Here is a 57000-nt window from a genome sequence, read left to right as displayed (position 1 = left end):
AAATTAAATACTCAATTGTCAATATAATATTTTGTAATATTTTCTTATATAGTTAACACAAAAAAATATAGTAGGTAATTAAAACTATATTTGTAGGACTTGGCCTAAATTCGTATTTCAGACAATTTATTCTAAAAATTGTTCTTTTTCCTTAATATATAGGTAGCCATTGTCTAAATGTCCAACCAAAGCTCTACTTTAATGTTTCAAGTTATTTTTGTTCCCTAATGACAGCAATAAATGATCTCGTTTTCTCACTTCATAATTTATCTCTATATTTATTATTGTGATAATTTACGTCCGTTCGTCATTATTTCATCAAGCATGGAGATCAGATTCTAGTTACATGAATCTATAATTTTACCTCGTTTAAAATCTCAACAAGATCTAAAAGAAGATAAGCATTTTACATTATCAACAACTTTTTCTTTCCTAATCCCATTCTCATACATAACACATTTTACTATAAATTTCGTATTTATACAACCAATAGTTATACAGAAGCATAAGACTATTATAGGTATATTTGTACATGAGATATAGATTGTAATTTATAATATATTTTAACTTTTCTTGTTATCATCTTATTGTCCTTAATGTCCTATTGTTTTACTAAAATTTAAATTTCTTTAAATTTCCTCTTAATTTACTGGTACAATTATAATATCTCATTAAATATTAATTCAGAAAATATGAATCAATTATTTACAAAAATATTAGTACAAACTCACTTTCGTATTAATATACTGTAAGTATAAATTGTAATAATGCTAAAATATGAAAATGTGTAATGAAATATAGTATATTTTTATTCAATTCAATAAAAAACGTTATAATAATTATATAGGTGTCTATAACTTATTCATTTCGTATGAAATGATTATAATGTTGTTTTAAAATTTTCATTTTTCTTTGATTTTAATTTATAATAATTAACTATATAAATATATTATTATATAATATTCCAGTAATTAAACAAAAATACATAAATATTTAGTATAACGTATCTAGTACCTGCTAGATAACTAATAAATAGTTAAATAATAGTTTATATTAAGCATTTTTTGAAGGATCAGAGTACCTCATTATTCAAATTATGTTAAAAGGGTTGTTGTTAACTTACGTTGAGTGTCGTTAAAACCTTAATAATACATTAACATAAATAACCAATATTCAAAATATAAAATAAATTTGAAAATATCGATTTAATTTAATAAACATTTTTAAGTGCCTACATTATTATTAAATGGAGATTCCAGAATTATAAAAAATACATACTATGGTAAACAGTATAATGTAAAAATAGTTTTGTGAAAATATATTTAAATTAAAAATATGTTTTAATATTTTTATCTATTAGCTTTTAATAAAACTCATATTAATAAGTAAATATATAACATGTTTTTCTATTGTATTTATTCATGATATTTTCAAATAATAGAAGTTGTCTCTAAAAATTATTGCATATTATTAGATCAATAATTATTAACAATAATTAAAAATTAATCCATGAGTAGTTTCAACTGCTTTAATAATAAATATATATATTTAATATCAAATACACAACACTAGTTTTTCGTGTGGTCTACTTTATATTTAAAAACATATTCATTTTATAATTTATAATATTGTTTTTAAAAATGATAAATTTAGTTGTTTAAATCATTTTATTTCAACATTCTTAATCATATATTTAACTAAATTTTATATTAATTCAACAAGGGTCATCTGAACCATTTCGGAGCTATTTTATACAGCGAATACTCCCGGCTAAATAGTAGACCAAGCCCAAAAAATAATTTATCCTATTTTTTCATCTGTAAGATAATAATGTTTTTAGTATTTTTACAATCTTCACTAAAATTTTGTTAAACATTTCAAAAATTCAATGCACAATAAAATCTAAACTTGAATATATATAATACTATATACTTAGTTACTGAATAATTAATGATCATAAACTGTTTTAATAAATAATAATAAGGATAGGTTTGATCCATTATAACATATAAGTATATAAATAATAAATCTAAAACTGAGTGGACTCTATACCGCCCGATTTAAAACTTACATTATAATCAATTAATAAGATAGTTTAAATAAGTGTATGTGACTAGTATAACTTTCTCAATTAATATAAATCAACTTAAACCATATTTCATTGTAACCTAAATTAAATGTATGCATTAACGCATTGTTATATCAGCTACGAGGTAGAAAATATAATATTTGTTTAAAAACAATAAAAAACATCATAACACAGTTTCAATTAATTAAAAATTAAAATATTTCTTTCTTAATTATTATTTTATTTAAATTAATAAACAAAAATATAATCAATACATTATTAAACATTATTATAACATGTGGACTTAATTAAATATTAAATGTAAAAATGACAATGTAAAATATTTTAACTTCTTCGTAATTTCAATTGAATATTAAAAATTAAACAAATATAATTACATAAATTAAATGAGAGTAATGAATGGCCTAGTATACAGTCATTCATGACTATTCAATACGATTAGGAACTATAATAATTGTATTTGTGTCAATAAATAGTAATAAGGTGTATACAAAACACCCTTTACATAGGTATTAATGTAATCTGCATAATCCTACTCCCTATAAGTAGGTTAAGCATATAATTGTAAATTGTGTGAAAACCATAGTGTGTTCCAGTATTCTAAATGAATAACGCATGTTTTACACTATTGAATACTTTTTATATCAATAAGTTACATACCTCAATGTGTATTTAGTGAATTTTATTCATTGGTACCTATTTATTATATTAAACATTATACATTTTAAATATCATAATTAATAATCGTACATTATGTTTTAAGCTCATTATTCATGAACAATTAATATATAATAAATGGTATACTATTTTTATAACAATCAATTATTAGTCTAAAGATTTTATGGCTTCTAAAAGTGAAAAAATTTATAAATTCTATAATATATTATTTAACGAAACTATAAGAATAAAGTGGTAAGATATAACAATTGTTATAACCTATGATAGAAATCATACATACGGTACCTTTATATGAAATCACTTAAGTTTATTGATAAAATAACTTAATAAAATGATTATTAATATACGTTGAGTATTTCTTAAAAACTACGTGCTACCCAAAATTATAAATTAAAAATATAACTCGTAACAGGATTATTGTACAAATTGTATTAATAATACATACATACCTAATACATATTTTAAATCATTAAACATTTTTTATTACCTTTTATTTTTAAATCTAATATATTATTTAAAACTTATTACTAGTTTATATTGTTATGGGGCCAAATTAAAAAATTTACAGTATTATTAAAAATAATTAAAAAAAACAAACAATAAATAAGGAAAACGGGAATTTTTATGGAAGATTAGTTTTGGACAAAATCGATTTTGTATTTTTGGTGAACCTAATATGAAAATGAACAACCGTTCAATACTTAAAAGTTGTTAAAATAGGATTTTATAATTATTATAACATTTTTAAAATATTTTGATCCTTTTTTTAACTATTTATAAGGCACTTTTAATTTTTTTTTTTAGTTTTTAAATTTTTACTGAATCAAAAAACTTTAAATTTTATCACAAGATACCATATCAGTTTTTCTTATAGTTTTATAACAATATTAAAATTACATGAATAAAATTTTTTTTTTATGCTTTTGAAAATCAAATTTTAAAAATTAACGTATATTTCAGAAAATTTGTTAAAATCAAGAAAATGTATAAACTATTTTGTAATAAAATACTAATTATATCTTAATTTTTTAGTTAAGATAGTACGATGTTTCTCATAAGTAATTCATAAACTAAATCAAAAAAACTAAAAAATGTATAGATATAATTATTTTTTCTAAACATTTAAACTTAAAATGTGAATGACATTTTTAAACGTCGAATAATAATTTTTTATTTATTTTTATTACAAGTTTTAAAGATTTGAAATTTTCACATACATCATTAAATTTAATACATATTTTTAAAATATTTTAATTAATATTAAGCTATGACTTATTTATACCAGAAACCTATTCACTTTGTTTCGAGATAAGATGATATTTACTCAAAAGTTAATAACAATAATATAATATAATATAGATTTATTCTACTATTAAAATAACTAAATATTAATAATATAATAATTGCGGAGTAAACGTCAACAATTAAATATACCTACCAAACCAAATTACTGATAATAAAATAAATTACTTTAATAGCATTATCAAAAAAAAAAAAAAAAAAAAAAAAAAAACATAATTTCATAAAATAAACTAAGTTATAAGGTGACAGACTATCTCCACTCAAAATCTTTTTTCATATATGATATATGATTGAATTCAAATTTAAATTTAACACATCAATTACAATTACCCATTCAATACTTGCCCACCGTTTTTATCATAATTTCAATTTTCTTAAAAATAAATAAAAGACAACCATATACTTGTAATAACTAAATTAATAATTGCAATTTTTAAAATTTTTTTGTTGAGTGTCCATTTTTATATGAAATGAACGATCACGAAACAATTATCAACTTTATAAAATGTATGATATTAAAGTATTTTTTTATTACATTTGAATATCTGAAGCATTCATAGTCCCTAAAAGCTTTCCTTGGAAATTCAATAGTGCCTTCGCTCCCAACACATTATACCTACAATATTCTAGTCTATTATACATTTATGCTGTTATACTTAATACATAAAACTAACAGCATTTATGCTTAAATACTTTTAAGCTTTATTCTACATACTTGAACATTTTCATAAAACATTTACTCAAGGGATTGAAATCTGTATATCTAATATCTGTCTATATTATACGTTATGTACATAGATAGTATAAAACGAATATAAGCATTTTAAGAATAAAGTTTAATGTTTTATCAATGTTTTAATTTTAAAATAACATGTAAGTTATTAATAATTAGATTTGTAATAATGAGTATCAAGAAAGTTTAGAAAACTAAGTTAACTAAATTAATACTAAATGGTATTTGCATATCAAATAAGAACATATTTCAACAAAAAAAATAAAATAATATTAACTATAAGACTTAATGAAGGGGTCCACGCTATGATTTTTACGATAGCTATTATCAAATTTCTATGAATTTATAACAGTACAATAGCCGCTTTCACAGTAGCTTGATTTTTTCTATATCGATACGATACCTACATACGATTCATACAATGATATACTGTCATAATATCAGCTTTTATGATAGCAACTATCAAATTTTGTGATCATAATGTGGATTATCATAACAATAATTTACTTTTGATAGGTACTCTCATATATATTATTTAAGTTTACTATGAGCTTAATACTGTATCTTCATGCTAATAGTTGTTTAACAACTATATATGTAAGTTCTAAGATAATTATAAATAAATAAAACTTGTTATCAAATCTTTATGGAAACACAATTTCAAAACATATTGTGTCTTCTATATAAATATTTTCAAAAACTTTTAAATGTAATTTATTCTTGAATACTATATAACGCAAAGTTTAACTCTTTCTATCTTTACTTACTTACTCGCTTTTTATCTCTATTTGTCTCTGTAAATACATACATATTTTAATCTAAATTTTGTTAACATTAACAACTTAATATTTAAAAAAAAAAGTGTTTTAATGCGCTTGTGATAATACTATACATATTTTAAATTTCAATTTTTCTTTATTTTTATTAAAAACATTTAAAATTAAAATATCTTTAAGAATATTGTGATAGATTATTAAGTAAATCTATGTATTTTTGCTTATTTGAAAATATTTAAAACAACTTAGTATATAATAGATTGTTTAAATTGAAATGAAATGATAAAATGTAGAAAATGCTCAATATAAACTAAAGCCGTACAAAACTTGCGTATCGTATAAATTTGAATAAATAAATATTACTTGATCATATTGAAGAAAAACGATTACAAATTAAGATATTATGCTAAACTTGTGCATAAATATTAGTTCACTTCTTATACAGAGAATTATTTAAAAAAAATTTGGAATAATTTTAACTTTTAATTTTTTAAACAAATTTTTTACTCTTCTTAATTCAAAAATAAAAATACCAATTAAGTGACATAGATTGAAGGTAGATATTTTAAGTTAATATTAATGAATAATAACAAAATAATAAATAGTTTACCTATTAATTATTTTAATAATTAAATATAGTAGTTAATATGGATAACTATAACATATATAGCTATGTTGCTACTGTAGCTCCACATTTTAAGAACATTTTAAATACCAAAAGTCCGTATATCATAAAACTGATTAATTGATAACATTATAACCAATTTATTTATTTTACCCTGTGAATAACGTTTAAGGGATGAATTTAGTTCTCTGAACATTCTTAACTATTAGTTGCTTAAAATATCATTCTTTAAAATTATTAACTTATTACCTACACATCTTAATAAAAATTAATTATAAATATTTCAAATATACAGAATATAAAATCCAAAGGAAATTAGATAAAAATACATACAAAAACACGTAAAGCAAAATTATACACAATTGATAATAATTTTTCGCGAAAATCAGGTACACATTCATATGAAAATATCGACATAAATATTCGACAAACGATCAGTAACGAAATAAATTGAAAGAGATTTGTTATATTACTAATCATCTCTCCGAGTTAAAAAAAAAAAGCTTTAAATAGCTCCTTATTTAGAGGCAACGTTGACTTTAACATGTAAAGACACAATATTAATTCAAAATAATATTTCTCGTGAACGTATTCAAAATTTACCGAAGCTTTCAAAATAAATTTCTAAAGTACATGAATATATTAATAAATCTAAACTGATAGGTAACAGTTAATTACGATTATTTTACTATAACAAATAATCAATTAGATCATATAATTATGTTTTTATGTGATTAAAATAAAAATTTCATAATTAATTCTCAGATCTTATAATATGTTGACGATACATTTAATTTTATACGAAATATTTTCACCAGTTATTTAATATTAACGCATATTGTAATGAAATATTTGCACCAGTTATGTTCTGTTTGCTTCCAAATAAAAATAATTCTTTTGGAATTAATATACTTCAAAAAACATTTTAATCGTCAAACCAATATTTGCAGCTGAAAACACCAGTGATCGATTTCAAAACGACAATTTATTTAAGTGTGAAAGATATATTTCCTAACATAGATATAATTGGATGTTGTTTTCATCTTAGTCAATCATGGTACGTACAGATAACATATTTGTATAGTTTATTAATATCATTTTTTTTTTTTTTAATTTATTAATAGGTGGAGACGAATACAAGCAATTGGTTTTATTCGAGAATACACAAACAACAAATTCAGAAGAGAAAAAAAGCTTAAACAATTATTAGGTAAATATAAATTTAGGTAAATTTATAGATCCTAATGAAGTTAAACTATGTTTTGAAAATTACCTCAAAAATTACCAATTCGAGATAACACAAATAATCTTAAACATACTTAAAAAATGATTCAACATTTCCACTCAGTATTTGGACCAAAAACGAAGCATCATTGGAGAAAATAAAAAACAACTGTGAGTCTTATCATGCCAAATTTGGTAATTTATTTACTTCAGCATATTCAAAGATTGCACTTTTCATTAAAAATGTATTAGTTATACAGATGAGTTCTTACATATGGATGAATTTAGAAGTTAGAACACAAAAAAAAAAAATAATATACAATTTATAAATCAAAAAATAGAATTATATAACGACCAGCCAAATTGATTGATAACATTTTGTAAAAAATTTAACTTCATTTAATAAAATTTAATTTGAATTTACGTTATATATAATTATTACATTTAATTTTATACCGATAATAACGATGTTGAGGTAAATTGTCTTTTTTATTGTATTTTTATATTATATCATAATTTAAATACATTTTAGTAAGATACATTGTCTAGATTAGACTATTCAGGCCGTTTCCGATATTACCTATGTTATATTATTTTTATTTAACTTTGATTACATATATTGTATTTAAACAATAAATTAATTAATACAATGATAAAAGTATCTATTATGTGTAATTAATATACATATTCCGTGTGGAGTTAAGGTGTTAAAAAAACCTTGTATGCAGAGTAAAGGTAATACATTATAAAATGGCCACGTTTCGTGCGCAGTTACGGTGAACTGGTTAATATACGTAATTAAAGTTAAAGTTAATAATTTATTATTCAAGCCATTATCTAAAAAAAAAAATTAAATTAAAACAGTATATATTATTTAAAATTGTATAATAAAAAAATACACAAAAATTAGTTATATTAATTCCAGCTGCTCCAAATATTGTATTTAAGTTTTAAATGGTAATTACTAATTCCTATGACTATTTATAAATTTAACATTTTTTTAGTAAACAATTTATTTCATCCATCCAAAATTAAACAATCATAAAATAAAAATTTTAGTCAGTTAAATATAATTGACATAATTACAGTTGAATCTTAATGTTTTCAAATCTAACAATCACTTCAGTTATATTATTGTTACAGCTAATAAAAACAAAAACTAACAATTAAGACGTATTAAAAAACAAAAATGTTTGATTCATCTTTAACAATAAGTGTATACAGTAAATTATATCAAAATATTAGCATAGTAGACATTATGCAGTAGAGAATATAGTTCATTACAAATAATTACTTGTTAATATTTAAAATTCAAAGCTATCAATAATCTTAATTATATTTTGTTAACATAATCAGTAAAGATATTTATCATAGTTTTTTATTTTTAATAACTATCATTCATAGATTTAAGTTAAAACAATTTTTGTAATTAAATACAATTTAAATTAATAAGATTACTTTACTTAGAAAATAACCATAACTAGTTAAAAATCCATAAATATTAACTATGTCTAGTATAATTTAATTAAAACTCGAAAAACGTTATTCACTAAATTTTATCTTTCCTACCTAAAGCTTGATTTTATATTTTTAGACTAATATTAATGTGTAATGATAATTCTACTCAATAGTTTCCATTTTATAATACTTATAATATAAAAATATGTACATTTTTAAAATATTTCAATAGAAAATAATGACTCAGACGACTCAGTGCACTAAGGTGTTACAAGGAATTTGTTTTAATTCATTAACATCGACGCAACACAAAGTGTTATCCATGACTTGATTTTTATAAGTTTGAAAAAAATATTATTAACTATGAATCTATTATAAATACAATTATTTTCTACTATATTTTAGTACAGTTATATTTTTTTTTTCAATTTTTAATGATCACAAGAAAAGGTTTGAATAAAATATTTATTTAATAAGCATTAAGTATAGTATTTATATTTTTAATGTTTAGAATCAAATAGTACTTAAGTGTATAGTAGAATTCATACAGTTTTAATGTGTTAAATGATATTTTTAAGAAAAAATGTAAAAATATTAAGCTATTATGGATTGAGTTAATAATAAAAGTTAAATTTGTTTAATCTATACAGACTATGTACATAGTAATCAATACATAAACCTTATTAATTTTAAATTGAACGATTTATAAAAAATAATAATATAAACTTCGAAAATATTTGATCTTTAAAAAAAAAGGTAAACATTTTATCACATTTGTCAAAGTATGTTAGAAAAAGATTTTTTTTTAAACTTGGTCTGTATGATTATTATTATTTTTTTTAAATTACTTCAAAATAATTGTTAAAAATGACTATATTGTATATGTCAATGATGTATCAGAAGTTTTCCAGGATACAGGTAAAAAATAAAAATACGACCTTTTATAAACTTCTAAAGTCACGATACTATGATACCTTCTATGTCAAATATTAAACTGATATTGGAACTTTAAAAAAATGTTAAAATATTTAATAAATATCTAAAATAAAACGTTTATATAAACTATGAACACACTCCAAAAATGTGTAGGTACATTTATTACTCATATATTTGATTTTGTGTTCAGAATAAAATCAAAAGTTAAAGAAGTTTTATTCTTAATTTATTTTGTAATATTTTACTAAAAAATCTGCTATTATAACTAAATATTAGCAAATTACATGATAAAAAATATAATATAATGATACACATTATAAATGCATCCAAAAATATATTTTATTACTATTAAAGAAAATAAATAACAATATCATAATTTATTTTAAATTTTAGGAATTTATTTTTATTTAACAATTGAATAAGAACAATAAAGATAAAATTTTAATGTATATGAGATGTAATAGAGACTACAATGTTACATTATCAATAAATATTAAAGTAAAATATATGAATATATGTTGATATATAAATTAAAAATAAAAAAATAACAAATAATTGACCTAATTTATGGATAGTATTAAATTAAAAAACTCTTTATTTACTAGAATTAAGGAATAGTAGAAACATAATGAAACTATTCCAATAGGAAATAAAAATATAATACACATTTTCTGTAGGTAACAAATCAATCATGCGGTCATTGACATACAGTCTCTAAGGAATCTAGTTAACTCAAATAAAATATCAAATGTTATCTGATATATTTTGGGGGAAAAAACAGTGATTTTATTATGATTGAAATGCAGCTATTTTTAATTGAACAAATTATTACCAAATTGAGAAGTTTCAATTACATAATATACAACTTAGATAAAATCTTAGCTATATAGCACTTTACTATAAGTAATTTTAAAATTGCTAAATGAGTAATTAATTTAATATTTCTTAAACCGTAAAAATAACTTCAAATAAATTTAAAAAATAAAGTAAATATTGTCTTTGTTTCAACACTTTAGACTATTAAAATTTATATAAAAATAAAAGAGAATGGACTCAAAGTTGAGTAAGTAATTTTTCATCAAAAAAGAGATGATTAAAAAAGCTAGAAACAGATTCGATCCTCACTTAATTATTAATTTATAAAATTTAGAATGCAAATTATCATTCAATTTTGAAATAACAGTAGTTACACTAACAGTAACTACCTAGTACTTACTCACTGGTAGTCACTATATTAGACAAACGTATAGTAATATTATATCGTATACGAGTTATTACTATCTTACAACTATACTAACTACTGTTAATCAAATGTCCTTATAAATTATATACATTTTAGTTCAAAATACAATATAATTATAACATATTATGCACTTATTATATGAATAAAAAATATAAAGTAGAATCAAGTATACGTATATCATAATCCATAATTTCTTACGCTCATTTAGTACTTTTTGTGAACATTTATTTTGAAAATAAAAAAAAACTACTGCATCAAAATCTATATAAAAATTCGTTTTTTATGTTTTTAATTCGCTTTTTTAACACTTTCGCCAGAGGGTATAGTATTTCTAACCTACTTCCTCTTAGTCTGATTTTAAGTGTGGTAGGGTATAGTATATAGAAAACCTGTGTTACATGCTCATTAGCGATCTCGTCATAACAATATAGACTACCACTAAAAGTAATTTTTAAGACGAATCACAATGGACAAAAAAATTCTAAAATTGTGTAGCTCGAGGGTTGTAGTTATTTGGGTTCGACAAGGGTCAACCTACAGTACACAGCAGCTGTCAGCTGAGTGATCGACGCCAAAACAAGGAAGAATATTTAGAGAAACGTCCGTGGCCAAAAGCTATACCATACTTAACCAGCATCTATATGTAAGTAATATAGATATATAATTATTCATACTACTGATGTTGAGGAATTTATGGTCTGTGGTGGAAATAGAGGTTACATAATTTATATACCAAATACCATTAGTTAGTAGAAGCTAAGTTGTGATAAATATAGAAAAAACTGCTTTAAATATAACAAATCAAACTTTAAACGATATTTTTAGGTTTTTTTTATTGTACTGTATGTACAGAATATTGCAATTTAAAATTAAAAAATTGAAGATATAAAAAATAGGCTGGATCGAAATAATGTACGTATTGTACATGAAACAAACAAATCTAAATTCTATAGCCACGTATAGTAGATATTTTAAGTGCATGTAACTGGAGTTCTATCAAAGTAGGTATAAAAAATTATAGAAATAAAAAAAAATTAATTGATATACCTAATGCTGAGTATTTTAAGCAAAATAACGATAAATCAAAGCAAGTGGTGTTGCTAAGGTTACTATTACTATTCGTGTCAAATTAGTTTGAATATCGTCACAATTTAAATTGTTACGCTGGGAATAAATTTATGTATTAATAAAATGTATAAATTCAAATACTTTAATAAACGATTTAATTTTTTAATAAAAGAAACAAATATTAGACAAAATTGACTTGATTGGGTGAAACATTTGTTTTCATTTTTGTTATTATAAAATGTATTTTTTAAATTATATTAATCGAATCATGGTATTTATTGAGTAGAAAATATATACTTGTATTTACAGTAAGATATTAATGTAAAATTGTTTGGTATTAAATTATTATACGATGTATATTATTATAGGAAAGAGTATTTGATCTGAAGGTCAAGAATTCCATTGGTGAATGACCTCAAATCTTAATATTATCTTCACTTTACTTATCACCTAAAATTAACTATGATAATTTAAATAATAATATTTAATAATAATTTCACTGCGTCTCATATAAACAAAACACACAGTACGTTGATCTATTATATAACTGGATATTTTATTTAATCAATTAAAGCAAGAATTTAAAGTGAAAATGTGTAAATACATAAAAAAAATGTGTAATTATTGTACATTATAATATCCCGTATATCTATATTATATATTATATTATATATCTAAGTACTGTATTAAGTGCCATGAAATACTAAAATATGCTGAAAATAATTAAAATAGTATAAGTATATTTACTTAATAGTTTTAAAATTATGTGTGTATTTTTCGTGTGTGGATCTATTTGGTAGTTTGAAGAGTCAAAAGCAAAATATCTCAAGTACTATTCAAAATAATTGAAAAAAAAAAACAAAAAAGAAAAAATTAAGAAAAACAGGAATTGTTTTTTGGAAAACCAGTATTTGACAAAATCAATTTTTTTTTTTATTTTTTTTTTTTTTAAGTATACAGTACTTAAAATTTTTATCTAATTTTATGTTGGCAGTTCTTACACATATTATAATTTTTTTAATATCATTTTAAATTGTTTTCATTTTATTTTTGATGAATGTTGATAACATATTTACCAAATCAAAATTCTTAAAAATGTTATACAAAATCTAGCAAAATTTCTTAACTCTGTATAAAATATGTAAAAAAAATATTGAAAATATGTTACCGAATTTATTTTATTTATGAATTTTAAATTTTAAATGTTTAAAAAATTCATTAAAATCACAAAAATTTAGGACATACATATTTATGCATTTAATTGCAAATGGTGTTTAGCATGTGTTACTTGATAGTATGAGTTTATTGCTGATAAGATTTAAATGGTAAAATTGGCAATAACTAATATAACATAGTTTTAACTATAAATAATTAAATAAAATACCCAAAAATCAGAATAACCAGAATAAATGGAAATTAATGTATTATATAATTTTATATCATACCTATACAGTATACAAGTATATAACAACCTTTTTTTGTAAATAAAATATAATAACATATAATTAGTAATAACTAATTATTAATAACCTGATAAAACTCATCAATGATTATAAATTTGAAAAATAAATTAGTCTGAGTCACCTCGTAATATTATACATTTTATATGATTTTAATAATTCTTAATAGATAACTAATCAATATTAATCTATATCAAATACTTGATGAATTATTCAGCTTCGACCGTGTGTTAAATAGGCGTAAAACAATAAACGTAAAAAACATAAATTAATAAATAATATACAATACAATGTATGAAACGAATTCGATAAACTTAATCAAATAAAAGGTATATATGCCGATAAAATAACTTTATAAATTATCATAAACATAAATAACGATTTACTATTTCTATATCTGTATACTCTATTAAATTAAATGTTTATTATTTACAATAAAAATGAAGTAGCATCAATATTTTATTAAAAAACCTGAAAAATCGATGAAAAATAAAACTAGGATTATAAGTATTTTTAGTGATTCCATAATTCCATCAGAACTTAATTGCATATCTAATTTAAACATTTAACTTAAATACATTTAGTTAATTTTATAATATTGGTGATACTATTGAATAAATATTAAATATTAATTGAATATTTATAAAAATAAAATATTTTGGATTAAACATTCTGAATTAAAGTTTAAATTAAATATTTATGAAATATTAAAAAATATAAATCCACTCTTGTTTTATATTTTGTATAATAGTATTTTCTTATTGATAACAGTGAAATAATGATACACCCAGGTACAATAAAACGTGTTATAAATTTATATTACACAATGGTGTTGAATAATTAAGATACGTTTTTCTCGTATTTATTTTTACAAAATATTTATATAAATAACAATAGATATTATTTAACTGTTTTAACTTTCCTTCTATAAACAAAACTCTATAAGCTCAAAAAAAAAATAAGCTCATAGCATAAATCCTCATAATACTTATTTAACAATGAATATATAACAATAATTAGTAAAAATCATTAAATTGACTTTTTATTGAAAGAAAGGTCTTTGTTGTTCACAGACAATGTTAATTGAAAGAATATTCTGATTATGAACTTTAAACGAAACGAGAAACATAAAAACCTAAACTCATTATTTAGTATAAATAGATACCTTTACATTACATACATTGTATTTGTTTTCTATCTTATAATTACATTTTATGGCTTAAACTAATAAAAATATAAATCATTTAAAAAAAAAATTACCATTATAATATTATACTTTATACAATAAGATATTTCTATAATATTGAAAAATCATACAATTTTATTGTATACTTGTTGAATATGTATTATACATCATTAATTTAAGTTCTAAATTTAGAATGTGTCCAGTAAAATGTATTTAAAAACTTTTTTTCAATTAGTTTATAGGTTTTATCTTCTTCACAGTGACAATTTTTTTTTTTAGAAAAATTGAAAATTTTTAATGTAAATTTTAAATAATAAAATTCTTTATAAAACTATTAAATGTTTTAGATATAGGAATTGGTAGCATATGTTAACTCCCTTAACATTTTGTGGATTCCCTTAAAAACATTTAGCTACGTTATTACACTTACATGAATTCCCCTAAAAATATTTTTCTACCGTAATACTATTTATGTTGATTCCAAAAATGGACAAGTTAATGAAAATAATTAACTCAAGTTAAATTAAGAGTATTGATAAGTTAGAAGTTTAAAGTTAACAAATCATACATTTAACTAGAAATTAAAAGTTAATATAGAAAAAAAATATTATCTTAACTCAGTTTGAAAAAGTTAATCTACTTTTATTAATTCACATCTACCGTTGTCTTATTTGGCTACCTCATAATATTAAAAACAAAGTCCAATCTTTAAATAATTACCAACACCTTCTTCATCCCTTGCTAACTTCCAAAAATATAAAACTACCAAACAAGTCATTAATTTACAAATTACTGCTCAGGCCCATCTAAACACATGGTATCCAGGTCTAGGGCGCAGAAAAAATTCTAATATTAACCGTACCCAAAGAATCCAATCAAACATTTCTTATACCATTTCAAAAGCTCCATTTTATCAAATAAATTTCTCCACTCCGACTTAAAAATATCTAGTCACTGAACTAGTCAAACTACATTAAAAGGGTTTCAATAATCGATTAAACTATTATTATAACCAACACTCCAATCCACTTATTTTTCAACTCGTATCCATAACTATACCTGGTAATCCTCAAAAAAGATTAAAAAAGCAGTAATGTCGTGAGACCTGCTGATATGAATGTCAAACACATAATACATCAGTTATTAAAAAAAATATATATACATATATATATTTAAACGCGTATATTATATTACCAATAACTATTTATTTTATTGACGAAGTACCTCTATCGGGAGGTCTCTTCATTCTGTGTTTCCCGTGATATACACAGTATTATAATATCAATTAAGCTTATTGCAACAAATTGGCTAATAAAAAAAAATTATGTTAAAAAAAAACTTTTATTAATTAGTATATGGATAATATAAAAAGTAAATGCATTATATCTAATTTCCTAAATTATAATAAACAAATTTATTAAATTTTTATCATAATGTACATCAAACATTGTACAAATATATTTAACTTTACATGATTATTAAATATTTAAACTATACACATCTCAATTAAAAATTTAACAAATATTATTATTTTTTATATCAAATAGAAATTTAAGGTTATCTTATACTATAAATATATTTATTCTAATCCTACTCTTTTATTTAATCGTTATTTTCTTTTGAATATATATACATATCTATTCGAAAAAATAATTTAGTTTACTTCATAATAATAATAACTAGTAATAATGGTTAACTGGTTCTGACTATTTTCCCTTCTTAGTCAACTATACCATAGTCGTTACCTGATCTATATTATCCTATAATAAATATATAACATCGTTTGTGTTGTTTTATGTGATATTTTAACATAACGTATTTATTTATTAATTTATAAGAAGGTATGTCAGAAATGCAATTTAATTCTAATAACTAGAACCACCCCCACGTTGTGTCCTCTGGGCTCTGAGTTACACTAAATGGTTCTAATATTTTTTGTAAAATGTTTTTAGGGGAATTAACGTAAGTGTACACGATAGCGAAATGTTTTTAAGGGAATTTACTATTAAGAAAATTCGCTGTTTTATTTTTTAGGGAAATTTACACTAGCCCAAGAATGAAAATTATCTATAATAAAATATCATATTATTTAAGTAAGGAATTTCTTTTACTCAAGCTGTTATACTTTTATAAAAAGCTTGTTATATCCTTAAGTTAAAACAAAGTAATATCTCACATTTATAAAGAGACAGAATGGTTTTATTTTTTGATTAATATGCATCAATAACGTTATGGTCACACGGCGTTTTAAATAGGCTAATCTGGTACACCTGTTATAGAATAATTATTATTTTATGGGTGGATGCCTATTGCCTATATTGATTGTGACATGTAAGGTATTATTATTATTAAAATTTCAGCGGAATTGTGAATATTTATATTGTGACACTTTTTATTCCAAAAATAAAATCATTTTGCTAATTTATTTTTTACCTTTAACAAAATGAATAACCATAGGTATTTGTAATTTCTACAAAATAATGTATATTAACACATACGACATACTAGAAATTGTTTAATGCCAAATAAAAAAAAATCTTATGAATGTTGATAAACAGTGTTAAGTTAGATCAAAAAAGTTTAACATTTAATACAAGATCTCTTACTAGTGATTCTTGTACACGTTTTTTATTTAAAAAAAATTAATTTACAATAATAATATGCACAACAAGTATTAAGAATAAAGCATTTAGTGTTATAATATAAGTATATTATAAGTACCCAACAAAGCTACCTACTTTAATTTTAATTAATTTTTTTTTTTTTTAGGGAGGGGATGAGAATTCACTCAAGGAGGTCTTCACATCATTCTCTTTTTAACCTTCTTGGTGGATTTTCTGGGATATAATTTGAAGTAAAATGTTTAATATTTAAATTGGTGTAGGAGCTAAATTTACAATAAAGTTTTTGATAAACTGTTTTAATAGTCTTATTCACATGCTTAACTTTTAGGTCAGGGTGAAGAATAATATTCCAGAGGAATTTTGTTAATGTGCGTAGACATATCAATTGAAACGATTAGATTATTTGAATTTTAGAAAGAACTACACTGCCCAAAATTAGGATACTGTGACACCAAATTGAACAAAGCAAAGCTTTTGAATTTGATATTTAGTTTGAAACGTGAGAAAGATCGAAGTGAAGTTTGGTATTCAATTGTTTTCTTTTTCGAATATGTGATCTTTCCAAGTTAGACATTTATCGAAAATGAGATCTAAGTATTAAATTTGTTTGAAATATAAAGCTGTTGTTAAGTTTGAGTGGTAAGCTTATAATATTTTTTTAAAAATCTGATTAAAACTAGTTTTTATCACTAGTGACAAGGAATTATAATTTAAATGAATTTAAAAACTTACATCAATTATTCTTGAAAAGTTTCAAAGTGTCTTTAAAATAAAAGTATATAATATTATAAAACATTATCGAATACATTAACAATTTAAATATTTATTATTCTTTCAAAATATACTAGACACTTTTAGTAAATTTTTAACTAATAACTAATCATTTTTAATAATATGTGGGGTGTAATACAAAATCATATTAAGATAACAACTTCAAATTAATGTCAGATTATAGCTATATTTATGGTTTATATACCTGGAAATAGCGCTTAAACATCATTCGACTTGTATTTAATCAATGCGTGTCATAATGAAACCTAGTACAGACGTTGTGTTAACGATTTTAAAATAACAAGATGTGATATAATCTTTAACCACAGAAAATTTTAATTCGCAGACATTTATCATCGTTTACAAATTATTTACGGTAATGAAACTATAGATCGAATCACGATATCTCATTAGGTATCAAAACGTAAATTATGTGAGCCTGGTAAAATGAATATTCTGGATAGGTAAACATCGTGATAAACAATCTGTAACTGTTCCAAATAAAAATTATTGAATTCAAGTGGATAAACTTATTAAAAATTACCACCGTATAACCCAAAACCGTATCGCTGATATTGTTGAGATATCACAAGAAAGAATTGGATTCATTATTCAGCAACTTTGTTATCGAAAAATTGAGTAATGAAAATGTTGATGCAGGAAAACAAGAAAAATTGAGTTGAGTATTCGATGCCATTCATCACTCCCCGTATTCATCAGATTTAGTACCTTGTGACTTTCACTTTATTCTCAGACCTTAAAAGAGACATCAAAGGCACCTATTTCATGTCGTACGAAGAAGTCCAGGCAATATTGAAGTCTTAGATAAAAGAAAGACTAGCCACATATTTCAGTGAGAATATGAAGAAACTTGTGGCTCATAGGGAGAAATTTTTAAATATCTGTAAATAGCGACTAAATTGAAAAATGAAGATATTAACTTGTAGTTAAAAAAGTATACTTTTATATTTATTTTTTTTAATTTTAATTATCTCTCCGTTCACAATAAATGTATAATTGTACGTTACTTATCATTTGAGTATACTTTTAAATCTATTATACTTTTAAATTAATAATAACATATAAGACAATTTTTACTTACAAATTTGAAGATTTATATTATTAGCGCTATCGGCCATTATTGTCTAACTTTTGATTTAATTTATAGAAAAAAATAATATAGGTTAAAATATTGAACTATTTAAATAGCCAAACAAATATTACTTTTTTTTAACACTCCGAATTGGTTTGAATTATAACAATTTTTATAAAGCTTTTAAACAACAAGTTGCGTCGGTTTACGTACTCCACATTTTTAGACGAAAACCTAATATTAAATTTTATAAAATATAAGGACCAAACTGTCTGCATTCTATAATATAATATTATTATGAATACCATAAGTGGTACCATTGACTATAAATATTGTTGAACAATATTGGCATTACTTGTGATCTTTCGGTAATCAACTTTTAATGACGACCATGGTTAAAATAATGGTTACAACCATATAGATAATATCGAATCTATGTACGTAAATCTTAAAAGATAATACTTTTCTTATCATTAATTGCAATATCAAGCATACAAAAAACAAAAAATTTAAAATTTAATACGTCAACAATAAACATGCAAAAATGTGTTCACGTATAATGCCATCTTCCTATTATTGCATTTTTTAATACCATTTTAAATTGATTATATAACACCTGAACTTGAATACTTAACAACGTTCTTATACTTTTTGTAAATTTGGTATTGCTAATGTAAGTAAAAATATTTATAATTTAAAATTAATATTTATATTAATTATTATTTTTTGAAATATATATGATAAGTATAAAAACTTCAAAATTCTAATTGGCTATTTTATGTCTCAAAATAGATGTTTAAAATTTAAATTCATATAATATTTCTTACAATTAATCATATTTTTTATTATAGGTATTCATTTTCTAACATCAAAAATGTCTATAAGATTTAGAATTATTCAGCTGAAACGCAATAAATTTGCTAAAATAAGTATTGGAACTTTTGTTATCTTACTATTACTATTAGCTTTATATAAACGTTCAGAAAATATACAAAACTCACATGAATCAACACTTCCTAGACATAATAGATTTTCAAATCAGGCAAGTACTTATACTTATGATTTGTATGTTTACTTAAAATTGTATCTTTTTTAGATACCAATTTATCGTGATCAAATTCTTGGTAATTTTGAGTATTCTACTTCTACTAATAAACCTGGTCCTGGAGAAAAAGGTAAAGCTCATCATGTACCAAGTGACCGAGAAAATGAAGCATTGCAGTCTCTTTCTGAATATGGCATGAACATGGCTTGCTCAGACGATATCTCTCTAAATAGATCAATTCCAGATCACCGCGAGGAAGAGTAATACTAAATTATATATAATTCATGTCTTGTAACTTTACTTAATTAATTAAATTACACAGATGTAAATATTGGACTTATCCAGAACAATTACCACGCACTAGTGTAATAATAGTATTTCATAATGAAGGTTGGTCATCTTTATTAAGAACTGTACATAGTATTCTTAATAGAACTCCACCTCAATTTTTAGAAGAAATTCTTTTGGTTGATGATTTTAGTAATAAAGGTAATTTGTTAATTTGTAGTATTCAAAAAAATAAATGATAAAAACTAATTAATTTTTAAATTAACTGTTTTCAGAAAATTTAAAAAAAAAACTAGAATATTATATTGAAAGGTTTAATGGTAAAGTAAGATTAATAAGAAATTCTGAACGTGAAGGACTGATAAGAACACGATCAAAAGGTGCTTTAAATGCTAGAGGGGAAGTAATTTTATTTTTAGACGCTCATTGTGAAGTTGGATACAATTGGTTACCACCATTAATTGCACCGATTGCCCGAGATAGGTATTTACAACTTGTTTAGTTTTTATTCATGTATAAGATTTAAGATTAATTTTTATTAAAACAATTTTTTTTTCTTACAGAAAAATTATGACTGTACCTGTAATTGATGGAATTGATCATAATACTTGGGAGTATCGTCCAGTTTATGAAAAAGATCATTTATTCCGTGGTATATTTGAATGGGGAATGCTATATAAAGAAATTGAAATACCTGCTCAAGAAGAACGAAAACGAATTTACAAAAGTGAACCTTATAAGTAATATTTATATATATATTTCATTTTTTTGTAAACAATATAGTTTTAAACTAATGATTAATTCTATTAAATTATTTCAAGATCTCCAACTCATGCAGGTGGTCTTTTTGCTATCGATAGAAATTATTTTCTAGAACTAGGAGCATATGATCCTGGGCTACTTGTTTGGGGAGGAGAAAATTTTGAACTGTCATTTAAAGTAAGATTTACGTTATATTTCATTTATTAACATATTTTTAAACTTAGTTTTATCTAATAAAAATTTTCAAATTTAAAATTGACAGTTAAAATATAATTTTTTATATTTATTGAAAGCTTATAATGCAAGTATTAAGTATGTTTTATTATTAATTATTAGATTTGGCAATGTGGTGGAAGCATTGAGTGGGTCCCTTGTTCTCGAGTTGGACATGTTTACCGTGGATTTATGCCATATAATTTTGGAGAACTTGGCAAGAAGGTCAAAGGACCTTTGATAACATATGTATGAATTAGATATTACCAAATTATTTTTATTTTAAAATATTATTTTAACATTATTGTATTTAATGTTTTAGAATTATAAACGTGTGATTGAGACATGGTTTGATAATAAACATAAAGAATTCTTTTATACTCGTGAACCATTAGCACGCTACTTAGATATGGGTGATATATCCAAACAATTGGAATTGAAAGATAAACTGCAATGTAAGGATTTTTCATGGTTCATGGAAAATGTTGCGTATGATGTATATACAAAATTTCCTGAACTTCCTCCAAATCTATACTGGGGAGAAGTAAGTAATTTATTTGATTGTGTGTTAAATATTTAAATTTAATATAAGTTTTATATTTAGTTACGAAATATTGGCAAAACTACTTGCTTAGATACTAGAGGTCATCAACCACCATCATTAATAGGTTTAGAATTATGTCATGGACAAGGAAATAATCAGGTAAAAGATTAAAATAATTAAATCTTATTACTATAGTATACAACACTACTCTTATATTAGTTTAAGCATGCTAAATTTTTGTGTTTAGAATATAAATTACAAATATTAATAATGTAATAATGCCTTTTATTGATTTATTATTATTTATTAGTAAAACGTTCTTAAACACTTTATACTTTATTTATTCAATAGCAAAACTCACCAGTGTGGCCAATTAGTTCACATTTTAAACTCTAAATTGAATAAATAAATAACACAATTAATAAAATGAAATACTTATTTATTATAATTCCTATTTAATGTAACATCATTTACAGTAAACCATACAGTAAAAGAATAACAATATAAAGCTATATAATATAAAAATATTAATAATTGCTAAAATAATTTTTTTTATAGTAATTTAGTAATGCTGTAGACCTGTTATTTAATTATATTTTGTTCCTGTAGAAGCCTTAATATATATATATATATTAAGAATTTTGAATGAATTGCAGTGTTTAATTTACTGTGGTAGTTTTTTGTTAATTGTTGGATCAATATATAAGAATGTGGATTGTTTTAATTGTTAGTGCATGGTTGGTACTTTGAATGTTAAATATTTGTTTATATTATATTTGTGTTTAATTTTAAAAGTAAGGTTATTTTTGATTATATAAAGAACTAAAGTTTTATAAAATAATTTTCTTATTGGTAGTACATTCATATTATTATATAAGTCATTTATTTGGTATCTTGAGTCTTTTTTTAGAATAGTTTTTAGTATTTCTATTAAGAAATCTATTGTAATTTTATACATACCTAACTTTAAATCATAATTAATTATGTATTCTATTTATATTTTATATACCACTTTACTTTTCTTAAGTTCTAATATATCTGTTAGATTTTTGAAAGCATACATTATTTTTCTTAATTAATTTGTAATTAGTTTTGTATAGTTATGCCATTTAAGATTAAGACACATTCTATACCTAAGTATTTACAGTTTTTCATTATCTCAACAAAATTTTGACAGTTATATACAATTTGATTTAAATAATTATTCTCATGTATACTTAGATTTATTTTATTTGGTTGATTAGAATTAATTTTATTATGAGATAAAATATTCACTTTTTTTTTAAGCTAAGAAACAATATCTCACATAACTATTTTTGAATTTTTTTCAAATTGCTATGTTCAGTTGCAAATACCTTATCTCAAGACATTCCGAAAAAGTACTAATATGTTTATTAAATAGTGTAAGCAATGACGTAATCCCTTAGAGTACACCACGCATTAATAAAGTTTTTTCACTTCATTATCTATTTGAATGTGTTTTATATTTTTTAAATATAAACTTAATAAAATTGTAAGTCATACCTTTATTATCGAATTTATTGAAATTGTTTAACAATATTATATGATCTATAGTATCAAATGCTTTTGCTAAATCCAAATAAACAGTAACACATATTTTTATTTTCACAAGAATTATAAATGCATCTCGATACTGTAGCAATTGCTTATTCAGTGCTTTTATATGGTCTTAAAACCAGTATGTATTAGGTGATTTTTATTTTATTTTTAAGATAACTAACTAGTTATTTTTTAATAATTTTTTTCAAAAGCTTTAGCAATATTTGATATTTGTAAGATTAGACGATAGTTTTAATGTTAAATTTATCATCTTTTATGAATACTGGTATTATTAACAAAACTTTAAAATTATCCAGAATATAATGGACATTGTTATAACTTGATTAAAAATATGAGGTAAAGGTTCAATTAATAAAGTTATATTTAATTTGAGCATTTTTACTATAATTCCGTCTAATCCAAGAGAAGGTTTGCTTTTCAAAGCTTTTATTGATTTTATTATTTTTTCTTCGCCAATCAAACAAAAATTATAAATGAAATATCTGTAATGTTAGTGGTTAATTGTTTAGTATCTGTATTTTCTGTGATGTGTATTTATTGTTTTGTATGTTTTATTTGGTGATACTTGTTTAGTGTTATATTATTGAAATATTAAAAATATTTGATATTTTTTCGACTTATCTGTTATATGTAGCTTTCTATCAAATGTATTAATAATAGTTTTAATAGATGAATTAGTTTTAGGAGAATTTGTCGCTTCTTTAATAATTTTCCAATTTTTGTTTAGAATCATTTTCAGTTTTTTCTAGTTCAAAATTATAGCACTAAAGTTTAGCTTCTTTTATTGTATTAATTGATGTATTCCTATAATTGATATAGTATTGTTCAGATAAAATAAATAAAATAATTTATATTTAAAAAATATAATTTAATCAAATATAAAAAATGATTTTATAAATTATGCATTAATATTTAATACAACTTTTTTTATTTACCATAGCTTTTTAGACTGAATACAAAAGGACAACTTGGTGTTGGTGAACGTTGTGTTTTTGCTGATAGACAAAATGTAAAATTAGTCGTGTGTCCATTAGGAACTGTTGATGGACCATGGCAATATGAATCTGTAAGTATAATTTATAAACTAATATATGATAATAAATTCATTAGGTGCCCTGAAGGTTAAAAATATAAATTTATAGATACTTCATTTTTGTAAGTTATATTTTTATAGCCATTTATATTTAAATAATTGAAAAAAAATTACATTGCAAAACAACTTAAATTTATTCATTTTTTTGTTAATTTTCAAAAATATATATTTCTAATAAACTTATTTCATAAATGAATTAATTTTAAAATGTTATTATAAATTAAAAGTATATTAACATAATATGTTTATATACAGCCAAGTATAAAGTATTGTATGCTTTAACATAATCTAAGATAATATTTTTTATGGTCCCTGAAAAATAATTTCAAATATTTTACTAAAAACACATTGAGCCAACTCTTGTTTTTAATAAAAATATTTGTATTTTAAATCTATATTGTGCCATTAAAGTCAAAAAACTATGATGCAATAAACCTTATAATATACTACAAAGTAATTAAAAATAGATTAAGTTATTAATTTATGTATATTGTATATATATATATATATATAAGTAAGCGATACATTTATTTTCTTATTTTTAGACCAACAAGTTGTTACTACATACAATAACCAGAAAGTGTCTTAGTGTTCATCCATCATCTGATCAAGTAATATTAACACCGTGTGACTCTAATAATGCTAATCAACAGTGGATATTTAAACAAATCGTACCAAGTTGGACAAGTTAAATGAACAAAGCAATATTTTATAACTGTTTATTTTTTTAATTTTTATACATCTTTTATATTAAATAAAATAAGATTATTTCTTGTTAAGAAATTAAGAGTATATTTTTTATTAAATAATAAGGAATCAAACAAAAGTATTAATCTACATATGTATTATATTATAACAAAAGTATTATTTCACGTTTGGTTTAAATTATCAATAATATTTTATGTGTTAGGTATAATATAATATATTATTATATTTGTTTTTCTTTTGATAGTAACATGACATGTTATACATTTCATAAGTTGTATCTTTGAAAATTAAAAAATATATAATTTTTATCTATAAATGATCTAATGTTGTATATGCATATTAAGCGGAGTGTAAATTATACGTGCGTGACGAACGAGGAACAATTCACGACTGTTAATTATCTAAAAAAAAAATTATTAAATATATATAGGTTTTTGATCTTCGACTCACTATTTAGTATTTACCATGACTAGCTAACGTTTGACATATATTTTCATTAATACGTTTAAAATCTTCCCTTTGCTTTGCGCCCACATCGTCAGCGATCCAACGCAGTCGGATCGCCTACCTGGGAAGTTTAAAAGCGTTTAACTGGATTTTCAATGGTGATAACTTGAAAATTGAGCACTCTATTCGACTTGAACTTTTTTACGTAAAGGCGGATTGCCCTGTCAGGTATCGATATTCACTGGGCGATGACTGATAACTAGATACTTAATCACCGTTTTGGAGTGTATTTATTTATTTTTCATACTCAAAAGCTCCGGGCAAGCCACAGGAAATGCATCCAATTTACCGTTCCGGGTGATAAGTGATAACTGATACCTAGACACTCAATTGCTATTTTCGTAACAAGCTAAGGGACAAGGTGTATTACACCTCTGAATTTAATGAAATGACCGACCGCTAGACGCTTGAATTGGACTTTTATTATTTACGCGTTTAAAACAACACCGCCAAAGTGTAGAGCCACCAAATCAGAGGTACCAACATTTCAAACGTCGTTATCACTGGTTTTGCCTACTAGACTTTTCTAACTGCTGTATACTAAAGTCCTGACTCCTATCTAGGAAGTTCACTTCAAACAATTTTCAGCTACCTATGGTATTCATATACAGCGAGTTTCACCATTGCTAGTATTATAATAAATTTGTTAATTGTTAAATAATTATTTAATAGGTAACTTATATAATTGACAGCTTAGTATGATTACAATTTACAAATTACAACTATGTAAGTGATAAGTGGTCACGTTATATACTAAAATTTTCCCGCCAGAATGTTATTCGTATGAAGATGATATTTGAAAGGAATTGATAACAATAATAGTATTTTATCCACATTATATTATTATAATAGTCAATAGACAATAGTTACAATATTATATTTTGTTTTTATACCTTTCAAGTTTCAACTATTTTTTAATTTCTATCAAGTGCATAGATACCAGATGGCAAGTAGTGTCAATCACTTGCAGGACAGTCTCCGAAGGTGGCAAACCAGTTTTCCTTAATTTAAGTCTCATAACTAATTTCGTCAATAAATATACATATTATGCATTTGTTCTCAGTAGGACGTGATATAGAAAATGACAGTAAGTAAACATGAAAAATATTTGTGTAAATTTATATTTAGTGTTTTTGATTGATATTAATAATAATTATGCTATATACAACATACTTCATATTATTATGTGTTTATACCTATTTAATTTGCTTACATATAGATCAATCCACAATGGGAACAATATCATTTAATTGTTTTAACTGCAAAGGACGACCAAATATTTCGAATAAAGAATTTGTTAGGAGTGAACAGAATATCAATATTTCTATTACAAATAATGATAATAATCAATCTGACCGTTATGTATTGTTTGGTAATTCATTTCATAAGGGTAATAGTTTAGTGAATGATATTCCTATACTATTTAGAATAGCAAAGTATGTATAAAATTAATGTATTGTTACTTTAAATGCTTAATTAATGAATATTACTATTTTCATAACTAGAAAACATTTGTTAAGCTTAAGTTCTGTTATACGAGATCAATATAAAACATTTAGATCTCAAGATCAAAGTAATTGTAAAACAATTAACTTCTCTGATATTAGACAGCAAATTTCTGGATTTCTTTTATTTTTAAGAGATTGTCTTCAAAGGTAATTTATTTATTTTATAAACATTAATATAATTGTTAAAACTTATTTTATTTTCCAGAATGAATGCATGTGAAAGTTATAATTGGTTGATGGAATCTCATGGGAAAAAAATTGAATTAGAACTAAATAATTTATATTCAGCTCTTGGACAGTTTCATAATTTATCCGAGACCATTATACAACACGCACTATCTTCATCTGATTGCACAGTAATTATTAATTTTAAAAGTATATTTTACATATTACCTAAAACATTTTAAAATTATAAAAACCGCGTAAATACTTTATTTTTAAATTGTACTTGTATACCTAAATAGAGATAAGTATATTTTTAAAACATTTTATTCATAAATAGGTAGTCAAAGAAACAATTATTTGCTTAATATAGTCAATAAAACTAAAATATTTAACATTTAATCACTATTAAATAGCGATTATTATTTTTAAAATACTAGCCATTAATTATTACTATATTTTTAGAATTTATTTATTTCGAAATTATACTATATAATTTTTTTTTTTTAATTGAAATGTACATAAATAAAATAATAAGCAAATTGTACGTAGTATTATCACAGAAATCTTATTGGAGTACATAATGTAAAAACTTTTGTCTATTAGTTTGTCATATGCATAAAGAACTACAAAGATATTACAAGTACTTACAAACAATTCTAATAAAAAACTTTTCAGAAATTCACTTAAATTATATTTATATTTATAATGAGTCTAATATAAATAAAGGGGTTTTAAATAAGTAGATATTTTAAATTGTCTCTATGCATTCAACTTTGATTTATTCTGGTTTTTTTTTTGTTTTGGAATTATTAATAAATATTAAAATGTATATATTTTTTCTTGTATTTACAGAATAACATTTATTATCATTTATATCATTGTCATTTGGATGTAAGGTGGTTTCAATTATCTTTGCTTTCAGAATTACCTAAAAGTAAAGATACTTTAAAACATTCTTTACATAATGCTATGAACGATTTAGTTCAGTTAGCCAGAACTAGATTTAAAAAAGTAAGCTTGTTTTATTTTATATAATTTTACAATTGATTTACATTGTTATTTTATGCTTATTATATTTTATTATAGTTAAAACTCAAAGATCTTCATTTCAAAGATGCATTACTTTGTGATTGCACTTATGATTTTTTGACACTCATACAGTATTTAATTAATAAACAACAATTATTGTACAATTCTGATGTAAGTTTATTAATTAAACAGTATTTTGTATAGAAGCAATACAATTTGCATTTATTTGTTATTAGAACTTCTGGCAGTATTTCAACTCAGTTTTCACAAATGTTAATTTAGTTGATTGCGAAGAACTTATTTTTCGTTTATGGCTTTTAAATAGTTTACAACGATCTGACAAATCATCATCAATAGTAAGTTTCATTAATACTATTTTAAAGTAATCAATAGTAAAGATTCATGATATAAATTAAACTTGTTGTAATCATCAGTTAATAATTAATAATTAGAAATAAGGTTCTTCTTTTCATATAAGATAATAAAAATAATTATTTTAGAATATTAATAGATCAAGATAAAAATAAGTTTTTTTCAAGTACAGTAGAACCTCGATTATCCGGGGTAATGATGAGGAGGGTCACACGGATAAATGAAAATCACAGTTAATCGAGACTTTTTATAATAATGAAATTTTAAAAATTTTGATTCAATTGTAATTAGAAATATACATAAGAAGACGTATACATACAATAATGTTATACATACGTCATACATCCATAATATTGTATACCTACAACAAGTTATTAGGGCTTAAAATATGAAGTTATCGTCAAAAGTGTCATTAATACGATTATCGATATCGAGTATTATGTTTAAAAATGTTCGGAAGAGTGGGCACGGTTAATCCCAAACACGGATAAACAAGGTTCTACTGTATTTGTTTTTTCTTGAAAAAAAGTTTTAAGTTCACCTAACTTTAAAAAAATTAATATTTTATTAATATACTGTACAATTTATTATTTATTATTTTAATCCTGATTAATTTTGTATACTTGATTATATGTATTTTATCAGTTTTAATTTTTAAGCTATAATAATTAGTTGTTTTCATATTGTTATTACCCTTTTATTATTTGAAAACTGAACAAATAAAATGTTCTTTTGTTTTGCCATTTATAAAATCAAATTTGACTTTAAATAAAATTATTGTTTTTAAATATATTAGACAAGTACTAAAATTAAGTTTAAATGGTTAGTATAATTTAAAAAAATAAGCTAAGGTAAGAAGAATAACAGTGATCCTTTGGATGAATGAAGTATTTTTAATGTTAAAGTAGATATTAAAAGAATAAAGCAGAGAAAGAAAGTATTAAGGTATAGTTTCCCTGCAGCGTCCAGACACAGCTTCTGGATCAGTGCCAGAGTTACTTCCAAACGCTCGGCATTAACATGTCAAAGCAAATTTAAAAAAAAATCCTTCAGTGTTCCTTATGAAAAACAAACTTTTGAAAGATTTTTCTTTTTAAATAAATTCATAAGTAGCTTATTTTGAATGTATTCGTTATGAAGCAGCAATTCACAATTAATAATAATATTATTATTAATAACATAGTTCAACATTAAATTTTTATTCACGTTAAAAGTTTAAAAAATTAGAACTTGAAATTGGAAATTAAGTACAGAAAATACAATGCTTGTATTGGTTAAGATTCAATTTTTAAAATTAAACTTTAAAAGTGGGATAAAATAATAAAATCTACAGTATCTGACATTACAGAGAAAAATAAGGTAAATGTGCTTCCAGTTGCTGCAGGGAAACCATACCTTAAGAAATGTCATAAATTAATAGTTTAAAACTGATAGTCAAAGAGAAAGTGAAAAATATGACAAAAAAGGTTTATCAATATGGTTAAAAACATTATAAAATTATATTTTTCCAGTACATTGTTATTAGATACTTCCAATATTTTACTTTTTAAAAAAAAAATTATGTGAATTTATACACATAATAACTCAACATTTGATTATTGTAATTAATTAAATTCAGATTATGGAAATAAATATAGAACTCTTTATTATTTTTAATTAGGACTTAAAAGATAGTGGTTTGGTGTCCATTCTTAAAGAACTTCTTAATAATGAGCCTAATGAAATGCAATTGAAATTATCAATTTGTTTATTGGAAAACATTATAATGTCGTCGTTAATTACTGAACCAGTAATTGTGTTATGGGAATATTTTCATAAAAGACTGAACTCCACATTTTATTCGTCAGATATGAAGATTCAGAATATTGCTTGTATCAGGTAATAAAATAATATATTATGTCTAGGAATAAGTATTTATTGTCATATATGTATCTTATATTTTAGTAAAAATGGTTCTGAACTTCTTATTCAAATGAACAATCTATTATCTGCTGAACAAACTGAATTATTATCTAATTACAATAGTTTTCAATTATTTCAAAGATTACTTGGTATGTAACTACCCTTTTTTATAATTGAAATTTATATTATTAAATATTATTTTTATATTTTTAAATAGATAACTTACTAGATTAGATTTAATTCACTTTATTCGTTCCAAAAGAAATATGTATGCATTGATATTGTGAAAATGTTTTATAAGTTCTATTTTTTTGCATTGTCTTATAAATATATTATAATTTATAGAACTTAATTAATTACCTATGTTTTATAATGAAAATTAATATTAATATATTATTACTCTAAAATTTTCTAACTACTCATCTTAATTCTTTAGTTATCTGCAACATTCTAAACATTATTTCTACTGTCCATTTATTTTCTCCCAATGCAAAAGATTTCTTGCTTTAACTATACTTTAAATATTTCAGCTAACTTGTAGTCCATCCTTTATTCTGTGATTCTCACTTTTTCATTTTGCCCTCATTAAGCTATTCCTCAAATATTGATTTAAAATGTAAAAACTAACTTTTTTTTTAATTTATAAATAGCTCATTAAGATTAAGTTATGTGTATTTTTAAAACTAATTAATGGTTTTAAATCAACTTTATTTATAAAAAAAAACTAAAATTATTTCTTGATTAAATAATATTAATAAAAAAAATCAGGTCGTCACTTACAAAACATTAAATATAACTCAAAAGACTGGAATCAAATAAAAGGTAGAATATTTTCAAAATTTTCACCAAGTAAACTTATGTCATTTAATGATGTCGGATTTTATAATTTTACAACATTGTTCTTGACATTATCAATCATGTCAGATGATACAACACAAATAGTAAGAAAATAAATATCTTAAATATATTAAATTATATTTTTAATTTTAATTTTTTTTATATTTTAGGCACTTAAATATCAACATCTTATAAAATTAATTTCTGAACAAAAATTGGACCCTAATACTAGATTAACATATTGGAAAGGCACTGTAGCATTTTTAATATTGCATTCACAGCGAAACATTTTAATGACTGCATATGGAACTGCACTCTCAGATACATTAAATACCACATCTCAAGAATACATCACTGTTTATTTAGATGGTCTTAAAGACTTATTTTTATTCAGTGAATCTTTAACATATGGACAACATACTCTTATTGGTAAATTTAAAATGTAATTATTTAACCATATTGACTTTTGATGTCACTTAATTTAACATTATTTTTGAAGGTTCTTGGTTTGAAAATTATCTTAGTACAATAAAACCATTGGATAGCAATAACATTTTGCAAACCGTTTTACTCATATTGGAGAAGCTAAAAAAAGCAGGAAGTGATCAAACCATGCCTTTCTCACGTGGTAATATTATAATCATAATTATTTAAAATAAAACTATTATCTAGTAATATATAATATCTGTTTTTTTTTTATTAAATACATTTTATAAGATATGTATATAATATATCATAAAAAAAGTGTATTTCTTTTTAATGATATAAAAGTAATACAAAATATTTTAGTTAGAAATATATAAAAACACATTTTTTTTGATTATTTTTAAATTTTTAGTTTGTAAATAAATAATTTTATAGTATACTATCAATGATACTAGTCTATAATAAATAATTTTTAATGCTCAAACTTTTAAAATAATACTTATAGAAATATAATGTTAAACAGTATCATCTACAATTTATACTGCCTTTATTTTTTTTTTATTTGTAAATCCAACATATCTTTTAATTTTTAAATGGCAATATGTTTTATGTTGTATTTCATAATTTAAAACTGAATACTTTACCATTATTTAAATCAAATTAAATATGATTAAAACTTGGAAATTTTTAGCCATAACTTAAAAGATAATAATTATTTCAAATTTAAATAAATTATGTGTTAATTGTAAATATTACATTAAAAAAAAAAATCATTCTAAAAACCAATGACTTAATTTATGTTAAGTTTCAAAAATAGTATCTTCAATTTTTTACTGTTTTTTATAGAAAATGAAATATTTATACTCTATAACTCATTGTATACTTACTTATTGCCGTTCATAAAGAAGTCAAGTTTATCAGCTGAATGTGATACAATCGTAGCTGATATTGCTGTTACATTTACAATTATTTCATCTATGCCAGCATTTTCTGATACAAAAGTGATGTTATTCAATTTTTTTGTTGTAAATCAAGGAATTAATATAAAGTAAATGCTTTTAAAAATACTTTTTTATATTTTTATTTCAATATACATTTTTTTCCCCTAAATTTTCAGATTGCTTAATCGATATTTATCATCCATCATTAAAGAAAATGTCATCGCTAATGTTCATGGATTCAACAGTTTAGCTCTAATTAAAGTTAGTATAAATTGCTTGCATTCGTTTTAACTTGTGTTTTTGTAGTTATTACTCATACTATATTATCTGTCACAAAAGTTTTTTGCATTTTTTTTTTTAATATGATTTGTATTTATGTTGTTTAGGCATGGTTACATAGTTCTATGCTGATCACAAACTGGACAATCAATGAAACAATGATCATTACTCAATTTGTTTCAAATATTAGCGAAATTAAAGAACTATTAACAAATTCTGGAAATGATTTAGAAACAAGTGTGGATCCTTTTATCACATTTTTAGATTCATTAAACATAAAGTATCATCATAATCAAGTAAATTAAAAAAATAATTTTATTTTATCATGGAAAAATATAAATAAAAATTGTTGTTCATATACTATTGTTAGTTAAATCCCCAAATTAATTTTTTAAATTTATTATTGAAACTATGTTTAACATTTAAATATTGCTTCTGTTATTTTATTAACAAATATGTAGTATATTTATAAAAATTGTAAATAGAAATATATAATTTATTATTTCTTAATTTCAAGGATATAAAATTACGCCAGAAGATGAGTGAAAAAGTGTCAGATTATTTTTACAGTATCAAAATTTGGGTGAATATTTTAATAAAACAACAAAAACAAAATGATGAGATATATAGGTTATACATGGTTATTGGCTACATGTTTGAAAAAATTTCACCATTAATTTATGTTAAAGTGAGAACAGTTTCACAATTTTCATTTGCGTTATTAAAAAAAAACTTATTATTTTTAGGGTAAACCAAATACTATTTTACAAGAACTATTAGATTCCATGTTTCTAGGTGTAAGCTTGAGAAGTCCCAATTCCAAAACACATCCAAGTATTATAACTGCCCTACTATCTTGTTTACATCGCTACTTTATAGGATTGTTTCACCTGAGTTAGTATATTTATTATAACTAATTTGTTTTTGAGGCATCAATGCTTAATTATGTATTTTAAGAATTGTTAATGATTTATTGCATTAATTTATTTGTAGATCCAAAAACAGATATGTATATCGCCCGTTGTCTTCGTGAGTTAATTTCATTATATTTCCCAAAAATGTTGGTTGGAATCAAATCATCAGATGAGTTGCCGTTATTAAAATTCTTTGAAGAAAAACCAGATAATGAAATTCCTGAACGTGCATTGTTTTTAGAATTACTTGTATCAACATTTTTAAGTAAACGTCAACGGACACCAGACAGTAGTGTTGCTCAAGTATATGCAGATACCACAAGTCTTAACTATATTTTTTAATATTTTTTTACTTTCAGGTTTTAGAATATATAAATAACGTCATAAAAATTAGTCGTAATAATGAATTAGTGATTTTATCAATTATTCAACATTCATTAATGCGCATTTGTTCAGTATCAATATTCTGTGAAGAAACTAATATTTGTAAAAGAATCACCAATGAAATAATTAATACATTTATTAATATAAGTGTATCATCAAACAATGAAAAAATCAAGTATGCACTATTTCTTGTTCATTTTTGTTACTTATGGTGTCTAATTATCAATTTGTTAGAAATGAAGTCATGTCATCACTGGATACACTTTGTGAAGAACATTTAGCGTTTTCTTCAAAACTTATCTTTGAATTTTTTGACCATTTGATAACTATTTCACCAGATTTTGTTACTTGTTTTCTACCCAAACTTATAACACACATAGAAAAAGTTGAATGGAAAAGAGGCATCGGCTCAGATTATACCCTTAGGTAACTATTGAGTAATTAGATTTCTTTCCTACTTCATACAGCAAAGTGCATTCATTCAAATCATTTTTTTATTTGCTAGAATAATCTTAAAAAAGATCACCCATTTAAAAACTAATGGATATAATATTAAGGGTAGATAATCAATTTATCTAATAAAAATTAATATCCATTCAAATCAAGTTTTTTGTTTTTAAAGTCAAATAACAAATTAAATTTTATTTTTAGTATTACACAAAAATCGTAATAAAAAAGATTTCATATGAATGCATTTATTCTTTAGCACAAGGTCTAAAAGATTATTATAAATAGGGCCCAGAATTAAATGCACTAAAAACTACTAAATATGCATACATTTATGCACTAATTATCATTCTATTATGTAAAATAATATCAAATTTAAGTCTTTTATTTTCATCAAGTATAAATAAATAAAATCAAATGAAAGTTATTCACACTGTTCACAACAAATGTATGATTCACAAAAATCTACTCAATAACAAATTAATACTTGTCCCAATAGATCTCAGATAAGATAAGAAAACAACTGTCAAATTATATAACTATGAATATTTTAATCAAAATAAACAAAATATTACATATTATTATGCTTTTAAAAACCATAAAATACAGAAATATGCAGCACATATCAAAAAATGACAAAATATGCAAAATAAAACTATTTAAGATCTATTAACTACAATCAAACTTGTAGTAGCTTATTTAGTTATTTTTTGGACTATTCAGAAAAAAACATGCAAATAATCCAGGCCCTAATTATAAATTTTAATAGATAATCTCATGATAACTTGTAAAACGTTAAATATAACAATTATTTTAATGTTTTCAGGAAAGGATTAGAAAGAATTCAAATAAAACTTAGAAAAATATGAAATGAACAATTCTTGTTTTTTATATTATTAAATATGATAATGTATAAATTCACGAGTATTTATTTGAATATTTTTCCTTGATTGAAAGGTCTAGCATCCTTATCTTTGGCTGTCCATGCAAAGTACTCATTAACCAACTTCTTTGTTTCTTCACTGTCGGCATCAAGTTTCTTCCATGTATAGACATCATAATCAACTTTCCAATCATTGCTCAACTAAAAGACAATAATAATTATTTTATAAAATAAGTTACAAAAAAACCAAAAATTATATCTACTTCAAATGCAAGATCATGTCCTCTCCAAACCCAAACACCAGAAATGGTACTATCTCCTTCTGAACCAAAGAGACATACAGATGCAAAAGCTTGCTTTCTCATCTTATCCAATCTTTGGAACATTCCTAGAAAAATAATTTATCTAAATGAAACATTTTATAATAAAAAAATATAATACAATTGCACTAAAATTTAAATTATTTGCTTGTTACATTTAAATATTAAATTAAAATAATCATTAGTAAAAGTTTCTGAACCAAACTAGTCAAATTTTATTTTCAATTGATAAAAAAAATTAAAAAACCAAAAAATTTAATTTAATTTGATTATATTTTATATAACACTTTAGATTAGTAATTACTTAAAAACACATAAAATCTACTTTGGTTTAGATACATTAATAAATATAAATGTTGATGACAAAATCACTGATATTACATTGTTAAAATTTTTTACACATAACAAATTATTTGTATATTATTTTATGATTAAAATTAATTTGATTTTGAACACAGATTCTCAGTGGATAATTTACTTTGAACTTCAATTTTTAGTAAACTATTAGATAACTAATTTTTTAATACAAAAAATCTGATTAAGAATAATTTTAAATTTTTAACTGTAAAACAATTTAATAATTGTATACTTTGGCTTATGAAAGAAGATAACAAATTCAAAATATATGAACGCAATATTACATTTGCCAATGACATACTATTTACCATTAACATCCGGATTAGAGCTAAGGAAATTATGCCATTAAATATTCACAGATGTTAGTCTGCATATACAAAATAGTTAACTCTTCTCTCATGGGCCAGAGTAGCTATACAAATATGTGTTGTCACTATCATGTAGAACTTATTTTGTGTATTTAACTTAATTACAAGAGCAAAATAACCTACTATCAACCTAAAAGGTAAGAATATGATCAATACTCTGTTGATGATTATTTTTATTTATAAGTATGTAGAATATTCATTAAAATCTATCATAATTCATCACTTAAAATTAAAATATTGTACAAACCAACAATAATACAGATAATGCTCTTACTTTTAAGTTTGATAATAGGGCATTTTACTCTTGATATTGATGTAACTTAACAAAAGTTATTCATATTATATGTTCATAAACAGGGACAACACAGGTGGGTGTGGTGAACTATTAATATAACAATATACAAACTTACCAGAAATCAGATTACAACTCATGAATACTTTCTGTAGTTCACTATTGTATTTATATTCACCATACCAAATGGAATAATTTTCCTTATCAAAGTGATCCCAGAAGTAGGCAATAGACTTGGATTCTTCTTCATTACTATAAACTCGTTTGAATTCATCCATATTGAATGCTCTATTTAAAATATACCACATTAACATCAAGCAAATAAGTATATACTTATATATTTACCCTTTAGGTAAAGCGTCAAAAGGATTGCTGGATTTGGGCTCAGCAGCTAAAATAAGGTCAGCCGCATCAGGTTCTTCTTGGACCACTTCTTTGGGTGCTGCTTTTTTAGGTTCAGCTGCTTTTTTAGGTGCTTTTTCTTTTTTAGCCTGAGACTTCTTTTCTCCTGATCCGCCTTGGAAATCTAAGTAAGTCTTTTGGTTGAATTCAGCAGTCTTTTTACAGTACTCAAATTTCCCAATGACTTTAACTACTTTAGGTTGGTTAATAATAGTATCAAACCATCTGTTTACATTGGTGTATGGCTGTCTAAAAACATAGAAGTTAATAAATAAAAAAAACTAAAATGGTTAATCAAACTATAATGAATATTTTAGAAATATTGACAAGTATAGTTGCATAAATTTAAAAGCTAAATGTTGATTACATAGGCCCGTCTGATAAATGATTACAAATTATCAAATCAATACTTCGCAATACATTAATGTACCTCGTTTTGTTACGAATTAAACAAATTTAAACTGAAAAATTCGCCTTTGATTGAGGATGTAAATAATTAAAAATAAACATTTCTTTACTTGAATTCTGAATTTATAACATGCTGATACAATTGTAATAATGAACAAGCTACAGCTATATCAGCCAATGTAATACGTTCGCCAACCAAGTAGGTTTTTGTCAAAAGATAATTATTCAAGTACTCCAAAATTCCTTTGACATCTTCAATAGCTCGATCAACGGTCTAAAAATAAATTATAATTATATTTTAGTAAGTAAAATTAGACAATATATTAAATAACTTATTATTACCAATTTATTAAATTGGGCAATACTAAGAGAGGGGTAAACCCAAGCATAAGAAGCTGGCAAAATTTCATTATCAGCATAACTGATGAATTGTTGTACTAGAGCTTTTTCATACGGAGTAGATCCTTTGAGTTGCTCACTGGATACTAAATTATAAACAAATTCATTTAGTGCAATATTAATAATTAAATATGATCATTAATTAAAGTAAATACATAGAAATGCAAGCACAATGGTAACATACTAATACTAATGTTATTTTGAGTGGGCATTTAATAAGATATTCCACTTAGAATTATTAACACACAAACAATAGATTAAACTGTTGTTGTAATAGAAATATATTAAAAAGATTTGACAACTAAAAATTAGAACAACAAAGTAGATATCAGAAATAATATGAATGTAAAATTGTTTGTTGTCAAGATTTATACTTAAGCTATTAAGTATAGACATTAAATGTTTATTTTTTTTTAATTAAACATGTTATCACTACTTGCTACAATTCAAATGTTTTTTTTTTTTTTAAAGGAATTTAGTTATTAGTGACACAGTCACTTACTAACCAAAATAGGCAATGGCATTGCTTTCAGTTAAGTATTCCTTCTTGTTGGACTCAAATGCTGGTACCTGAAAAAACAAGAAACATATTATAATTTCGGTTAGTACATAGATCGCACCGACGACGACGGTCGGACTTATCAAATTCCAAAAGGTTGAGAGGAGTGAAATGGGAAAATACCGATTGCCGTCATACGGTGTGTATTTTATTTGTTTGTCACCTTTCCTAGGGGGAACTTCTTGAGGAAATCCTCCTGCTTGTTGGTGACGCCGAATTCGAATGCCGGGTCTACTTTGACATCAGCTCCGCTGTACTGGGCTGCTATGAGCACTTTGTACGCTCGGAAGTTGTTCAAATACGTGTACAGGGTCTGAAAAACAACAGGATGACTACGAAGTCAACGGGATGGCCGGGATAAGCCCGGATACGGAACGTGCACTTACGCCTGACGCCATTTTCCTGCTTGCGATTGTACGTGTCTCTCCGTATAAATATATGACGTGAGCGTTACGTTCACAGGCGGCCGTTCGGTGATAAAAGAAAGAAAGAAAAAAGGAACGTATTTCGGTCGGCAGTTACCGTGGGTTCAGTGGTGTTGAAGTAGTGGTGGGGAGTAGTTGTAGTGGGTAGAAACGTGGAGTTGATTCACTATGTTTAGAGACGAGGACGTGGCCAACGGCCAACGATAGATGGCGGTGCAAGACACGCGTCCGAGAGAGAAAATGATTGGTGGGAGGAGCTTGATATACTTATTGATGTGTTATCATCGTCGCCGGCCGGATCGCCGTTCGCTGAGGTAAGTTAGCGAGCGGGCGCGACGTTGTTTCAGCTGTTTTCAGGTTTTCACATGTTATCAAAATCGATATTTTTGTTACTTGATGCAATCTCTGCGTGTATATATATCGTATTATCGTTATTACAAAGGTAGGACGAGGTCGGTGGTCCTAGGCTCCCGCGACCCAGAGCGGTGCGACGAAAAATAAAAGCTCTCTCCCCCTCTTCACGCGCTCACATACACACACACACGTACATTTATACTATTTAATATTACCGTATTACGCGCGTGCGCTCCCTTACACACACACACACAAATATTCACCTACTACGATCAAGACATTTATAGTTTATACAATTATACCCGATCGAAACGGACCAAATCACACGCAAGTCCGTGATCGTTTCGTATTTCGACGATCAGCCGTACACACACGCTACTGCAGTCCACTACAGCTCTACTAGAACCTAATATCTCTGCAGTGTTTTACTATCGAACATGGTATGTAACGGTTGTGCTTGGCTGCCAGATGATAAACTAAATTTGTGCCTTGTAATATTTTCCAGGGTAACGAAAACTCACTGCCAATGGAGCTGTGCTCAAACTGTAAGTACCCACAACCATTTACATGCACACGCCATTATGTTAGAGACTAAAATGTGTTGTATTTTTAATGTTATTAGTCGATGCTGATGAGATCAGACGTTTGGGCAAACGGTTCCGCAAACTCGATCTGGACAACTCCGGTGCTTTGAGTCTGGATGAGTTTCTATCACTGCCTGAGCTTCAACAAAACCCCCTCGTTCAAAGAGTTATAGACATATTTGATGAGGATGGCAATGGTGAAGTAGACTTTAAAGGTAATGGTTATGTCTACATCTACATGGATTCTGGTTAATTTTTTTTTTTTCCCCATAGAATTTATTCAAGGGGTGTCTCAATTTAGTGTTAAGGGAGACAAAGAATCAAAGTTGCGGTTTGCGTTTCGAATCTATGATATGGATAACGATGGATATATATCAAATGGTGAATTATTTCAAGTACGTATCAGGCAATTAAAAGTTTTTAGTCTCTTAATACTTGCCTATTTATATTATGTATACATTTTATTTTAAGGTTTTGAAAATGATGGTTGGGAATAATTTGAAAGATACTCAACTTCAGCAAATTGTTGACAAAACAATTTTGTTTGCGGATAAAGATGAAGATGGCAAGATAAATTTTGAAGAGTTTTGTTCAGTTGTTGGCAATACAGATATACACAAAAAGATGGTTGTTGATGTTTAAATTGTAAGTTTTATTCAACTCCAATTAATTTTAACGGTAAAAAAACAATTCACGTTTATATATATATATATATATATATTTATACATATTATCTCATCTTTCTCGAATAATTAATTTTTTTAGTAATCTTCCAGCATTGTGATATTTTATTAATCTTTGTTACTGAAAATTTGTTCTCGCATTGCTTTTTCCTTTAAACTTTTAGCACTGTTTATATTCTCAAGCTTGTATAATACATACAATATCAAAAACATACAAATTATATATATATAAACAAAAAAAATATACATGTCACATTACATACATATAATGTATTATACAAATAAATAGTTATTGTTATATTCTTAATTAGTTTTATCAAATCTATGTATTATTATTTTTTTTTTTTTTAACAAGAAAGAGTTGTAAATTAAAAATTGTACTATTGAATAACTCTGTTCTGATAAATACTTATCGACAGAATAATTTATAAAATCTTTATGTATAATTATTATTTACCATTTCAGTTGGCACTGAACAATGAAAGAAAACCATAATAATTATAGTTTTTCAATATTTTTTTTTTGTTATGTTGATCTTTGTATTATATTTATTACTATTATTTTATTTATAAATGTTTTAATGAAAAAATAAATGAGAATACATTTATTTTTTCTAACTACTAGAAATTTGATTTGGTATAATATTTTATTAAAGGTATTTCAATTTTTTTAAATAAATTCTTTTAATAAATAATTAATATAATTACCTTAAATAATGTCAAGTAAAATTTAATTGGATAACATTTATTAATCAATTTTCTAGAACTAAAAAGTTAAACTTAAATATTTTGTGTTAATATTATCAATTAAAATGTAAGTGCCACTAGTATTCAAACGAAAATAAAAATTTACAGTCTAGTCAAGTGTTTGAATTTTTCAGATTAAATGCACATCATTAATCTTTTATTTTTTATTCACTTTTTACGAGCATAATTTTAATTACTGTAGATAAACAAAGCATAATTTACCAAATGTTATCATTGATAACCATAATAGAAAATTTGATTTATTATATAACATACAGACAGCAGTATCTATCTATATTATATTTATTCTACAGTAAAAATATACAAAACACAATTTGTTAATCTATTTAAATTGTTGTCATATTTTTTTTTACTTTTAATTAAAATGTTTAATATTACAATTAAAAAAAATTAATTATACTTATTTATTATTTATATATTTATATTTAACTTATACTGTTACCTTTAAAGTACAGTTAGTACTACTTGTATAATATATACATTGTACATTAAAAATTGTGGTATCTATAAATAAATAAGACTTCTCCGTTCATATTCTGTATTACTTAGTAAATTATTATTATTTTTTTTCTGTTAAATTGAATATATTATACTTGTCTTAACATATTTGTTTTTTATTTTTATTATCTTTAATAAACATATATCATCTATCAATTATTAAGTAGATAAGTAATTTATATCTAAAATATATTATCTATTGGCTGTATTTTGTTTATTTCTTAATTTTTAACAAAAAATAATATGTGATATTAGTGTACAGAATAATTAACTTACATTCATTTTTTATAATTATTTTGCAAATATTATGTTAGACAATGATATTTTTTTTTTTTTTTTATTAATAAATCTTCACATAAGATTGCTGGTTTATGATATAATATTATCTAATTATTGTTTAATTCAAGATAAAGACAGGATCAAAAAAAAACTCACCACTTTTTAAATTAAATACATAAATATGTTTTTTTTACAGGACAGGCTTTAGCATTTTACTTTCAGGCTTAATATTATGCATGAAAGATTGATAGAATAGAATTATAACATAATATTTATTATAATGTATTTATCAATACATTTTAATAGTTGACAATTGCAATATTATTAATTAATAATTTGTACAAAACATTTTCAAACTTATACTTAAAACCAACTAAATACTTAAATTAAAATTATTGTGAACATTAGAATTTAATTGGTAAATATATAAAATCCAGTATTGGAAAAAACATATTCAAATAATCATTAAAATTCAATAAAACTAAAATTTCTCTTTTGTAATATAATTTCTGGTAATGTATACTTGAATATGTATCTAAAATCATCAAATCTTCATCCATAAATGTGTGTTTAAATTCACATTCACTTTTTATAGTATTAAGACACTTTTCAACTACTTCTTTATAATAATCGAGATTATCATTTGCTTTAATCAAAGATTTGAGGCCTTCAAAAGCCAATTTCATGATATTTGATTGTTCTTGGTACACATTCGACTGATCATTAAAAAATGGATTTATAGTTTCATCAAATTCAGTACGTAGTTTAATCTCAGATAACTGGTTCCAAAAACAGTTAAATGCAAACTTTGGATTTATTATAGAAGATACTATTTCTATCTCAAACATTTTCCTTAAACACATGTAAGGATTTAGTATGGAAGAACAATTATAACAAATGTAATTCACAAACCTTGTCACCTCAATCCGTACATCAATATCTTCATCTTGCAATAACTCAACAACTGCATTCCATACTCTGACATCATCCTTTAGATTTTTGAAATAATATAGAGATCTTGAAGAACTACATCTATCATTAGAATCATACAAATCACAATCAATGTGTTTACACACAATTGGTAATAAAGTTAAATAAACTTTACTGGGACATAACCAGCTGAGAACTGGTAGCATGGCAATAAAATCTTTTTCTGAGCATAATGCACATTTCTGTAATATTGCAGAAAAATAATCAGCTTCTAGTTCTACTTCAATTTTAATATTTTCAAGATGCATGTTTAAAAGTACATCAATATTCATAATAATTTCTTTTAGTATGTCTTTGTCATCAACATCAAGAAAATTAACAAATTTATTAATTAAAAGTAATACATCTTTTGGGTTTTTATTAAAATCTTTAAGACATTTCAAAAAACATATTGTTGTATGTTTGTCAGCTTTCATATAAAATTCTATTAAGCCTGACAAGTCTAATGATTGTGATATGTTATTTTTTATCATTAATTGTTTAACAAGAATATGGTCAATTGATGAATTTAAAGGAAGTGGATCTAATACTTTGCAGTTTAATGAAATGTACATTGATTTACATAATGGTGGTAAATTTTTATGTTCAATTTTAAAAACTTGATACTCTTGATTGAATTCCATAAAATAAACATCTTTTAAATATTTATACACTGACATTAATCCATGTAAATGATTGAAACCTTTAAATTCTGAAAAATTAATTACTCCGTCATATTTTAATATTTCATTACTAATTTGATTCAGAGTTGATGATATTTCATTAACTTGTATTGTGTTGGCATAAGCTTGAGCTGCCATATTTCTTATAGTATATATTTCAAGAGCAAAACCAGTAGACCACAAATTAAAACGAAGACTTTTTAAAAACTGTTGATGATCTGATGACAACAAACTCCATGACTGTAATTTTAAACTCTTCAGTAGAGACATAAAAGGGATTAAACGAGCCTGGCTTGAAAGTTTACAATTTGTTTGTGACCATAAATGTTGTAAACGTTGCATTAATCGTGGAAAATGATATAGTAATGGTTCTAGTGGTAAATGAGATAGCCAACAATCATTGTTTAAACGATTTTGACCAATCAATCTCACTTGGAGTGAACTGAAGAACTGAAGAGCAGCATTTCTTAAAACAATTATACCAATAATCAATAATTGCAGACAAATACCAAAAAGCAATAATTTTATCAAACACTTTAGAAGATGTATATATACATGTTTCAGCGTTTTAAACATAACATGACAAATTTAACGTTCAAAAGAAAATATTTTACATTGTTATTTTTAATACTAAAATGAATTGATCTGCTGTTAAATTAAAAGTTAAAAATATCATCTAAAGCACTTTGAAATTTTTTTTTTTTTATATTTTAGTTTTTAAACGTAACATAAGCATTTTGAAATAAACAAAACAAATTATAATCTTAAAATGCCTTTAACATGCAAATATAAAGTCCTCTTTATTTACTTAATAACTTTAAATTTACCTGATTGTCCAAAATGGAGAATTTAATTTATCAATACAAAGCATGATCATATCCTCCATGAAACAGTATAAACTACCTGTAGAAATTGATGCATTTGCAACAATTGCAGTTAATAGATGTTGAGCTCTAGCTTGTGGTAAATCAACAATTGTATCAATATCAGTACACACATTTTCTTTTGCTATATTGTATAATTGTTTAATACAATCCTTAACAGTGATCTAAAATTTTAAAAATATATGTATGTAAATTATTAATAGATATAATATTAATTATAATTATAAAATTGATTTTTAAGTCTAAAAATTTCTAAGCGGCTAGGATTAAAATTTAAATGATGTTGTTATTTTTAATTTAGACAAACAATTATTACATTTAAAATAAATAATCTTATGTAAGTTATTTATTTATAATTTAAATTAATAATACATTTTTTGTTAAACAACCTTTTTTTTAAATACATTTTTACAAATATTTTATAAAACATGTTTTTCATAAATTAATAAATAATAAAGTTTACTTTAATTATTTAAATAAACTATTTGTGTGTAATTTTGGTAGAAAAGACCAGTTTTAACATAATTGACTCGTTTGTGTGTGTGAGTGTGTATGGGTGGGGGTGTACCTAATTTAAAAATCAATAATTGTAGATATTTGAAGTGTTCGCAAAATGTTTATATTAACATGTTATATATACATGATAAATTGTTTTGCTATTTAAGACATTAACAATTTTTTAATACATTTTGATTATTTTTCTATAAATGTAATTAAAAAATGTGGTTAAAAAGTATATAAATATAACACAATTCGTGAGGTTACTCATAAGTAGTATATATTGAAAGCAAAATATTTAAAACAATTAAGAATTCTTTTTATACTCAATACTCATATTACAACACTTAGTAATCAATGTCTACAATTTAATGACTACAAAATAAACTCACTTTATTATTTGTCACAATCGCATGAATAAGATATCTTACTCCAGCTGACCTTCTTGATATCTCATCTTCTGGTTTCATACAATTAATATGGTCAGTTAACATATTCTGACACCAATTTAGAGATTCTTTCCAATGCTTTATTATTATTCCAAGTGATTTGCAAGTAGCTTCCATGGCACCTTTATGTCTACACCTAATTAACACATCTGCTATCATATCTGCACATCTTTTTATTTGAGTATTTTTATATTGTTTATTTGAAATATCACTAATTGCTAACATAATTGCATACTTGCTTGCAACATCACAACAAACCTGTAAAAATTAATTAATATTTGATGAATAAAAAATGCTATTGTATATATATATAACAAATTTTACTTTAATATTTATCCAAATGAAATTTAATAGAAATTGGTTTGTTGGTATTTGAACATTGTCTTGATTTGATATACGTAAACTACTTAATGCATCATCCATCTGAGCAAAAGATGGTGCCTCAGTTTTACCTAAGTAAATTGAATATAATAAAAATAACAATATTATGATTTTTTAAATAAAAAAAATACCTTCTGCATCCATCCTAGAAGATAACGTGTCCAGCATTAGATTTAAATTATCTTCAATCAAATTTAACATGACCTCGATTTGAGTTTCATTTAACTTATTTTTTTCTGGTGAATTTTCTTCGAATGATAAATTGTTAAGTACATCTAATAGACCATAAAGTGTACCATGTGTCACATTACTCACAAAATTATCCTTTAGTCGTTTCTCTTGTTTTTTTGCTAAATCTAATATATATGCAGACACAGATGAATGGCTTAAGTTGAATATATCAATTTGAAGTCCTGATTTATAAGCCAATGATGTTATTGTATATATTATAGTTGAACCACTTTCATTTTTATAAAATAAAGGATCATAACATAAATTTAAACCAAGTTTCATCCAATTATTTAAGTATATTTTGTCTTCTTTCACAACATTAAAATATGATACTAGTATTTCACTACATGTTTTTCTAACATCTTCAGAGTCTAATAAATTTGTAAAAAGTAAATGTCTACATGAATATGAAACATAATCATTGTTTGTAAACTTTAATATGACCAAATATATTTTTAATGATGTAATTTTTCTTTGGTAATTTGAACCAGGCAACAAATTTGATGAAACAAATTCATGCAATCTATCCAAAAATGTGGTTAGAATTGAACTTAGTTTCTTACATTTACGTAACATATTTTCTAATCCAAAAATAAGCTTTGTTCTTAAAGTTGAACAGTCGCTGTTTATATTATCAACAATAAAATTGTAAATTAAGTTCAATACATCAGTTGATAACTTTAAAGAACACAAAATGGTGAATGCTACAGATCTTATTTTAGTATCACCAGAATTCAAAGACGAGTCAAGTATTTCATGAAAATTTTCTACTTCAGTGTTATAAATCATTTTTAATACAGATATTTGAAGATATAAATCTGGTTTTGATTGTCTGTTCATTTTTTCATATAACATCAATAAACTACCAATATGTTTAGATTTCATTAGAGGTATTAAATAAGTCACAAAATTATACCTAGTTAACCTGAAAAATTAAATAAATTAATATCTAATTTAATTCAAAACAATATACTTATGAACAATTAAAAAAAATTAAATAATAGTTAAAAGGGCATAAAATCTACATTGTTTATAAACATTAAGTTCAATTTTTTACAAATAATATGTTAAAATTGTAGAAATACATAAATTAATTTATAATTGAAAATTCAAAAAATTTTAAATTATTAAAAATTAAAAAAAAAAAAAAAGTTTAATTTAAAGCCACATAAATTTTGTATTAAAACTCACATTTTGACATCAGATAAATATCATAAACAGTCACTTTTAATATTTTATTACTATTAAAAAAAATAAGCAACATATAAAAACTAAAATATGTAATGCTATTATTCAAATTATTATTATTTATAATTAATGACATTTTTTAAATATTTATACTAATTTTAAAGTTTTTATATTTGATAGACATTAAAAACTTGAAATTTAATTTAGTTCTTTTCTTTATAAATTTTTATAAAACATTATTAACGAGGAATAATAATTAGTATTAATATTCCTGATAAGTTGTAATAAAATTATAACAATATCAAAATATCAAAAAACCATGAAAATTTGTAAATTATTTTATAATAAAATAATTTAAAAAACTATAATTTTAATAACTTGATAGATTAAAAAATGTAATTTTAATTTTCTCGAGTTCTTACAGAATCTTCAATTCCCATAAAATTATAAGTACAATATTTTTAAAGGCATTTCCAGTTTAATTTTTGTTAAAAAAACATCCAAATTTGGAACTCACAATATTACTTTGAGACTTTAATATCTACATAGGGTAATGTCATTAATTATAATACTTACTCAGAAATACTGTTACTAGAAATCAGATTTTCAATAATTGGCTGCATAATTAAAGCACAAAAATCATCTTCATTTAAATCTTTGATAAATGTTTTGTACAGACCTATACAAGGAGACATCAAGTATGGTTCATCCAAACATTTCCACATTGAAATTGACAAAATATTATATTTCTCTAAAATCTAAAATTATAGCAAGTAATGAACCAAAAGTATATTACAATTTATGAGTAAAAAAATACCATAGTTCATACCTTTTTAGCACCATATTTTGAAACAATGACAGTCAACATATAAAACTTAATTCTCAGAGACCAAGATATTTCCATCATAACTATATTTAGTATATAATCTAAATCTTCAAGATCTAAACATTTTTTTAACAGTAAAATACATTGGTCATGAATTGATGGTAAATAATGATTCATTTGACCCATAAGGACCTTATAAATACATTTTGATGATATTTTCCACTGATCTTTTGTTATAACTGTCATACATTCTGTTAAATATTTTAAAGCTTCTAAGTTTATTTCAGAATGACGAAAGCACAATTCACAAATATTTTCAATTGAATTATTTAAACAATTAAATTGTTTTTCATATTGAAAACATTTAACAGCACCGACATGAATAAGCAAACAATATTGATCATATTTTTGTGATGGTAATTTAAATTTTTTTCCAAGACATACAAAGTCTATGATGTAAATACCATAATTATTTGATTCATCCTTTTTCATAGGTAAGGTCCATTTATACTTCTCTTTATTATTAGATTGTTGTTTTATTATATTTTGATGACTTAAATGATATGTTTGATATAAAATTTGAGGAAAAACACTTTGATAGTCTAATGCATATTTTTTATAATCAACAATATCCATTAAACGAAAATGAATATTTTTTAAAATATCTTGACATTGTTGATTTTTTGTACAATAGTTTACATCACCATCTATACTTTTTTGAAGAAAATTATGTAACTCCTGAAAAGTAATTAATTAGATAATATAATAATTAATAATAGATATATAAATCAATTTTTTATTACAAAATTAATTTAAATAGTGATTAAAACACATTCATAATAAATTTATAAAATATATTTTTATACTTTCACAGATTGATTTTATTTTATTTTTTTTTATTATTATTGTATATTACACAAAATAGTTAAAAATAAAATTTATAAAACTATTGAAAAGATTTTTAAGTTATTGTGTATTTAAACAATTGTTAAAATATAAACTTGTCATTTAAGTAAAGTTTTTATTGGTATTTTTTGTTGTTTTTTTTTTTTTGCTAATTTAAAATTATTTTTATTCAGCTATAAATATGATTTACGTAATAAAGAATATGTATAATTAAATTTGCTGTTTTTGAATATTATTACGTTTAGTTTTTTTTATGCCTTCAAAGTTTAAAGAGCCTTAATCAATTTAATTTTTGTATACTTTTTTTTTGCCTTTACTCCAAACTACATAGTAATGGCCAATAATCACTCTTGTCCAACATCTACATAGGGCCCTGTCCCCTATCTTTTCATTACTATAAAAGCTATTTTCATGTAAAAATATGGTTCTTATAGTTTTATATAATTACAAAATTTGAAATGCCTATACTTGTTACTTAACAGTATTACATACTACATACTTACAGTCATAGAAGTATAATTATATTGAAAATTGTTTTCTAACACTTCGACACTAAATTTGTTTAATAATTCTTGAGATGACAACATATTTGAAAGGATATTATAATTAAAGCTGAAAAAATAAGATTATTTTAGATAGTAAAAATAAAAACATAAGTATTTGATTTAGAACCCAAATAATTTAGTGTATAAATTAAAAGACAAATAATAAAATAGGTGACAACTATAATAAATATTTATTAGTTTAACAGTTATTTTTTTCATGATACAAATTAGATAATAAGTAGATCTAAACAATTTTTATTTTTGTTATTTTTATTTTTTATACATAACATTTAAGCTATTATTATATATTTAACTTTTCAACATATGAAAGATCAAAATGTTCAATTATAAAAATAAATATAAAAAAACTAATTTCAAATAAACTATTATAGCTAATGTTACCTACCAATTAAACTAACATCAATATTGAGTATAATATTATATTAAGTACATCATTTTTCGTTTAAAGGTTCATAACCATCTTTTTCCATTTTTTCTTTAAACTTCAAGTAGTTATATTTTCTATCAAAATGTTTTACCTGAAAAATTAATTATTATTAATAATATATATTTATTATTGATTTTTTCAATTTATATAAAATATATTTTATTCAGTTTTAGAATAGCTAGTTTTATAAATACTCAATGAGTTTATAATTATTAATAGCTGAACACTCCAAAAGCTGTAATCAAGAATGATCTTACCCCAATTATTTTTAGAAAATAATGGAACAAGTAAGTAAAATTTTGACATTTTTATCTTTGGGACTAGCCCTTCTTAAACTGAATAGAATTTATCTAAATACATATATTTTAAAATTACATAAATATTCTTTAAACTGAATGTAAATCTTAAGTGGAAGATAATCAATAATTGAAATTTTAAATAAAACTGTAACCTATCAATTTTAATATATTTTAACATAAATTTACCCATTGAACAGGACAAGATGATTCATAGATTAGTCTGAGATCAGTACATTTGTCTGTGTTATCATTGTTAGAACGCAGACATTCCCAAAAATTATCACGAGACAACCAACACTTAGTGCGTTCAGTTTTGGATAAAAATTCCTCTTTGGAGCTCATTCTAATAAATACAATTATCAAAGTCGTTTAAAATCATTACAAGTTACTATGTCATATATATATATATATAGAATAAAAGTTTGTGAATATAAGCCCATTTATAACTTACAAGGTATATTATCTTTAACAATTTATATGTAAAAACTATATAAAGTCTTAAAGTATTGATTCAAAATTTTTTGATGAAATACAAAAAATAATTACTTAATTAGAATTTAACTCGTGTACCTATTTATAAATATGACGCTCATGTAGTGTTCATCAATCATCAGCAAATTTCACGAAAAATAAAGATTACGATTTAGTATTTACGAATTTTTATCTCATCATTATTACATCGTGGTTTCTTGCATGGTTTAAGGTTTAATCACTAGATAATAGATATGATAACAGAAGTAATGAATCACGGCTATAAGATAAAGTGTTGCGCATTCATGGATAAAAAAAAAAATTATATTTTTTTATGTAACCGCAGAACGATAGAACTACAGCGGAATTACATTGAAATTTGAATATTTGGCATCAAATTTTATGGCAATTCTAATTATCTTTCCCGCCATTTGTTATTTTCCGATAATCGGTTTAAAATTGTTGTTTAAAAATAAGGCGGTAGACAAATTAAAAAATATATGAAGTAAGCATGAAAATTAGCGATGGAAATAGTTATAACACTTATAACTCTTATTTTATCAGCCGAAAATAAAATTGTCATATTTAATTATTTAATCTATTCAGTATTCTGTAATATTCTAGTAGATAGTGGGAATTTGGATTTTTTATTGTTAAAATTAAGTATTAATATTAATATATAGTGAAAGTAAGGATAATGATAGATAAAATATGAATATAATTGAATTGGTAAACTTTAAAAAATTTGGGTAAAGGCTTACAGTTACAATAGTCCTTTTATAAATATAAAAACAATAACTCTTTAGATATAATAATCTAATAAATAGTAGATTATCTAATTAAAATTTATATTACATCTAAGATTATGATGATACTCGTAGTAAAATTGAAAGATATAATATTATAAATACTTTTTTCTGTCTAATCTTTTGGTGTTAATGTTAAAATAAAATATATACCTACTACCGATATACAAATGAAACAATTGACAAACTTGGTAAATATTTTACAAACTATTATAATATTTTTATTACTAAGAAAGGCGACAGAGAGAAAAAAGTTAAGGAATTAAACCTATCAAAATCAATAATCTATAAAACATAATAAAGACATAAATATTGTTGATATTTTATATTAATTTGTTTTATAGTTTAAAAATTTAAGCCACCTAACTTATGAGTTAAATTATAGTAACTTAATCTTAATTTATGCTTGTGTAGATAGGTATTATTTATTTATACCTTAAAAATTTAACTACAAAAAAAGTGAGGCTAAAGTTTAGGTGATGCAAATTTAAATTTAATAATAAGATAAATAAGTAGCCTTAGATGTTTAAAAAACTATTTTTGAAAAAAAGGTATAAAAATAAATACCATAATATATTTTATCAGCCATGTCTATAAGAAGTCTTTCTTCTGCAATATATTATTATTCAAGGAACAAAATAAATACTTTACTTCCATATAGTAAAATATTATGTAATAATTTGATTGTTAACAATACATAAAAAAATATTTTTACAAGTCTTTCTACATTGAGATTTTGGGCAATTATATCTTTAACTGAACAGAGTTTTTAACAGTAATTTGGAGTATTAGTAGGTACCAGGTTAGGCATACTCGCATACTTGTTTAAGATATTACCCATATCTACCTAAAACAATATCATATAAATTTGGAACTGATAATTTTAGTTATGTTGTAGGGAAGATCTCCACTGTACCTCTTTTGATTCTAGTAACTAATTAATTTCATAAAATATAATATATTTTTAACTATCCAAACAAACTTAGTAATGACAAATAACAATATACATATAATAGGTAATTGAAGATGTATATATATAAAATTACAACAAAGCAGAAAAATTTAAAAAACTAACATTATTTGACTACACTTGTAGCAATTTATTTTAAATCTAAAATAACTTAATTATATTATGTTATAATAAAAATCACTTCTAATTTTGAAAATTTAGTTATGAAAATAAATCAATTATCTGATAAATAGTGATTCTAATAAAAGGTCAATTTAATATTAAAAACAAATAATTTAGTTTAGATTTTTAATTCATGATTCCAAAAAAAAAAAACTGATTCTATAAACCAGTAATCATAATAAAAAGAACTTTTTGACTTATTGTTTATTAAAAATAGTATGAAAATATGTATTATTAATATAAATACTACATAAAGTTGTTACATTTGTAATTTTCTTACAGATATACTTCAAAATCTGTTAATATTTTGATGAAAAATAATAATGTAGGACTTAAATTAAAAATTAACGATGATGAAAAAATAAGCACAACAATTAAATTATAACTGAAATCATTTAAAATTATGAAATTTCTTCAAAATTTGATGAATTTATAGGTTGCTCATTTGTTTGTTGTACATCTGTATGAATTGAAATAATATGTCGTCCAGGTATCATTACTAAGCCTAAAAGCCGAGATTCTCCAGTTTCTAAATCTAAACACAAATATAATTTATGAAAAATATAAACATCATAAATGATTTAATTTGTTTTCTTAATAAGTATTTACCTTTTTCATTGAAGTATTCATAACATGTATTAAGTATAATATGGGCATCCTTATCAGTACAGACAAATGTTCCTACTAAAATACGGCCATCTATTAAATTAACTTTCATTTGTTGATTCAACCAAGACATAAGTTTTCGTCTTCCTTCAGAATGTATTCGCTCTGGCTTAAATAAAAACCACAATCATACATTAAATAAAATATTGATATCTTATTTTAAAAATAAGATATTAAACAAATTGCTTTTTATCAGTAATCACACATATAATCCATTAAATAAGGGTTAAGTATTTTAAAAGAAATAATATACATTAATATTACAAAACAAATAATTTTTATGATCAACTTACCAGATAGTTGCATACTTGAGTTTTATGAATATTTTGATTGTCTGTTTCCATTTTCAAAAGCCTATGGATTTAATAAATTCTTTTTTTAGTAATAATATAAAAAACAAGATCAGCAAATGGATAATGCACAAGTGACTTTAAATGTTTATACAAATACAGTATAAATAATATAAATCATAAATATTAAATAACATAACAAATCATTTTCTTACTATTTATACAAGTTTTATAAATATTGTTATTGTAGGTAGTATTTAAATTTAGTAGATAACTAAATTAAATTATAGATTAAAATTAATAAATTATTTACCTTCAAATGCTATAATAAGTACAATAAATGTTTGCATGTAAGTTTAAAAATATTTTCAATACTCTTGTTCAATTTCAATTACACTGTTATCAGTTTGACAATTTATCACAACTGGATTCTGACTTTCAAAGATAGTATTCTGAGTTTATCTATAATTCTGTACCTGTATTTTTAAATGATTATATTAATATTATAGATTATCACAGATATAGATAACAATATTGTACTATAATATATATATATATATAATTTATATTATATTTATACCGTAGTTGTTGACAACATTGTTTAATAAGTAATGCAAATTGATTGCTATATCCTTAGATCATATACAAAAGTCTATGGAATATGGACTATGACTGCATATATATACCACATTACTATTTATCATTTACCATTTACCATTTTTTCTTATAAAACCTATACCACGATAAACAATAATACCACAGAACAATAATAATACGGATACTACATAGTACAATGTACATACCATTGATTCTCTTTGACTGGTGGTGAAATCATAAACAAATTAAACCACAGTTTTGGCGATAGAACCAAACAGACTAAACATTGAATCATGGCGTCCACTGCGTTTACAAACGTTTACTTCACAGTTTAATAAACAGGAGACTCAAATTTCTCCAATATCAAACATTCCTAACGTTTATGTGACTATTAATCTCTTCGTTGTTTAAACCTTAAAGGCAGGTTTTCACAACTACTTCACGTGTATGTTCATAAAAATCTTGCTGTGGTTGATTAACATTCATGGTAAGATTTTGGTATACTAAAATAGTTATTTTCATGTACACAGTACACGATAAACATAAGAAAACCATAGCTACTTAATATAACCATTGTGAAATGTTTAGGGGACTATTCAAAAAATATACATTCAAATAAATGTGTATAGTGAAAAGGAACTTCGTCTTAGTTGTATATAACCAGTAACCACTGTTATAACTAAAGTTTATCATGGATACTCGGAAAAAAAATATGAAAACGCAAGTATTTTAAGGATATCTAATGTATTATTGACTAATGACTGGTTGATTTTAGTTTGTAGCCACGTACAACATTTTTTGTAGGATATATTTAATTCTTAACAGCGAAAATTAGTAAAGGTAAAGTTAGAACTGTTTAACCTTTTGATGATGACGATGGAAGAATAACAATTTTAACTACATACCTATGGAAGTGTCAAGTGAGGCATATTATTAAGTTTAATTATTTTCAGACAACAATTATAATTAATTACTTACTGAATAATGATTAGAACCTTAATTTTGGATTGATATTTGATATTCATGTAGAAATTATATAAATTGAGTTAAAATGAAGAGTAAAAACATGAAACTTTCCTTTTAAAATAATACCAATGTTTTTTCCCATGCATTTTGATTAATTTGTGGGATACCAAATTAGGTACTGATTGAGCTTTGTTTTCAACCAGGGACACAATATTTTTGAATACCATTATTAATGCTAAATTAACAAAATTAAAAATTAGCTTTCAGATATTTTTCATTACAACAATAGCATATTATAGTAGGTTAAACCAGTATTATAAACCAGTAACGATTTAAAACTATACACACATTTAGCGCCAAAATATATATTTTAAATTACCTACATATTATATAGGTAAATACACAAAAGTGCTATAAAAAAAATAGTCATGATTCTTTCTTTATTAAAGAGCTGATTTTTGGTGTTAAATGGTGCGCCTTAGTTTTGAGACAGTGGAGCATAGGCGCACATAGGGGGGCATATTTTATCAATCATTTGAAAATTATTGTGATTCATTGGGTTGGAATTTTTTTTCCATTATAAATAGACAATATGTAGCTTATGAATTCACGATTAATAATGTATTGATTGTATTGTATGAATGCACGTTCCACTGTTCCAGTTTTCGTCTAAACGTTGAACATTAACAGCAATCATATAATAAAAATTTGCATTATCTTACAGAAAATTAAATCTTATTTAAAATTAATTAGTGATTAGATATTATTATTATTATTATTATATATATATATATATAATATAAATACATTTTAATATTAATTATAATAATTAAAAATTATTAGAATGCAGTTTATTATGATATTAGGGGGGGGCAAAGCCCCCCACGGATCTGTTTACTGTAAATTATTCCACCACCCCCTAAATTCACACCCAATGTGCGCCTATGCAGTGGAGACATGAATAGAAATGTCTCAG

The 57000-nt window shown here is 23.5% G+C and overlaps 7 protein-coding genes across 11 annotated transcripts; 3 read left to right on the top strand and 4 right to left on the bottom strand.

Moving 5' to 3' along the window:
* The first annotated feature begins 19816 nt into the window (after positions 1-19816).
* Positions 19817-25557, top strand: LOC112598776 (N-acetylgalactosaminyltransferase 7). 2 transcript variants are annotated; one of them, XM_025345380.1, is made up of 12 exons: positions 19817-19939; positions 20118-20308; positions 20363-20571; positions 20634-20800; positions 20875-21082; positions 21163-21339; positions 21421-21538; positions 21698-21823; positions 21897-22118; positions 22179-22277; positions 24640-24765; positions 25338-25484. In XM_025345380.1, the coding sequence occupies exons 2-12, from the start codon at positions 20141-20143 to the stop codon at positions 25482-25484; spliced, it is 1767 nt and encodes a 588-aa protein (XP_025201165.1). In that variant the 5' UTR covers positions 19817-19939; positions 20118-20140. The 2 variants fall into 2 exon arrangements, with proteins under 2 accessions (XP_025201165.1, XP_025201166.1); XM_025345381.1 differs by lacking the exon at positions 19817-19939 and having other exon boundaries at positions 20141-20308; positions 25338-25557.
* A 1281-nt stretch (positions 25558-26838) lies between these two features.
* On the top strand, positions 26839-36080 carry LOC112599163 (protein MMS22-like). The gene is made up of 21 exons (XM_025345951.1): positions 26839-27094; positions 27227-27443; positions 27513-27662; positions 27721-27871; positions 28533-28691; positions 28767-28880; positions 28946-29065; positions 30742-30959; positions 31026-31132; positions 31752-31924; positions 31991-32249; positions 32320-32448; positions 33093-33294; positions 33364-33448; positions 33574-33762; positions 33984-34154; positions 34213-34360; positions 34460-34683; positions 34740-34939; positions 34999-35190; positions 36038-36080. The coding sequence occupies exons 1-21, from the start codon at positions 27055-27057 to the stop codon at positions 36078-36080; spliced, it is 3291 nt and encodes a 1096-aa protein (XP_025201736.1). The 5' UTR covers positions 26839-27054.
* A 2-nt stretch (positions 36081-36082) lies between these two features.
* On the bottom strand, positions 36083-39750 carry LOC112599164 (elongation factor 1-gamma). The gene is made up of 9 exons (XM_025345952.1): positions 39586-39750; positions 39363-39512; positions 39147-39210; positions 38584-38726; positions 38352-38515; positions 37777-38082; positions 37550-37719; positions 36358-36482; positions 36083-36295 (listed from the first exon to the last, which is right to left on the bottom strand). Exons 1-9 carry the CDS (start codon positions 39595-39597, stop codon positions 36140-36142), a joined length of 1290 nt encoding a protein of 429 aa, XP_025201737.1. The 5' UTR covers positions 39598-39750; the 3' UTR covers positions 36083-36139.
* Positions 39751-39952: 202 nt separating this feature from the next.
* Positions 39953-41800, top strand: LOC112599165 (calcineurin subunit B type 2). Of its 2 annotated transcripts, XM_025345954.1 has the most exons (6): positions 39953-40418; positions 40484-40523; positions 40601-40777; positions 40836-40957; positions 41034-41207; positions 41711-41800. In XM_025345954.1, exons 1-5 carry the CDS (start codon positions 40416-40418, stop codon positions 41202-41204), a joined length of 513 nt encoding a protein of 170 aa, XP_025201739.1. In that variant the 5' UTR covers positions 39953-40415; the 3' UTR covers positions 41205-41207; positions 41711-41800. The 2 variants fall into 2 exon arrangements, with proteins under 2 accessions (XP_025201739.1, XP_025201738.1); XM_025345953.1 differs by lacking the exon at positions 41711-41800 and having other exon boundaries at positions 39954-40418; positions 41034-41274.
* A 1405-nt stretch (positions 41801-43205) lies between these two features.
* LOC112598827 lies at positions 43206-50849 on the bottom strand (the record flags this gene model as incomplete). Its single annotated transcript, XM_025345458.1, has 9 exons — positions 50756-50849; positions 50308-50416; positions 48902-49636; positions 48649-48830; positions 46785-47809; positions 46597-46724; positions 46216-46530; positions 45269-45489; positions 43206-44907 (listed from the first exon to the last, which is right to left on the bottom strand). Coding segments are annotated over exons 2-9 (4392 nt in total), but the record flags the coding sequence as incomplete, so codon positions are not given.
* Positions 50718-51794, bottom strand: LOC112598828 (cytochrome c oxidase assembly factor 6 homolog). Of its 2 annotated transcripts, none has more exons than XM_025345459.1 (3): positions 51667-51794; positions 51283-51439; positions 50718-50888 (listed from the first exon to the last, which is right to left on the bottom strand). In XM_025345459.1, exons 1-3 carry the CDS (start codon positions 51705-51707, stop codon positions 50802-50804), a joined length of 285 nt encoding a protein of 94 aa, XP_025201244.1. In that variant the 5' UTR covers positions 51708-51794; the 3' UTR covers positions 50718-50801. The 2 variants fall into 2 exon arrangements, with proteins under 2 accessions (XP_025201244.1, XP_025201245.1); XM_025345460.1 differs by lacking the exon at positions 51667-51794 and adding an exon at positions 51548-51587.
* Positions 51795-53720: 1926 nt separating this feature from the next.
* On the bottom strand, positions 53721-54909 carry LOC112599052 (N-alpha-acetyltransferase 38, NatC auxiliary subunit). Of its 2 annotated transcripts, none has more exons than XM_025345768.1 (4): positions 54775-54909; positions 54465-54525; positions 54115-54276; positions 53721-54040 (listed from the first exon to the last, which is right to left on the bottom strand). In XM_025345768.1, the coding sequence occupies exons 2-4, from the start codon at positions 54475-54477 to the stop codon at positions 53907-53909; spliced, it is 309 nt and encodes a 102-aa protein (XP_025201553.1). In that variant the 5' UTR covers positions 54478-54525; positions 54775-54909; the 3' UTR covers positions 53721-53906. The 2 variants fall into 2 exon arrangements, with proteins under 2 accessions (XP_025201553.1, XP_025201552.1); XM_025345767.1 differs by having other exon boundaries at positions 53729-54040; positions 54115-54280; positions 54775-54901.
* Positions 54910-57000: the final 2091 nt, after the last annotated feature.

Source organism: Melanaphis sacchari, unplaced genomic scaffold (genome assembly GCF_002803265.2).
Source record: "Melanaphis sacchari strain LSU unplaced genomic scaffold, SCAv2.0 Contig4_pilon_pilon, whole genome shotgun sequence".
Classification (NCBI taxonomy): Eukaryota; Metazoa; Arthropoda; class Insecta; order Hemiptera; family Aphididae; genus Melanaphis; species Melanaphis sacchari.
This window is presented reverse-complemented; position numbering and strand designations above follow the sequence as displayed.

Excerpts from the sequence above, each read along its gene's own strand:
- LOC112598776 (XM_025345381.1), top strand. The coding sequence starts at position 20,141 with ATGTCTATAAGATTTAGAATTATTCAGCTGAAACGCAATAAATTTGCT. Across the intron at positions 21,340-21,420 it reads TACAAAAGTGAACCTTATAA|ATCTCCAACTCATGCAGGTG; the intron begins GTAATATTTATA and ends AATTATTTCAAG. Across the intron at positions 24,766-25,337 it reads GACCATGGCAATATGAATCT|ACCAACAAGTTGTTACTACA; the intron begins GTAAGTATAATT and ends TCTTATTTTTAG.
- LOC112599163 (XM_025345951.1), top strand. The coding sequence starts at position 27,055 with ATGCATTTGTTCTCAGTAGGACGTGATATAGAAAATGACA. Across the intron at positions 30,960-31,025 it reads CAGAATATTGCTTGTATCAG|TAAAAATGGTTCTGAACTTC; the intron begins GTAATAAAATAA and ends CTTATATTTTAG. Across the intron at positions 31,925-31,990 it reads CAGATGATACAACACAAATA|GCACTTAAATATCAACATCT; the intron begins GTAAGAAAATAA and ends TTTATATTTTAG.
- LOC112599164 (XM_025345952.1), bottom strand. Across the intron at positions 38,083-38,351 it reads GTTATAAATTCAGAATTCAA|ACAGCCATACACCAATGTAA; the intron begins GTAAAGAAATGT and ends CTATGTTTTTAG. Across the intron at positions 36,296-36,357 it reads GACATGATCTTGCATTTGAA|TTGAGCAATGATTGGAAAGT; the intron begins GTAGATATAATT and ends ATTGTCTTTTAG.
- LOC112599165 (XM_025345954.1), top strand. Across the intron at positions 40,524-40,600 it reads AATGGAGCTGTGCTCAAACT|TCGATGCTGATGAGATCAGA; the intron begins GTAAGTACCCAC and ends TAATGTTATTAG. Across the intron at positions 40,778-40,835 it reads TGGTGAAGTAGACTTTAAAG|AATTTATTCAAGGGGTGTCT; the intron begins GTAATGGTTATG and ends TTTTCCCCATAG.
- LOC112598828 (XM_025345459.1), bottom strand. The coding sequence starts at position 51,707 with ATGATTGATGAACACTACATGAGCGTCATATTTATAAATAG. Across the intron at positions 51,440-51,666 it reads AGCGTCATATTTATAAATAG|AATGAGCTCCAAAGAGGAAT; the intron begins GTACACGAGTTA and ends TGTATTTATTAG. Across the intron at positions 50,889-51,282 it reads CATCTTGTCCTGTTCAATGG|GTAAAACATTTTGATAGAAA; the intron begins GTAAATTTATGT and ends TTAATTTTTCAG.
- LOC112599052 (XM_025345767.1), bottom strand. The coding sequence starts at position 54,515 with ATGGAAACAGACAATCAAAATATTCATAAAACTCAAGTATGCAACTAT. Across the intron at positions 54,281-54,464 it reads CTCAAGTATGCAACTATCTG|CCAGAGCGAATACATTCTGA; the intron begins GTAAGTTGATCA and ends TTTTTATTTAAG. Across the intron at positions 54,041-54,114 it reads TGAATACTTCAATGAAAAAG|ATTTAGAAACTGGAGAATCT; the intron begins GTAAATACTTAT and ends ATTTGTGTTTAG.